Source organism: Mauremys mutica, chromosome 16 (assembly GCF_020497125.1).
Source record: "Mauremys mutica isolate MM-2020 ecotype Southern chromosome 16, ASM2049712v1, whole genome shotgun sequence".
In the NCBI taxonomy this organism is placed as follows: domain Eukaryota; kingdom Metazoa; phylum Chordata; order Testudines; family Geoemydidae; genus Mauremys; species Mauremys mutica.
In genome coordinates, this window is record NC_059087.1 from 32,423,463 (window position 1) to 32,495,002 (window position 71,540).

At 49.8% G+C, this 71,540-nt stretch overlaps 1 protein-coding gene across 1 annotated transcript; it reads right to left on the reverse strand.

Moving 5' to 3' along the window:
- Window positions 1–8,260: 8,260 nt before the first annotated feature.
- CASTOR1 (cytosolic arginine sensor for mTORC1 subunit 1) lies at window positions 8,261–49,245 on the reverse strand. The gene is made up of 9 exons (XM_044990311.1): window positions 49,116–49,245; window positions 47,147–47,217; window positions 16,970–17,163; window positions 16,380–16,512; window positions 14,904–15,027; window positions 13,968–14,081; window positions 13,340–13,422; window positions 11,568–11,662; window positions 8,261–10,689 (listed from the first exon to the last, which is right to left on the reverse strand). The coding sequence occupies exons 1-9, from the start codon at window positions 49,226–49,228 to the stop codon at window positions 10,624–10,626; spliced, it is 993 nt and encodes a 330-aa protein (XP_044846246.1). The 5' UTR covers window positions 49,229–49,245; the 3' UTR covers window positions 8,261–10,623.
- Window positions 49,246–71,540: the final 22,295 nt, after the last annotated feature.

Sequence of the window (71,540 nt, forward strand, 5' to 3'; positions counted from 1 at the left end):
CGTCCTAGCTCAGCCATAGCCTGCCTGCACAAGTCAAGTCACTAGCCTGTACCTCAGTTTCCCCATCTGCAAAATGAGAATAGCGCTTCCCTACCTAACGGGGTAGCGAGGCTAAAATCCAGGAGCGATTGTAAGGCACTCACATACCACAGTGAGCAGGGCCCTATAAAGTAAGTGTCTAGAGCGATAAACACAGCAATTCCTCTGCTCTCCTAACCTGACCAAGGGGAAATTCTCTCCCCTGTTGTGCACAGTGCAGGTCCCAAGGACTAACAGGAGCCTGGCATGGCCCCGAAAGGGCCAGCTGCCTATGAAGCATGACAGGAGATGCCGAGCTGGAACGCCATGTTCTCCCAGGAGCTGGGAGGCTGCAGTGGTGCAGGGAGCCTGCTGTTAATGTGCTGGGAGGGTGGCTCCTGGTAGAGCAATTGCAGAGCAGGGGAATGAAAACTGAGGCACATCCTCGATTTCAGGGCCCTTGGCAGCAGCAGCCCAGCTAGCTCCTCGCAGGCCCCTCCCTCCTGTGATGCGCGGGGATACCGTATTCCCCCTTCAGTCATTTCCAAATCACACTTCAGCATCCACGGTCATTCCCTCCCTCTGCCCTCCAACGGGTTCTCTGGCTCAGCGCCTGTGTGGGCAGTTTCCCATGTCACTCAGCTCAGCCTGGGCTGGGCTGCCGAGATCTCCAGGCATTTCCCTGCAAAGCAGAGCATGAGCACGCACAATGAGACCAGGAGCAGGAGCAGAGCAGGGGGCAGCCGGAAGAACGCAGTGCAGAGTGCTCGCTCTAGGCCCAGGAGATTCTTCCCCAGTGCTGTCACATCCTGGCCCTTTTTCATCCTCCGACTGCAATGACACGTTCAGATCGTCCTGGGCAGGGAGTGGAGCAGCGCAAGCCAGGAGAGGATGTCACAGCTGCAGATAACAGCGAGCTATGCGAGGGCACGGCCTGATGAGATACAGCCGTGTGGGTGTTATTAATGAGCCCAGCAGACTCTCCGGGGGCCTTGGGAATGAACCCTCTCCCCTCTGTTCACAGCCCCCCTGAGGTAATGCCTCTGGCTTGCTTGGGGGCTCACTCACTGCCCTGGAATGAGGAAGAGGGAGAGGTGGAGAACACACAGCCCATGGTGCTCAGCAGGCCTGCCCTCAGACCATGCCTCTCACTGCTACAGGCCAGCTTCCTCATGGCGCAGGCTGCTGCTGACTCAGGGAGACGCTGCTGCAGCGCAAAGGAGAGCCTGCTGATGTAGCAGCAAGGGCAGATGCGCAGGACTGAGATTGCGCCGCAGGTTTTGACTAAGAGGAAGAACGTTCTTAGCGAGAGACAGAGATGTTATGGCCCAGTGAGACAGGAACACCCAGTCTCATCCCAGCTTTGCCCCAGTCTCATTGGGCAACCTTGGGCCACTCACTTCCCCCTTCTGTGCCTCAGTTTCCCTACTTAACAGCCTTCACTGCCCTTTAATAGTGGCACAAAGGGTGCAGCAGGGATAACAGGGCCAAGCCCAGTTCTTGTCCTTCAAGTTCTCATTCTTTTCCAAGCTGGCTCCACCGTGAAAGCTGCTCATCCAAGGAGGGTTTTAGAACATTCTGCCTAAGAGAAGGATGGGACAGCACCAGCGGTAATGCTGGGCTTTGCAAGAACCTGCGACAGGACAAGGCAGAGGCACAGTGAGGGTTTCAGATGGGGGAGGCTGGGGTTGCTCAGTTGGTTCTGGCAGATGCCAATACTGACACTGCCCGAGTGTCGGGCAAAGGGGTGAATGGTGCAGGTGCAGGGGCTAGCTAAGGCCAATTTTTTTCTTTCACTCAAACAAAATGTTTCCTTGGAGCTGCGACTGAAATTTGAATTTGTTTGAGGGGCTTTTGGGGTGGTTGTTTTTTTTTAAATGAAAAGTGACATAAAATTTTAAACAAAGTCTGACTGGTGGGTCTGGAAAATGTTAACACAAACATTGTGCTTGGGGTGGGGGGTTCACCAAAGCAACTGGGCACATTTGACATCTGCACAGTTCAGTAGCTCCACATCTGCATTTGCTGGCCAAAAAACTGAACATTTTTTTCCATTTTTGCTCTAGTCAACAACTTCAGTTCATTAACCTAGTGAGGCAATGGGGTATTATGGCCAGGAAAGCGGGGGAGGGGCTAGAAAGGGATTCAGATCCACATAGACGTGTTTTATTTTCCAAATTATTTTGCAAAATTCCACCTCACTGAGCCCTCTCCCCTTGGATGGGAAGGACAGCTGAGTGGTTTGGGCAGTAGCCTAGGCCCTGGAAGGCCTGGGTTCAAGCTCCTGCTCTGTCGTAGACTTTCTACATGACTTTGACCCAACTGCTCAGAGGTATTTAGACTCCCAACGTCCATTGAAATCAGTACCTGTTTCCCATCTCTAACATCATAACGACACATCTCTACCTCACAGGGCTGTAAATAAAAGGCATTGAAGATTATGAGGTGCTCAGACACTCTAGGAATGGGAGCCAGAGAAGGACCTTAGATAGATTTGTAATGAGCAAAAGTTTCACTTTCATGCTGCTTTAATAGGAACATTGTGCAAAAAAGGGGAGCAGCCTGAAAACCTGCACCACAGCAAGAGTTCCTGCCTTTGGGATTTCCTCAAAACTATGTCACTCACCTCTCCCAGCCCCACCTGGGCCTCTTGGTGCAGGGTCCCTCCACCCTTAGGGCCAGCTCCATTAAAGGGAACCTCATGTCATTTTGAGCCCAGCACCTTTAAGATCTAGGTAACTCTAAACCTCACTTGCTTTTATACCCTCGGCTGGCATCACCTCATCGGCCTCCATGGGTTATTGCTTGGGGGCTAAAAAGGAGGGGAAGCCAGAGCCACAGCTCTGTGGATGAGGAATTTGGGCTTACACAAGCACAAACGGTCTCCACAATAAATAGGTGTGAATGGGGAAAGCATTCTGGGTAGTATGTAAATTAGCATATCATCTACAGCATTCCAGAGTCAGCAAAATTCTGCTCCAGGTGCAAAAGCCACAGGGCTCATGGAAGGCCGGGGCAGCAGAGCTGCTAGGGTACAAGCCGTAGGGAAGTGATTATTCCCCTCTATTAGGCACTGGTGAGGCCACACCTGGAGTATTACATCCACTTTTGGTCTCCCTCCTACAGAAGGGATGTGGACAAATGGGAGAGAGTCCAGCAGAGGACAACAAAACTGATTAGGGGGCTGGGGCACATGACTTATGAGGCAAGGCTGAGGGAACTGGGGTTATTTAGTCTGCAGAAGAGAAGAGTGAGGTGGGATTTGATAACAGCCTTCAAGGGATGGTACTTGGTCCTACTGTGAAGGCAGGGGACTGGACTCAATGACCTTTCAAGGTCCCTTCCAGTCCTATGCTTCTATGATTCTAACTAACTGAAGAGGGGTTCCAAAGAGGCTGGAGCTTGGCTGTTGTCAGCGGTGGCAGATGACAGAACAAGGGGCAATGGTCTCAAGTTGCAGTAGGGGAGGTCCAGGTGGGATATTAGGAATCACTATTTCACTAGGACAGTGGTGAAGCACTGGAATGGGTTCCCTAGGGAGGTGGTGGAATCTCCTTCCTTAGAAGTTTTTAAGGTCAGGCTTGACAAAGCCCCGGCTGGGATGATTTAGTTGGGGCTGGTCCTGCTTTGAGCAGGGGGTTGGACTAGATACCTCCTGAGGTCCCTTCCAACCCTGAGATTCTATGAATGGAAGCTGAAGAGATTGTCATGGCAAGGCCCAAGGGGACAGAGCCTCCTTGCAGATGAAATACCCTGTACTCCTCCCAGCTCTGTGTACAGGTGGGAAGGGTCCCCATCTTACAGAGGGGAGCTGACACACCCCACAGACAGGAATGGCCACCACAGTTTCTGGCTGCCAGCTCTCCTCCCCATCCCACACTCTCACCCTGCAGCTAGTTTGTTCCTTTTCAACTCATCGCTGCATTATGGTGACTGCAGCAGCACCTAGAGAACCCAGCTGAGAGCAGGCATCCTTGTACTGGGCACGATACAGAGTAAGAGAATCTTTGACCTGAGAGTTTAGTGTCTAACCTCAAGTCCCAATGAATTTCATGCACTTTCAAACTGGATTATAGAACACGTGTTACCTGGCCAGTTAGGCCCCCTGGAAGGATCGCATCATGTGTACACAGGTATTTGAATTAGTGCAATTTAAAGCCCTGAAGTAGGCAAGCCCAAAATATAGAAGACAAAGGGGAACTGAAGCAGGGGTCAAGTATCAGAGAGGTAGCTGGGTTTGGCTGGCTCTGTAGAAGCAGCAAAGAATCCTGTGGCACCTTATAGACTAACAGACGTTTTGCAGCATGAGCTTTCGTGGGTGAATACCCACTTCTTCGGATGCAAGTGGTGGAAATTTCCAGGGGCAGGTAAGTATAAGCAAGCAAGAAGCAAGCTAGAGATAACGAGGTTAGATCAACCCTGTAGGGCCTCATCCTCCCTGATTGATCTAACCTCGTTATCTCTAGCTTGCTTCTTGCTTGCATTTACCTGCCCCTGGAAATTTCCACTCTTGCATCCTACGAAGTGGGTATTCACCCACGAAAGCTCATGCTGCAAAACGTCTGTTAGTCTATAAGGTGCCACAGGATTCTTTGCTGCTGAAGCAGGGGTGAGACTAGAACCCCTTGGCTATCCATCCACAGGCTCAACCCAGCCCTTGGCTCAACCCTCTCCTGGCCAGATTTGCTAGCATGGCACTGCTGTGAAGACAGCTGCAGCTGTTTAATGCTGCCTAGGCAGCCTGGCATGCTAGAGTTCACCGTGCCCTGGGAAATGGCCCTGCCCCTCCAGGGAAGCTGGCTAACACAGAGCATACTTTCCATCACCCACACGAGTGAAAATCCCTTGTGGCTGGGGAAATGGCTTCAGGGCTCCCCACACCTTCCCTGAAGCAGGCTGCCAAGTCTGTGGTTAACACGTCTTCCCTCCGGCGCCGAGTGTCAGCACTCGCTGCTGAGGGGGAAGCAGCAGGTTGTAACCTAGGTGAGAGACGCCTGACCGCAGGGATAGACAGGCCTCATGGTAAAGCATAGGGTGCCTCCTATCACCACCCCTTCCCTGATCTCACTCAACTCAGTGTGGGGGACCCATCAGATCACAGGGTGTGCTTCATTAGTACACAGGGGCCCGAGCCCTTCAGCTGTTTAGGCAAGAGGATTTTGCCTCCTTGCTCCCATTCTGCAAGCTGGCTACATTCTCCAGAACCAGCAGTAGTTGGCTTTGACCTGCTCCCAGCCCAGGTGACATGGGTGTGAAACATGCTTGCCCCTACCTGCCAGGACCCAAGAGCTCCGCTTGGCAGAGTCCAACATTTCCTTTGGGCAAAGAACAAGCTGTTCCTCAGAACAAGAGGATGGGGGGGATTTCAGTTTCAAAAACCACAAGGGATTTCCCCTAAAGATCACAGGTTATTCATATGTGCCAGCTCCCCCAATCCCCCAACATCCTCAGTCCCCAACCTCAAGGGGAAGCCAGCCATTAAGTCCATCCCCATAGATCCCTGCTCTGAAACCAGCAGCTGCCCCCTTCCCTGAACTACTGATGCTGCCCATCAACCCAGCCAGCAAAGGGGGAGGGGGTGAGGGGCTGGGGAAACATGGCCAAGACAGAGCCCCTCAGAGAGGCGCAGTAACATGGGATGGAGTGGGGAGAAAAGCTTCCAAGTTGGCACTGGACAGAAGGCTGCGGTGAGGTAGCACATCTAGCCCCTGCTCTGTAGAACAAGTATCTACCTTCCATCACCCTCAGCTCAACAGGGCCCACAGGGGGGCAGCTGCTTCTCCTCCCCCCAGGAGCTGGGCAGGGGTAGCAGGACACAAGGCTAGCACTCCAGGCAGAGTCCCACAGCACCCAGGCATCTCTGTCATGCAGGCTGACCCGCCCTTGTGCTGCGGATGGCTCCAGAGGGGACGCTACAGCCAAGAGGGTTGAAGCCAGGAAAGGTGGCAGCAGTCCTGGCCCTCTCGGCTTAGGGCATAGGGCTGGGAGTCTGGATGCCAAGTACTCCTACACACTCTTCCATGTGACCTTTCCTTGTCGCGATCACCTCGGCCAGGTGACATCCGAGCCCCCATACACTGTCTTCTATAAGGACAAGGTCCAACTTAGGCCTCGCCCGGCTTTCCTCCCCAAGGTCGTCTCCCAGTTCCACATAGGGCAGGATATCTTCCTCCCCCTGTTCTATCCAAAACCACACTTCAGGCACGGAGTGTAGACTGCCTTCCCTGGATGTCCGCAGAGCTCTAGCCTTTTATATTGAACAGACCAAACCGTTTAGAAAATCAGCCCACCTCTTCATTGCAGTGGTGGATAGGATGAAAGAGCTGCCGGTTTCATCTCAGCGGATCTCTTCGTGATCACAGCCTGCATCTGGGAATGTTATCGTCAAGCTACGGTCCCTACTCCTCCGATCATGGCCCACTCCACAAGGGCGCAGGCCTCTTCCACGGCGTTCCTGGCCCAGCTTCCCCACTCAGGAGATTTGTAGAGCGGCCATGTGGTCCTCCATCCACACGTTCACGTCGCACTACGCCATCACGCACCAGGCTAGAGATGACGCAGCCTTCGCTCATGCAGTGCTTCAGTCAGCAGTGAACTCCGACCCCACCGCCTAGGTTAGGCTTGTGAGGCACCTGCTTGGAATGGACATGAACAACCACTCGAAGAATTAAAAACGGTTATCCACCTTTCAGTAACTGTTGTTCTTTGAGATGTGTTGTTCGTGTCCATTCCAATACCCACCCTCCTGCCCCTCTGTCGGAGTGCCGGCAAGAAGGAACTGAGGGAGTGGAGGGCCAGCAGGCCCCTACATAGGGCGCCGCAGCGGCGCCACTCCAGGGGGCACCAAGGCCGACCCTACGGACGCTGCTAGGGGAAAATCTTCCGGCTGGCGTGCATGCGGCGCGCACACACCTGCTTGGAATGGACATGAACAACCACTCGAAGAAGAATTAAGATTTTCAGGTTTGCTCCAATTTAGACACCAAGTTCCAAAATCCTTTGCAGAATAGAACTAGTGTTCTCTGCTTAGAGACTGTTCAAAAATAATTGTCCAATTTCTTCATCCACAGCCTGATCCTTGCATTGCATCCCACCCTATAGCTTGAATGCTCACCCACGTCAAGGCACCTCCTACTTGGATTGTTGCGACTTCCTCCTCCCCATGCCCCATCCACCTCGGCAGAAACCCCCCCCTCCCCCCAATACTGCCCCTCTCAAAGCCCCCAACAAGCTGCCCCTTCAGACTGCTGCGGCAAAATCAAGCTTAGTATTCCACACTTCAGGCTGCTAGGCCCTGTGCTTGTCACACTCACTACAGGAACACACCTCCATTCCAGGGACCCACTACCGTCAGCCAACATGTTCCACTGGGGAAGCAGTTGGCTCTGCTCCACTATGAATTCCTGGCAGGACCCAGCAGCTATTTTTGAATTAAAAGGAAAAGTGACTTCCCCTCTTGGTAAGGACACCAGAACCAGTATGTTCTGGTTCTGTTTTGACATCCTACTGCTTATTCTGTATCATGTGCACCATGAGCTGCTCGGGCTTTTCCAATTTCCCAAGTGGCTGTGCTACCATAACACAAGGGCTTTTGAATTAGCCTGGCCCTAGACTGCAGCACCCAGTAGCACTTTAGGAGCGCGGGCAGTTGCAGTAGAAGTGAAACCTACTAACAAGGGAATTGGGTAATACGATCTTCTTAAGAACTACAGGCCTGTAGTTTACTTCTTGCTGTAGCAGATTTGCTGAGAGAGAGAGAGAGATTACCAGTTAGACAGCTGCCCTCCTCCATTCCTAGGAAAAGAAGAGCTGGCTTATCGGTATTTGGCTCCCACCCCCAGCTGCTTGTCTAATTCCTGAGCAACCTTTGCTGCAGCGTGCCTCTCCCCCGAGGCCAGCTTGCCTCCTTGATGTGTTGAGAATCCATAATAGTGCTGGCCCAAAGACCATTTCCCTAAACTCCTGCTACCCACCTTCCCCACTCTGGTACAGCTGGAAACACAGGCAGGTCCCCATTCCCTTTGGCAATGAAGTGGAGGGGTTACAACGTGCCTAGAGATGGATTTTTGGTCTGTGTAGTAGATACCAGTGAAGTGCCCTTCCATCCTTGTTCAGGGCCTCACTCCTCAGGGAAGCCCATGGCCCCTTAAGTTTATGTTCTGACACTGCAAAGCTGGACACTTGGTGCATGAGAGGGGCTATTCCCCTCCAACACTTGGCAGATACACAGTAGCAGCCATCAAACGTTCAAAATGGGAGATTTATTGACATTAAAAAATTATGCAAAAAACTAGAAGATTAAGGAAATCTGGTTTTGCTGCACAAACTGGTGGGCACCTTGCTGCATCGGCAAGAAACTCAACAGGGATAAAGTCACTTGAGGATGAACCAGTCAGCCACTGGGCTAGCAGCCACAGGCCTTTCCTATGCACACTAGCCAGATGAACAAGAGTCGCTAGCGGAGGACAGCTGCCCTTTCCCAGAAGGTGACCCTACATCACATCACATCACCCTGCTGTTCTGAGAACCTGCTCGTGGCCTCCCTGAACATGCCTAGTCCACCCCTAAACTCTTCATTGTGGCACACAGGATGCCCCATCTAGAGAGTATTTCCAGCAGCCCAGGTCTGGCTTGGACGCTGGGCAGTGGACCATGGCAGTTTCTCAGGGGTTTTCCTACGCTAAGGCATGGTGGGAGTGTTCATCCTGGCTGATAAGTGCTACTGCTGCCAACCCAGCTTGCTCTGTCTTGAAGGCTCACAGAAAAGGGAGTTGAGCGGTAGGTTGAAATCCAAGACCAGGCTCTGGGAGAATCTCTTCCAGTCACTGCTGACAGCTGTTCCCTCATGTAAGAGGCACAGCTGTGCTTCAAAGGGGAATGAGTTTTGAGAGGAAGAGTGCCCTTGCGATGAACTGGAGATTGAGAGCCACTCCCTTGCAGAAACAAGGAAAATCTTTATATGGTAACAAGCTACTCATTCACCTAGAGGCAGCTTTCGTGGCCGCCCAGGAGGGACAGCCTCACCACTTTTGGGAGAGGTTGAGGGGGGTGGGGGGTGGGGTTCCTTGAAAACCACTGCCATGACAATGCCCCAGAAAACAGGGGTGCAGGAGACACAGAGGGAATGCCACCTCCGTGCATTCCTCTTGTAACCATAGGTTATGTTGTGACTCCAGTCTGAGGGGAACGTGAAAGGGAAATGGGGGGGGGGAGAAGATGACACAGGGGGGGACCACCACACCCCCCCCCACCTCCTGGATCTCTCAGCATCCATCACAAGGGTAGCTCCAGCTATCCCCATGCACACTCCAGCGGCAATACAGGCACTTCCACCACACAACTCAGACATGCTTTTCTTCCACAACTGTCTTGTGCCAATCTGGGGAAATTCTCAGCTTCACAACCAGGAGATTTGTATATTTCCTACCCTCCTCCCTTCCCCACATGGAGTTGCATGTACCCTGGAAATCCTAAAAATAACTCAGCTGTCTAGCACACTCCATTCTGGCACAGATGCCATCTCGCCCATCAGATAGGAGTCTGGGTCAATCAATCCCTGCTCCCCTGCCCTAAGGAGAGGGGGCTTATAAAAGCATCGTATCTGAGTGCAGCTAGGCAGCCACAGAGGGGTTTGGGTCACACGACATTTCCCAGCATTATAGAAAGGAGAGTCTACCCTAGCAAGCTCTCTGCTCCTCCTTCCTTGGGAGGACCATGCTACAAATAGGGGCCATTCTTACATACTTTAGGTTACCTGCAATTCTTCATACTGTACTAAGCCAGAACTGTCCAAGAGGCCGAGCGCCTGTCTTGAGCACCTGGCAGGGCTGTTAACACTGCTACAAGACCACACAATCCCAAACAAGTCATTTCTCACACCCTTGACCATGTGTCAGGAACGATTGTACCATAGCAACCTCTTCCTTGGCACTCAGCCGCTAGACAACCCAGTGCCCAGCACCTCTTCTCATGCAGCCAGCCACTGCCCCCGACACGTGAAGAGAAGAAACTCCCTATCCCCTACCACATACACAGATGCCCACCAGCCAGCCTTTAGGGAGAGCGCCCCGCTGCTGCCTAAGCCTGGCATCGCAAATGAAATACTAAATACTGGAGGCTCTATGCAACTAGGCAGTTGGCTACAAAAACAGTCAAAGGAAAAAAAAATGTGACAGGCTTGACTCCAAGCTGAGAGTTACAATCCACGGATAGGCAACGTCTGCCCAACGCCAGTTCATGGTGGACTCTGCTCCCTGAGGGGTGGGTCTGGGGAATACAAGGGGCCCTGGGAGAGGCAACACTGAAACTGCTGCAGGAAACTCAGTTCCCCAGTGGGACACTCGGGAGCCTGTCAGAGCCAGCACTCCCGCGGAGAATGCAAGGACTCTCCTGCTGAAGCCCAGGGCTCGCTCCACAGCTGGAGCTGTGCCCCGCACCGCAGGGCAAGCCACACCCCGGAAACTTGAAGACAAAGAAGAGGCCTCTGCTGATGTGGAGCCGCCATCAGAAACAGGAGACCGGAGTGTTCTCTGCCCCGCTCTCAGTGTTGAGCTCCCCCTCGCCTTTCCAGACAGGCGTCAGAGCGCACGGGAGCTGCCATGCCAGTTATCTACTGCTCTCCTGGCGCTTCTGGAGCAGCTCGATGATGCTGTCAATGCCTTCCTCTGGGACCTAGCAGCAGAGAGAGGAAGCCAGAGCTATGTTACCAGAGACAGAGCTGCATGGCCTGTCACTCCCTTGCCAACTGTACTTGGAAGGGGGGTGCTGGAGGGAGGACTGGGTGAACCCCAGAAGTCTGTTCCCATGCAGCTCCACAGGGATCGCCAACTCCCACTGCAAGGTGGGATCAGATCTGACTCCCCAGCTCTATTTATCCTCCCCTTGGCAAGGAAAGCAAGATCAGGACGAAGCTAGTTATCCCCCTGCCTTCTCCACACAACTTGGAGATAGTGGCAAGGTGGAAGCTAGGCAGGGCTCCCACAATCCTCACGGCACCCCTCTTCCCCCAGCCTTTGTGGAGCAAGCACCGACAGCCAACAGTTCAGCAACAGACGTCCTCCTGGACCCACCTGGGGTCCCTCCTGCTGCCCCACACATTCCTGGTACCAGCATTTCTCACGCTGCAGCCCTGGCTTGGCACTAATGCCAGGGAGCCAGAGCCAGGGAGGTTCATTCTTCGGATGAGATGCATTCCTGTGCCTCCCACCCCGAGCAGGCCCCCCACAATGGGCACTGACCCCTGCACTGGTGTCAGAGCAGCCAGGATGAAATGCCACCATCCAGGGAGCCATGCAGGGCTAGGAGACTGATGAGTAAGACTAGCACTGAGCCGCAGGCCAATGGCGAGAGGCCCATTCAGACAGTGAGGCAGTCAGGTGGCCTCATCCCCTTGGAATGTCTGTTCCCAGCAGGGGGCTCTGCCCCCCTCCCCCCCAGGGGCTAGGCGAGAACGCTTCAGTTAAAGGGGCTGAGAAGCTGGTCAATTAGCAGCATCTGTTTGCCTGGTTCATTTCTAGCATGCTGGGATCCAGGCAGGGGAGTCGACTTACCAGGGCATGGTCGAAGTTAAAGGTGCTGATGTAATATGCTGATATGTCTGCATCGGCCAGAGGCTCGGCGATCTGAGCCACTATCCCACACTCATCTGAGGAAGGGGAACAGAGGGGCCAGCGTGGGTACCAGCCCAGTGCCTGGGGACAACCTCCTCCTATCACCCATGTGCCCCTGCCCCCTAGGCAAAGGGCTCTCTAGCCCTGGGCTATCCAAGACTGAGCTGGCAGACCCATGCCTAAAATGAGGTTTGAGCAGGGGGCTGGACTAGAGGACCTCTTGAGGTCTCTTCCAACCCTAATCCTCTCTGAGCTCTAATACGATGACACCATGAAATGAGTGCCTCTTGGCTCCTGGCCAGGCAGCCCACAGCCATTGCACTCCCCACCACTGAGCAGCCACAGGGGCTGGGGCTTCACGGCCAGGCACCAGTGTTCAGTACCAGCATGCTTTGTTGCGCTCTGGGGCCCCCAATAGTGATGGGAGGAATGATCCCCTAGTTACAGCGCTGAGCTGAAAGAGGTGAGCCCAGGCTTCATAGACTCAGACTTTAAGGTCAGAAGGGACCGTTATGATCATCTAGTCTGACCTCCTGCACAACGCAGGCCACAGAATCTCACCCATCCACTTCTATAACAAACCCCTAACCTATGTCTGAGTTATTGAAGTCCTCAAATTGTGGTTTGAAGACCTCAATGTGTAGAGACTCCTCCAGCAAGTGACCCGTGCCCCATGCTGCAGAGGAAGGCGAAAAACCCGCAGGGCCTCTGCCAATCTGCCCTGGAGGAAAATTCCTTCTCGACCCCAAATATGGCGATCAGTTAAACCCTGAGCATGTGGGCAAGACTCACCAGCCAGCACCCAGGAAAGAATTCTCTGTAGTAACTCAGATCCCAACCCATCTAACATCCCATCACAGGCCAGTGGGCATATTTACCTGGTAATAATCAAAGATCAAATTAATTGCCAAAATTGGGCTATCCCATCATACCATCCCCTCCATAAACTTATCAAGCTTAGTCTTGAAGCCAGATATGTCTTTTGCTCCCACTGCTCCCCTTGGAAGGCTGTTCCAGAACTTCACTCCTCTAATGGTTAGAAACCTTTGTCTAATTTCAAGTCTAAACTTCCTAGTGTCCAGTTTATATCCATTTGTTCTTGGGTCCACACTGGTACTGAGCTTAAATAATTCCTCTCTCCCCCCCTGATATTTATCCCTCTGATATATTTATAGAGAGCCATCATATCTCCCCTCAGCCCAGGGCCGCCCTGCGGGGGGGGGGGGGGAGAAATGGGGCAATTTGCCCCCCCACAAGAATATAATATTCTATAGTTTTACAACTTTTTTTTAAATGGAAGGGGCCCCCAAAATTGCTTTGCCCCAGGCCCCCTGAATCCTCTGGGCGGCCCCCCCTCAGCCTTCTCTTGGTCAGGCTGAACAAGCCCAGCTCTTTGCGTCTCCTTTCATAAGCCAGGTTTTCCATTCCTCGGCTCATCCTAGTAGCCCTTCTCTGAACCTGTTCCAGTTTGAATTCATCCTTCTTAAAGAAGAGAGACCAGAACTGCACACAGTATTCCAGATGAGGTGCTGGCTGCTCAGCCACTGGCTTCTGTGACTCTGGGCGGGTCACTCTGGGCACACCTATCCCCGGGGATAACAGCCTGCCCTGCCCCCCGGAGTGCACTGAACATCTCAGCCTGGGAGGGCTCAATGCTGCGCTGAAGGCAGCTGATCCTCTGGGCAGGAGAGCTTACACCCCGTTCCACTTACCGAAGCCCAGTGGCTGCCCGCCAATTCTCACCATCCGCCAGAGCTCCCCAGAGGAGCTGGTCAGCAGCAGGTCACTGGGGAACCTAGAAGCATTTAATGGAGTACGTCACTCCTGCCCTAGGACCGTTCCTCATTCCCCCACTAGCTGGCATGAGCCAGGGCACAGACTCCCATGAAGCTGCTCCTAGAACCCTGGGCCCACCCTAATTCCAGCAGTGGTTCCCCAGTCCGTAATGCTCTAACCCTCTGCACAGCCCACCTGCTGACTTGGGACTGGGGCCACACCACTCCCAAAAACATCACAGCGGGGGGAGAATGGGAGCAGGCAGGGGCCAAAGGGAATGTGACACCTCCAGAACACCAACCTCCCAATCCCAAGACCAAATCTTCAGCGCATGTGGGCCAGGGCTGCCCAGAAGGGGGGGCAAGTGGGGCAATTTGCCCCAGGCCCCGCAGGGACCCCCCGAGAATATAGTTCTCTATAATATTGCAACTTTTTTTTATGGAAGGGGCCCCCGAAATTGCTTTGCCCCAGGCCCCCTGAATCCTCTGGGCGGCCCTGATGTGGGCAGCTTTAGATGGGGTGAAGGACACTGGGTCCATCTTCTGGTGGATAAATGGTACCTACTTCTTCTGGGTCTCTGCATCCATGACGATGGAGATATAGCCCTCGATCAACGAGAAAGCAAAAAACCTGATGAAGTCGAGATCCTGACTGCCTGGAGCAGCTTCCTTTAGAGGACTGCAAACACACAGGGGACAGAGGGGTTAGCCCCAGAAGCACACAGCAGAACATAGCAGCCATTTCATGGCTGGCTCCTGGAGAGTTACAGAGGTGCACCCCCCCCAAGAGGTGCCTTCACTGGGAGTCAGTGAAGTGCCTTGTTGGCATCTCTAATACCAGCTGGCTGGTGATGCCATGTCTAGCCCAGTGCTGTGAGTAACAGATCTTCTGGGCCAGCCCCTGAAACAAGCCAGGTCAGACCCAGCTGCTCTATCTACAAAGCCATCTCCCCTCACCTTGAGCACTTGTTGTCTGATCCACCTCCTGCTGGTCAGGAAGGTCCCCCCTTTCCCTTCCCCGCTGAGCTAAGGCTGAACTCCAGCCCACCCTCTGCTGGGGGATGCTGTCCTGTGGGAAGACCCTTTCTCCAGCTCTGCCTTTGACAAAGTTCTTTCAACCCCAGTGCTGCACACAATGTCCCAAGTGCCATCCAAGCCAGGTGCTGGCAGGCTTGACATCACCACTGTAGCCCCATATGCCCCCATAGGGCATTGTGGGCACCCCTAGGTGCACTGCAAAGGCCTTGGTCCCCCGCCCATCAAAGCCCTTGGGTGCCTGAAGGTTCTTTAGTAGTTCATAAATTCTTCAGAGATCTGGAGGTTTTTGGCCACACTCCAGCCCTCCACCCTTCTCTTCAGGGTCTGTGTTGAGGTGAGAGGCTGCCCCCACACTTCTAGCTGCACTCACACCTACACTGCAGTGCACTTTAGTACTGAGAATGCCTATGCTAAGGAGTGGGGCTAACACAGTCTCCTCCCACTGCCCCACGCAGCTGCCTACCTGTGTGAATAGAACAGGACATCTATGAGCATGGTCGCAATGGCCGGCAGGGTGTCAGGAGCCACGGTCAGGATGCAGAACCTGTTCTGGGGACTCTGCACAGGGTGCACGGTAGGGCTCGCAGCTGGGAGGAAACAATCACTCATACAGCCCAGACTGCCAGAGCACGAAGCACCCTTCTCATGCATGGCGATGAATGTAATCTCATGGAGCTGATGGTGCACAGCAGGGCAGGAGTCTGAGCTGGCAGCACTAAGCAGCTCTCATGAACTCAAACCACTTGTGGGACTAGCACGTCAGCCTCCAGCCGGGTGCTCAGTACCTGGCCCGACAGATCAGCTTACCCTGGAGACTAGACACTACAGATGGAGCAATGATAGCACAACAGCGCCACCTTGAGGAGGTGCTGCACAGAGACTGACATTTGGATGTGGAAGAGGAAAAATCAACAGGGCTCAATTCCTACAGCTACATTGATATGGAGCAAATAGAAACAAATCAGCCGAGCAGCATATGCTGTAGGCAGAGCAAGGGGCTGGGCCGGGACAAACCAGGCACGCTCAAGCCGCCTGCACAGACAGCTGCTTCTGTCCGCATAGACGGTGCTCAATGGAGGAACTCAAACTTGAGGTACTAGTGCCCTCCAGTGGCAGAACTATGCTACTGCTACTCTGGGCCATCAGTAAAAATGTACCTTTGGTCACACGGTCTATTAATGCTCCATTTATAGGTGGATTAGAATGGGTTAATAAATCAGATGTTACAGATAGTAGTATTATGTGCTATACATTGTTACAGGCAAACCAGCAGAAGGCGTGACAGATTGGACTAATCACCATTTATTAAAAAACACGTATTCTCTCTATAAACCATTTATAAATGGAACCTTAATACATGTGAGAGCACATTTCTGATTGTCCCCTAGCTGGACTCCAGTCTCTCCCTGGATCCCCAAGCATTTCTGGTGTCTACCAGACTGGCCCCCGCAGCCATATGCCTGTAATGCCTGGTGCATACCACTGGCAGAAGCAGGGCTGCCTAAGGAGGTTGGGGGGCAGGGGGAGGAAAGCAGTTTGCGCTAGGCACTCTGTTTGAGAGAGCCCCAAGCTAAGTGGCATGGTGACCTGGCACACTGGGTCACAATGCCACTCAGAGTTTTGGACTGTCCATCACAACAGAGGGGCTAGGCCACTAGGCCAAAGCGGAGTGGTGCCAGTTAAGTTAATGTATGAATGGTTCATACGCTGCACGGCATGTCTGGGGCCCCCCACTGGTTTACCACAGTCTGACCCGTTCAGTAACTGATCTGCGCTGGAGTGGCCGGAGCCAGAGAACAGAACTGTTCATGCTGGCAGGGTGAGCACACAATAGGCAGTTTTCTGTTGCAGGGGACAGCGGAGTTGCTCATTCAAACCTCTCCTCCATTCTGCAGAGGGCAGACAGAGTGAGAGCCCGGGGGGGCAGTGCTGGACTCACCAGGCTTGGGTTTCAGGAAGCCGTTGCTCACGTCATCACAGTTAACAGGGATGGACTCTCCCTTCACCTCCTTGTAGATATCAAACTCGCCGGTCAGCGTGTGGATCACCACAGGCAGGTCCTTCTCCCGCACCTGGGGAGGGCAACAGACCTCAAACCTCACCCTTCAGCTTAACCTCTCCCTGTAAGCCTGCTGTCTCCTTGCCATTCTTCTCTACCCCCACAAGGAAGGAAGAAGTGAGCTTCTAAACCCACATCTCACCTAGCCCACCGTCCCTTCAACTGAACAGCATGCAGGGAAAAATCTCACGCACAAACCTTCTAGGGTGTCATATTGCTATGGCGAAGGTAGCCTGACCCCTACTGTTCTCAGAATGGCACCCAGTACCCTCTGAATCACATTCAGAATTGAAGAGGTGGATATGTTCATCAGACTGTTGCCATAGGAGAGCCTGCACCATTCACCTAATGAGGGTTTCTCTGTCACACTCCTTGTGTAGTTACTTGGGGCCAATTAGAGTCCTTCACCCACACCCCGCTCGAAGGAGCCTGCTACAGGGGATGGCCATGGGGAAAGGTGGGGGGCTCACCAGGATGAAGTCTGTTTGGTAGGTAGACAGCATCAGCACTGAGACGTTGTGCTCGGCCAGTGGTGCGATGACGGACTTGGCAATCTTCGTCACTCCTATGGCTTGGGAGCTGGTGGAAGACCTGCCGTTGGACAAGACGTTGAGCACCAGCCAGGTGGAATCCACCACCTGCATGAACTCTGATGGGGGCAACTCTGAAATGCCAAGAGGCTGAGGTGAGACTCCAAGCAGAGATTCAGACTACAGTATTAGAAACGGACATATCAGGCTACCTAATGACTAGGTCACCTAGCACCTATCCCTTCCCAGCCACAGCTCAGAGTGCTTTACCAAGCAGTTAGAGGTTATCAGCCAGTATACAAATTGGGAAACTGAGGCACAAGCTCTCACTGAGCTGCTCAACATCATGCAGACAGAGGGAAATAAGCCAGTTGCACAGAACTGTTTCAGTACATTCAATGCATTCCCATTAGCTACGCTGACTATTTAAGAAACTTTATTACATTATTTGTATTGCAGTAGCACACAGGAGCCCAGTCACGGACCAGGACATCATTGTGCGAGGTGATGTACAGACAGGACAGAAAGAGCTTGCACTTTGACTTCATAACCACTAAGTCAGTGGCTCTCAACCTTCCCAAACCACTAACTTTTAGGAGTCTGATTCGTCTTGCCTACCCCCAAGTTTCACCTCACTTGAAAACTTGCTTACAAAATCAGATCTAAAAATATAAAAGTGACACGGCACACTACTATTGAAAATTTGCTTCCTTTCTCATTTTTACCATATAACTATATGGTAAATCAAACAGAATATAAATATTGTACTTGCATTTCAGTGTCTATTATATAGAGCAGTATAAACAAGTCTTGTATTAAATTTAATTTGTACTGACTTTGCTGGTGCTTTTTACATAGCTTGTTGAGTTGATGTACCCCCTGGAGGACCTCTGTGTACCCCCAGGGGTATGTGCATCCCTGGTGGAGAACCATTGGACTAGCTGTCCTACACCATTCCAGTTACAGTGCTCTCTGGCTAGCCATCCCACAGCTCCTGGCAGCGCTCCCAGAAATAAATGGTGGTTCTGAAAGGCCACTTGGGATGCAGTGAACTCCTAGACCACAGGGCCGGAAGGGAGCATTGTGATCCAGTCTGACTGCCTGCCTAACACTGGCCAGAGACCTTTCCCTGAACTAGTTTGTTTGAACTACAGCATCTCTCAAACATCCAACTGAAAGAACTGCCAGCACTGAGAATCCACCGCAACCTTTGGGAAGTTGTGCCACTGGTTAATTGCCCTCAAAAATTTGTACCTTATGTCTAGCCAACATGCCCAGCTTCAGTCTCCGGCCAGTGGCTCATTATACCTTTGTTAGGCTGACAAGCCCTCGGTTGTCAAGTGTGTTCCCCATATAGGTACTTAGACTGATCAAGTTACCCCTTCATTGTAACAGATCGAGCTCCTTGAGTCTTTCACTATAAGGCATGTTTTCCAACCCTTCAATCAATCATTCTCTTGGCTTGGCTCTTAACCCCCTGCAATTTATCACTGTCTGTCTTGAACTGTGGACACTGGAAGAAGATTCCGGCAGCAACTGCATCAGTGTCAAATGGAGAAGTAAAATAACCCCCCTGCTCCTACTTTGTGTTCCCCTGTTTATGCATCCAAGGATTGTATTAGCCCTTTTTGTCACAGCATGACAGAGGGAGCGCATGTTCAGCTGACTGGCCCCCATGACTCCCAAGTCTTTCAGAGTCATTGCTTCTCAGGATCAGGTCCCCACATCCTGCAAGTACGGCCTGCATTCTTTGTTCCTAGGCGTATGACTTTACATTTGGTTGTATTAAAACACTGCTTGTGCCCAGCTTCCTGAGTGATCCAGACCTCTCTGTATCAGTGACCAGTCTTCATGATTTACCACTCCCCAATCTTTGGGTCAGCAGCACTTTCAGCAGTGATTGTTTTCTACCAGGCCACTGATAAAAAGTGTTAAGTAGCCTAGGGCCAAGAACTGATTCCTGTGGCCCCCCACTGGAAACACACCCACTTGAAGAAAAGGTCTCAGTGTAAATGTGGACTATCAGCTAGTTTTTAATCCATTCAATGTGGGCCATGTTAAATGCTGTACTGTTCTAATTTCATAAATCAAAAAACTTGTCTGCATCCACACTGGCACCAGAGGGATGCAGGCTGAACATACCACAGAATGAGCTAGTTCTTAGCATGCATGTCCTCCAGTTGGAGCACACGGTCCCTTACAGGCATGCTATGGAGACCACAGTTCCTACAGCATTAGATTTCTCTAGTAAAGAGAAGGCCAGTGTGTCAGCAGCACAATTGTGAAAAGCTATCTAGTCTTTCAGCTCCAAGTCCTGCACCCTAGGCCAATGGGCCGAGCTGCCCACGCCACCACCTAACCCCAGCCTTTGCAGAACTGCACTGTACAGCCTGGTTTATTCAGCCTAGATCTAAGAGAATCCAAGCCTGGCTCAACATGCAGTCCTGGGGAGGAAGGAGAGCTCTGTTCACAGCCAAGAGGCTCAGAGTCACTGCTTTCATCATCACCACTCCCATAACTGCACTGGTCATTGGGGAAAACCATCAACCAATTGTCTCCACCACTGACGATTGTGCGTCAGTGCTTGAGTCTCTGCGAAGTCCATTTCTGTCCACTCTTATGTTGTCAATCCATCTCTTCTTCGGTCTACCTCTTCTCCTGTACTGTCCCTTGGAGGATGATCTTGGATAGGCCAGATCTTGTTACATAGACGTACCACTTCAGCTTGCACTTCTTCATGGTCAGGAGGTTTTCATATGACTCAGCGCATTGGGTGATGATGTTGTGGACCTCTTCATTAGTGACACGGTCGAAATAGGAGATGCCCAGGATTTTACAGAAGTATCTCATCTCTATCTGTATTTTCTGTTCAAGTGCTGCTATAAGGGTCTATGTCTCGCACACATACAGAAAAATGGAGATAACCAATGTATGCAGCAGTGTCAGTCTGGATTCCAAGGAGATGTTCTTATTCCTCCAAATTGGCTTTAGCTTTGCCACTGCTGCTGTTTACACAGTTCTTGCCTGAATTTCAGCCTTGAATCCTTCATCAATGATGATTGCCCCCAGATACTTGAATTGTTTCACTGTCTCCAGCTCTTGTCCACTGACAGTGATATGGGAGCTCATCCCATCACATCTGTCTGTCAGTTTGGTTCTCTCTGCACTGATTTCCATGCCCTATTATGCGGAGGTTTCATCCAATCGTTTCACAAGGTGGGCAAGTTGATCTTCGCTGCCTACCAGGCTATCAATGTCATCAGTGAACTGAAGATTTGAGATTGTTTGCCCCTCCCATGCTGACTGTGCATGTGAGATCTTCTAGGACATCAGTCATTGTGCGCTTCAAGTAGAGATTGAACAGTGTGGGCGAAAGAAGGCAGCCTTGCTGGACTCAGTGGTGCGAAACCACTCTCCTATTGTGCTGCTGCTGAGAACTGCACTGCTGGCCTTGGCATACAGTTGTTTAATGGTAAGAATAAGCTTATTACCAACACTGTACTTCATGGATGCCCAGAGAGCTTCGTGCCATACTCAAACACCTTCTTGAAGTCATAGAATATCAGGGTTGGAAGGGACCTCAGGAGGTCATCTAGTCCAACCCCCTGCTCAAAGCAGGACCAATCCCCAAATGGCCCCCCCTCAAGGACTGAACTCACAGACCCTGGGTTTAGCAGGCCAATGCTCAAACCACTGGGCTATCCCTCCCCAAAAGGAAGCCAGCATGTTTCTGCCTCTCAAAGACATGGGTGTCCTAGTGGTGTTGCAAGTACTTCTCACGTAAAGCACGAAGGTTGAAAATCTGTTCTGTGGTACTTCTTCCAGCACAAAAGCCAGCCTGTTCTTCAGTGATGATATTCTCTGCTTGCGGATTCAATCTGTTCAATATGACCATCAACATCACTTTGCTGGGATGGCTAATTAAGCTTACGGTCCATTAATTTTGACACAAATGCAGTTTGGTTTTCTTTGGCCGAGTGATGATTAGTGAGTTTGTCCACACGGAGGGCCACTCACCCCATCTACCAAATCTTGTTGCAAATCTTGGTAGGTACATCTACTACTATTTCTCCTCTGAATTTCATCAATTTGGCTAGAATGTTGTCAATACCTGTAGCCTTTCCATTCTTGAGTGATTTCACAGCTGTCTCCACTTCTTCACATAGTATTGGAAAGTCATCCTCCTCTGTTGAATCTGGGCTGGCAGACACTAGGATCTTCATTTGTCTGATGGCTGTATAGATCAGAGCAGTAGTTTGTCCACCTATTGATGATGTCCTGTTCTTCTGTAAGACTGCTCCCTTCTTTGTCTTGAATTGCATTAGCTTTGGTCCATCTTTCCTTTGTCAGATCTTTAACAACCTGGAAGGCTTGTTTGCTATTTTTATTATTGATACACTCTTCAATTTTAGAGCATTGTTTTTCACTCTCTCTCTCCTTGGCCACCTTCATTCCTTTCTTGATCTTTCTGTCAGTCACTCTGTATTTATCTGCTCCCTCGGTGCTGTTCTTGTCTCTCAAGTTCTCTTTTAATGTCACATTTGTAGTATTTCATTTGTGACCCACTGTTTTGTCTTCTTATGTTTCCCAAGGATGTTCATTGCTGCCTCAATCATTACAGCACAGTAATAGTTGGTCAGTGTTTCTACGTCTTCCTCTAGAGCAAGCAGCGGGGCAAATTTTCTGCTGATCATTGCTTGGAATGACACTGCAATGTTTCGGTCTCCGAGTCACTGCTAGTGCAAGGGAAAGTGCCATGAACTGGTTTCCCTTATGACGGGACAGCCAGGCTCTAGGACAGGGGGCAGGAAGACTCATTCACTGGTTTGAAGCCTCAACAAATAAAGGTTTGTCCAAGATGGTTCATGCTGCAAGGAGTGGGGTATCCAATGTGATCATGGATGCTGGGAGGCACAAAACAGCACCTGAATCTCCAGCCTGGTCATCCCAGAAGCTTTGCAGGCCAAATGAAAGGTTAAATACCCTTTCTATGTAGGGGCAGCATAAAGCAAAGAATGATGTTGTGTTGGGTGTGCACTATAGACCACTGTATCAGAAGGATGAGGTAGACGAGGCTTTCTTCAGACAACTAACTGAAGTTTCCAGATCATAGGCCCTGATTTCAATAGTGGACTTTAATCACCCTGACAACTGCTGGGAAAGCAATACAGCAATGCACAGACAATCCAGGAAGTTTGTGAAGAGTGTTGGGGACAACTTCCTGGTACAAGTGCTGGAGGAATTGACTAGGGGCCGTGCTCCTCTTGACATGCTGCTTACAGATAGGAAGAATTGGTAGGGGAGGTAGAAGTGGGTGGCAACCTGGGCAGCAGTGACCATGAGATGGTTGAGATCAGGATCCTGATGAAAGGAGAGTAGCAAAATACAGGCCCTGGACTTCAGAAAAGCAGACAGACTCCCTTAAGGAACCGATGGGCAGGATCCCCTGGGAGGCTAATATGAGGGGTCAAGGAGTCCAGGAGAGCTGGTGTATTTTAAAGAACCCTTATTGAGGGCACAGGAACAAACCATCCTGATGTGCAGAAAGAATAGCAAATATGGCAGGCGACCAGGTTGGCTCAACAGTGAAATCTTCAGTGAGCTTAAACACAAAAAGGAAGCTTACAAGAAGTGGAAATTTGGATAGATAGTATAAAAATATTGCTAGAGCATTCAGGGGTGTAATCAGGAAGACCAAGGCACAATTGGAGTTGCAGCTAGCAAGGGATGTGAAGGGTAACAAGAAGGGTTTCTACAGGTATGTTAGCAACAAGGTGGTGGTCAGGGAAAAAGTGTGGGACCCTTACTGAATGGCGGAGGCAACAGTGAAAGATAACGTGGAAAAAGCTGAAGTACTCAATGCTTTTTTTGCCTCAGTCTTCATAGACAAAGTCAGCTCCCAGACTGCTGCACTGGGCAGCATAGTATGGGGAAGAGGTGAGCAGCCCTCAGCAGTGAAAGAACAGGTTAAGGACTATTTAGAAAAGCTGGACATGCACAAGTCCATGGATGCTGCTCTAATGCATCCAAGGGTGCTGAGGGAGTTGGCCGATGTGATTGCAGACCCATTGGCCTTTATCTTTGAGAATTTGTGGCCATCCACGGAGGTCCTGGATGATTGGAAAAAGGCAAATACAGTGCCCATATTTAAAAAAGAAGAAGAACGAACCCAGGGAACTACAGACTGGTCAGCCCCACTTGAGTCCCCAGCAAAATCATGGAGCAAGTTGTGATGCTGTATCCCATAATGCTTTATGGGAATATGACATAACTGGAATATGTTTTGTGCTGCCTGTGCCATGTAACAGCTCTGTAAAGGTTATGGTCTACTATATCTATTCATCCTATTTGTACACATATCATTTTGTACTTGAGGTTAAGAGTATTGGCTGTATACTTGCTTGATTGCTAAATAAGCTTTGAGAGGCATTTGGTCAGCTTCTTTAGGAAGGAATTCGCAAGGTTAAGTACCCGATCAGGAAGCACTTGGGGAACAATGCATCTTGGAATGCTCCAATCCACTTAAGAAGTCTTCCTGGAGACATACAAGATACCATGTGGACAATGGCTTCTGCCTGCAAAGACTGAGTCATGCATGAACATGTTATTTGCCCAGGTGACTCCAGAACTCCATCTTGGAGCTGGACTTTGCATAGGAGTGAGTCTCCACTCACAAGAGAAAGTCTATTTAAACCCCTGGGAGACCCCTCCATTTGGTCTTCAGTTGGCTAAAGAAAGAGCATCTCAACCCCCCAAGATACTCGGAAGAAACTGGAACCAAGGGCAGTGACTGCAAGGGGTGTGAGTGATTGCTGGACCCAGGCTAAAAAGAGATTAGTCTGTAAAAGGGAGCATTCTGGAACTGGTGAGGATCTTATCTGTATGAGGAGAGGCTGAGGGAACTGGGATTGTTTAGTCTGCAGAAGAGAAGAATGAGGGGGGATTTGATAGCTGCTTTCAACTACCTGAAAGGGGGTTCCAAAGAGGATGGATCTAGACTGTTCTCAGTGGTAGAAGATGACAGAACAAGGAGTAATGGTCTCAAGTTGCAGAGGGGGAGGTTTAGGTTGGATATTAGGAAACACTATTTCACTAGTAGGGTGGTGAAGAACTGGAATGGGTTACCTAGGGAGGTGGTGGAATCTCCTTCCTTAGAGGTTTTTAAGGTCAGGCTTGACAAAGCCCTGGCTGGGATGATTTAGTTGGGTTTGGTCCTGCTTTGAGCAGGGGGTTGGACTAGATACCTCCTGAGGTCCCTTCCAACCCTGAGATTCTATGATTCAGGTTTGATTAGACATAGATTTGCATGTTTTACTTTGTTCTGTCTGTTACTACTTGGAACCACTTAAATCCTACTGTCTGTATTTAATAAAATCATTTTACTTATTAGTTAACTCAGAGTATGTATTAATACCTGGGGGAGCAAACAACTGTGCATCTCTATCAGTGTTATACAGGGTGAACAATGTATGTGTTTACCCTGCATAAGCTCTATACAGGGTAAAACGGATTTATTTGGGTTTAGACCCCATTGGGAGTTGGGCATCTGAGTGTTAAAGACAGGAACACTTCTGTGAGCTGCTTTCAGGTAAACCTGCAGCTTTGGGGTAAGTAATTCAGACCCTGGGTCTGTGTTGGAGCCGACAGGTGTGTCTGGCTCAGCAAGACAGGGTGCTGGAGTCCTGAGCTAGCAGGGAAAGCAGGGGTAGTAGTAGTCTTAGCACATCAGGTGGCAGCTCCCAAGAGGGCTTCTGTGATCCAACCCATCACAGGTCTTCAAGGAATCCATTTTGAAGCACTTGGAGGAGAGGAAGGTGATCAGGAGCAGTCAACATGGATTCACCAAGGGCAAGTCATGCCTGACCAACCTGATTGCTTTCTATGATGAGATAACTGGCTCTGTGGATATTGGGAAAGCAGTAGACGTGATGTATCTTGACTTTAGTAAAGCTTTTGATATGGTCTCCCACAGTATTCTTGCCAGCAAGTTAAAGAAGTACGGATTGGATGAATGGATTACAAGGTGGACAGAAAGCTGGCTAGATTGTCGGCTCAAAGGGTAGCGATCAATGGCTCAATGTCTAGCTGGCAGCCAGTATCAAGTGGAGTGCCCCAGGGGTCAGTCCTGAGGCCAATTTTATTCAACATCTTTATTAATGATCTGGATGACAGGATGAATTGCACCCTCAGCAAGTTTGCAGATGACACAAAGTTGGAGGGAGAGGTCGATACGCTGGAGGGTAGGAATAGGGTCCAGAGTGACCTAAACAAATTGGAGGATTGGGCCAAAAGAAATCTGATGAGGTTCAACAAGGACAAGTGCAGAGTCCTGCACTTAGGACAGAAGAATCCCATGCACTGCTACAGGCTGGGGACCAACTGGCTAAGCAGCAGTTCTGCAGAAAAGGACCTAGGGGTTACAGTGGACGGGAAGCTGGATATGAGTCAGCAGTGAGCCTTTGTTGCCAAGAAGGCCAACGGCATATTGGGCTGTATTGGTAAGAGCATTGCCAGCAGACCGAGGGAAGCAATTATTCCCCTCTATTCGGCACTGGTCAGGCCACACCTGGAGTACTGTGTCCAGTTTTGGTCCCCCTACTACAGAAGGGATGTGGACAAATTGGAGATTGTCCAGCAGAGGGCAACTAAAATTATTAAGGGGCTGGGGCACATGATTTACGAGGAGAAGCAGAGGGAACTGGGGTTATTTAGTCTGCAGAAGAGAAGAGTGGGGGGGGGGGATTTGATAGCAGCCTTCAACTACCTGAAGGAGGGTTCCAAAGAGGATGGAGCTAGGCTATTGTCAGTGGTGGCAGATGACAGAACAAGGAGTAATGGTCTCAAGTTGCAGAGGGGGAGGTTTAGGTTGGATATTAGCAAACACTATTTCACTAGGAGGGTGGTGAAGCACTGGAATGGGTTACCTAGGGAGGTGGTGGAATCTCCTTCCTTAGAGGCTTTTAAGGTCAGGCTTGACAAAGCCCTGGCTGGGATGATTTAGTTGGGGTTGGTCCTGCTTTGAGCAGGGGATTGGACTAGTTGACCTCCTGAGGTCTCTTCCAACCCTAATCTTCTCTGATAGGGCTCATCTCCTAGCAGGGTGTGGCTAGAAAAGAATGGCAGCTGATCAAAGGAGAAGGCTACCAGGATCAGTGGAGGAAAGGTACTAGGAGAAGGGTAACAGCCCCTGCCAGCTAGCACTGCCTCCCAGCCTCAGAGCGCCACTCATGCAGTAGCCTGGCAGCCTGCTTCGTAGGAGACAGCAAGGCCAAGGCAGTGCTTGGTGCAAATGCAGAGTCTCCTCAGCCTGAAAGCCTCACCTATTCACAAACAGATTAGTCCATATCAAGGATCCCTTCGGGTACATCTACACTGTAGTAAGAGATCCGCAGCATGGCTGCAGCTGGCCCAGGCTCGCAGAGCTACGGAACTGCAGTGTAGATGTGTGGACTTGGGCTGGAGCCCAGATTCTGAGACCCTGTGAGGGGGAAGATCACAGAGCCCAGGCTCCAGCATGAACGTGAATGTCTACCCTGCTAGGTTTAGCCCACAGCCCAGCCTGAGCCACCTGACCCGTGCTCCGAGACCCACTGCCAAGGGTTCATTGCCACAGCGACATCCCCTTCATTACTGCGGGTCGGTCTGCACAGCCCTCCGAACCAGGCCAGGGACTGTTACGTATCTACACAGGCTGTTCGACGCTGCCCCACAGCCATGGTACCGTGTGAACAGGCCTGTGCTAAGCAGCCAGTCAAGTGTCCCTTGAGAAGGGCCAGGACAGGAGCCATCAGCACACAGGAGAGAACCAGGCAGCTCAGCACTCTCCCCTCAGAGCAGGCCTGGCTCCCAGGCCCATGAGCCAACAAAAGCAAACCCTGCACAGCACTAGCTACAACAGAGTTAACCCCAGCCAGCTCCATGGCTCTAGGCTCTAGAAACACCTGCCCCTCGGCCCCTCCAGCAGGAGGGACTCTGCCATCCAAGAGCCCGCATTAGCAGGAGGTGCCAAGTCTGCTCCCCACACCCTGCCACCTTTCCTGCCTCAGGATGCTCCCTGGGGCTGGCGTTCCTGCCCGTGCGCTTCCTGCCCGGCTACAGCATTTCCACCAGGAAGCCAGGCCCTGCAGTCCGGCTGTGCAAAGCCTGGGTCCAAGACAGCTGAAGTGGGGGATGTGAAAGCAAGACAGGCTTGGAGCCAGTCAAGAGTAGGGGGCGTGGCAGAAGCCATGAGGCTGATGCAACAAGTACAGAGACCCAACTGCAACTGCTGCCTGGGTAACATATGAACCTTCCTCCCAGCAGCTAGTAACATCCCACTTACGCAGTCGTTCCTTGTGCCAAGCCTCTCCAGCTGCAAGCACTGTGCAAGCAGGCCAGGACCTCTCTCAAGGAACCAATGCAGGCAACAGCTGCCTTGGATAGGGACTTACACTGCAGTGTGGAAACAGTAACACATGCCAACTGGTGACAGAGCTTGCTAGTTCCAGGACAGAGCCCTGTCCCTTTGCTGGTGCATAGCTCTCCCTGCACAAGAGAGCTAACACAGGAACAACCTCCATGGTGCCAAAAGAATGTCCTGCTTAGCTTGTAATCAGTGCTGTACGTTTATGCAGTACCTGAAAGGCAAACGCCATATAGGCAGAGGCAGGCTGGAGAGGTGGGGCTGCAGTCAATATCAAGGGAGAGATGGTTCACTGACTCAGATGGTACTGGGGGACTCAGCTTGAGAGAGGTCAAGGAAGGTGTGCACTGATCCACATTGGGATGGGACCCAGGTCCAGGCCACAGCAGGGATCGGGATTGGGTCGGGTGAAGTTTGCCAGGAGCCAGACGACAAGGTTTTGCTCAGATCTTAGGTTGAAGGAGTGGGTTTGGATATGTCTTTTCAAATCCCGTGTCGCATTTGTTTTATCTCACATCTAGCTTCCATCCAGCCTGCTGCAATCCCCAGCATGCCCAGCTCCGACATCAGAAACCAGAAGAGCTGTTATTTGCATGGCCTTATGCATACTGTGGTTTTTCCACTGGTGTCAATTTTCAAGTCTCTCACCATTACTGCAGCAGAGCCCTATTGTAAAGGCATAAGCTCAGGTTAACACCCACTAGCAGTTCTCATCATGATGCATGATCACTACACAGAAAGCTTCCTGACTTGAACAGGCAAAGCAGAACAGCCAAAGGCAGCCAGCTAGAGTGAGTTCAGACAGGCAGCTTAGTGCGAAGGCAGGACAGGTGGTTGTTAAGGCACTGTCTGTAGCTGGCCCTTCAAGCTGTGCACTCCTCCTGCTCTGCAAAGGGGGAAAAAGCCTCTTTCCCCATGAAAACAAAGGGACTGACAGTATTTCAGGCCAGAATTACAATAGTAACAGCCACGATCCAGCAATTGGTGTTACTACACCATGACTTGCCCTTGCCTGCTTTGCACTGCACCAGGTGCTGGATCAGAGCTATTCCCTAGTGCAGGTAAGGCTTTACTGCTCCAAAAAAAATCAGCATGAGTGGGGCAGGAGCCAAAAACTGAAGGGCCTCTCATGCACCGGTCCCCAGGTACCTCAGGAGCTAATGGACAATTCAGAGCCAGTGGGATGGATAATTCTCAAACCAGGACCAAAGCCAGAGCCCTCTGTATTTACAGGCTATAAACTCCTTGACGAACACTGAAGTGTCAGGTCCTTTCCCAGAATTCAAAGCAATTTAATTTCAACCCTTCTGATTGGAAGGGCAGATGAGGAAAGGAAGAATCATTAAGTGAATTGCTCAAGGCCACAGCAAGTTGCTGGCAGCACTGGGAGTAGAATCTAGCACCCACCCCTCCTAGTCCTGTGCTCTCACCACTAGAGGACACTCCCCCACAGATGAAAAGCTTTCTTAATTCAGCCAAAAGACTTGTCTGCATTAGGATTTTAGCCCTCAGTGTAGCTGTCCCTTAGCACAGACACACAGCATTAGGATAAGCTGCACCAGGTGCAAGTCATGGCTTATACTGGGGCACCGCATTTAGGGCTTGTCTAGACTGAGCGCTGCCACTTTCAGCACTGTATGAAGTGCCAGCGCTGGGAGCTATTCCCCTTGTGGAGGTGGGGTTTTCATAGTGCTCTCCCAGCGCTATGCCATGACTACACAGCCATGTTACAGCGCTGCCGCAGACAGCAATTTAATATTGCTAGTGAAGACCTGCTCTTACACTGGTGCAGCTTCACCAGGTCTGAAAACCCCAGTGTAGAAAAGGCCAGAGTGATAGCTCACATTGGCATTATAATTACAGTCTAAAGCCCCCGTTACATTGAAACAGGATAGATTTCATGTGCTGCTATCTGAATAACCATCACACAAATAAGCCTGAACAGTTGGGGCTCTGGGCGCTTGAGATCCAATTACACATCAAAAGAAGAGGCTAACTCTGTGGAACCCACATCAGGGGGTCTGCTAATAAAATGCATCTCAAAGCAAAGAACAATTGCAAACTCAACCAACTGGAGCTATGCCCCAGGCTGTCACTAACTCCAGCTTGTTTATCCAGGCTCTGGAGAGAGCAGAGCTTTGTTAAAAATCTAGGAGGAATACACAGGAAGATGTGTCACATGGGTACAGTGCCCCATATAGATCATCTTATTCTGGTATCAGAATGGCTTTTGGTTTAGCTTAAGCCTCTTTCCAAGCTAAACCAAAACACATCTCTTATTCCAGAGCAAGAGCATCTACATGGGGGGGAGGGGTTATACAGGTAGAGCTCACTTTAAATGTACATTTTGGCTTATGGTGAAAAAAATCCCCCCTGTAGACAAGGCAGTTCAAACACTGGCTGCAGCATTCCCTTTCACCGCCAACTTGTGTGGAAGTTTGCATCTTTCAAGTTGCATTTAGTACAGTAGAATCTCAGAGTTACAAACCCCTTGGGAATGGAGTTATTCGTAACTCTGAACAAAACGTCATGGTTCTTTCAAAAAAGTTTACAACTGAACATTGACTTAATACAGATTTGAAACTTTACTGGGCAGAAGAAAAATGTTGCTTTTAACCATCTTAATTTAAATGTTTGTACTTGTTTCAGTTTCTTTACCTTGTCAAATCTTTTTAAACTTTCCCTCTTCAGTAGTTTATATGTAACAGTACTGCACTGTATTTGATCTTTGGTCTCTGCTGCTGGATTGTGCACTTCTGGTTCCCAATGAGGAGTGTAGTTGACTGGTTAGTTTGAAACTCTGAGGTGCTACTGTATATGTAATAGCTATTAAGGCACCAAAGCACTAGTTACCACCCCACACTCATCATGTGACATTTAAGGTACTGGACGGGTAGAAGAGGTACAAATTACACCTAAAGCAACTATGGGAAACAAGTGATTTTTAGATGGTTCAACTACCCGAGACAAGACACTCCATGAGCTGATAAAATACTCAAGTTTCCTAGTAGACAAAAGCCCTATTGCCCCAGCTAGCAGGGGTATTGCTTTGTTTGGCACTGAGCCCTTCAGCTCCCTGTATCTAGAACTAACGAACTTTTGCCATGGCTGTGTGTCCACACTAGACTTTATGCCAAAGATTCCCCACCAGTTGAGTCCCAGCAGCAGCAGCGACAGAAGTTGGACCAACATTTGAGCCATCTACATCTGCTCACCACATGAGGTCCTGATGCCACCAATCCACATCAGCGCTCCCACTGGTGAGATCTTCGTGGCACTGGAATGGTGGTAGCAACAGTGGGAATTTCAAGTTAAAGAGACTAGTGCAACAAAGCAAAGGATCTCAAGGGATCTTCAGAGCATCAGGGAGTTTATCACAGGTTTTGTCAACAGTGAAAGCTCTCATTAAGGTTGATCTTAAGCAGCATTCTCAGAAACAACCATGAAAAAGGACACACAGGAGTTAAGATTCCAACAGTAGCGCAAACTCCCCTAGGCTGCACAGAGGGCTTTGCTTCACAGCAATAGAGTTAAGAAAAATAGGAACAGACCAAGAATATGCAGCAGTACCCAATTTTCAGGAGGTGCTAAGCATCCTCTTCTCCCATTGGATGGAATAAGGCAAGTGGCTTCCTCTGTGCTTCAGTCTCTCCTAACAGTAAAATTGGGTCCATAATGGTACTGACCCTGCTTGTAAAAGGCTTTGAAGTCTACAGGTGAAAAGCATCAGGAGAGCTAATGATTAATTATTGTGCACCTCTAAAAACCATCAGGCCATGTATGTGCAACTCAACTGAGATAATGCTGAACAAAGCTTTGCAAGGAATTAGAGAGGAGACGAAACTTGGTTGTGCCTTCAGACTGAGTTACTTCTTGGTTTGCCCTTCCCCTTACTCAGGGACCCACTTCAGAATGGCAGGGCCAGCTCAAGCAAGTGGAAGGCTCTCCACAAAGGCATCTGAATACCTCTCTCATCTTCCCTTCCCCCCCCCCCGCCCACCTGCTTTAAGAACCAAGATTTAAGCTGATCCCTCTCCCCACGCCTGTTCCAAACTGCTCTGCTATGCTCACTGCATCAGTCCCACAGGGATGGAGTTTCAACAAGGACAAATGTGGAGTCCTGCACTTCGGATGGAAGGATCCCATGCACTGCTACAGACTAGGGACTGAATGGCTAGGCAGCAGTTCTGCAGAAAAGGACCTAGGGGTTACAGTGGATGAGAAGCTGGATATGAGTCAACAGTGTGCCCTTGTTGCCAAGAAGGCTAATGGCATTTTGGGGTGTATAAGAAGGGGCATTGCCAGCAGATCAAGGGACGTGATCATTCCCCTCTATTCGACATTGGTGAGGCCTCATCTGGAGTACTGTGTCCAGTTTTGGGCCCCACACTACAAGGATGTGGAAAAATTGGAAAGAGTCCAGCGGAGGGCAACAAAAATGATTAGGGGGCTGGAGCACATGACTTATGAGGAGAGGCTGAGGGAACTGGGATTGTTTAGTCTGCAGAAGAGACGAATGAGGGGGGATTTGATAGCTGCTTTCAACTACCTGAAAGGGGGTTCCAAAGAGGATGGAGCTAGACTGTTCTCAGTGGTAGCAGCTGACAGAACAAGGCATAATGGTCTCAAGTTTCAGTGGGGGAGGTTTAGGTTGGATATTAGGAAACACTATTTCACTAGGAGGGTGGTGAAGCACTGGAATGGGTTACTTAGGGAGGTGGTGGAATCTCCTTCCTTAGGAGTTTTTAAGGCCCGGCTTGACAAAGCCCTGGCTGGGATGATTTAGTTGGGGATTGGTCCTGCTTTGAGTGAGCAGGTTGGACTAGATACCTCCTGAGGTCCCTTCCAACCCTGATTCTGTGATTCAAAACCAGGAGGAGGAGTAACCTGCCAAATACTCCTGAAGTGGGGATGGGGTCAAGTGAGCACCAGAGCTAGTCCCCATGTCACAGCATTCCACACCATGTAGCACAAGTACAAACGACAACAGCAGAGCAGCCTCTGTGGGCTTGTCCCCCTTCCTTCCACTCCCATGACACAGCCCATTAAAACTGCAGCAGAAGCTGCTCTGGGACTTGGATGTTGGGGAGGATGGGCCTAGGGAACATGGAGAGTAGCTCAGCCACCCCAGAGGACTGCAGCTTTGCAGCCTCTTGGAAGGTGCTTATTTGCCTTTGAGCTACAGAGCTAGTGCTGTATAAGGGAACCACCCCAAATCCCAATGGGGTGGAACAGCTGAGCTGAATGAAGAGGTTGATGAGAACCCAGGCCCGTGACCTGCATTTAACACATGTCCTCCAACCCCAAATAGCAGGCTCAATAGATGGGCAACAACCCAGAACTGGCTGACCAGTACTCAACAGTAATGTATCACTCTTTAGATCCTTCTGCATATCCTTTTATCCAGTTGAAAGGCACCATTTTCCCTGAGTGCAGACAAAGGGCCTGTCTCCACTGGAGTCATTAGTATAAGTTAGGGCTAGTCTACACTGGCAACACTAAAGTGCTGCCCCGGCAGAGCTTTAATGTGCCCTGTCTGGTTGCAGCGCCTCCACGAGGGGCGCAGCTCCCAGTGCCGGTGCATTGTCTACCCCGGTGCTTTACAGCGCTGAAACTTGCTGTGCTCAGGGGGGTGTTTTTTCACACCTGAGTGAGAAAGTTGCAGCGCTGTAAATTGCCAGTGTAGACAAGCCCTAGAGCTGCATGCCCTTGCTAGTCAATACCCTCTCCCCTTGCTGTTGCTCTCTCTCCTCTCCACTACAGTTTATTTGCTTCCATCACTTCTCTTTGCCCTTCCTTGTCTTTCTCCACACTCCCTGGCCGGGCTGCTGCAGCTGGAGAAGCTCATTATGCAGACCATCCATAAGATTTCCCATGAGTGCGGAAGTGGCAACAGAACTGGGCTCAGACTTTTGGAGAGGAAAGCAAGAATCTCATCGTAACATTGCAAGCTGGACTGTGTCTAGCCCCATCCCTCTCCCACAAACACCCCCATCAAAGCCTGATCCTAGACGGGTCTTTGTTGCACCAACTCCAGCCACCCTGGTGCACCGTGTCCCACCAATAAAGCTCTTGAAATTGTGCAGTCCCATAGCACAGGCAGAATCTGAAGTGCAGTAATCATGGGCTCGGCTGCCCTGGCTCCACTCTCTCAGGCGTGCATGTCAGACATTCCCCTGGCAGTCACCAGCATGAGACGCTGGCAGGCACAAGAGAGGACTTAGGCAGGCCTGGGTTAGAGCAGTAAGGGTGCAGTCACCCCCATAGTAATCTCAGGCACATCTTGGAGCGAGGGACCGCTCCTGCATTTAGCACCCCCCCCCCTCCTCCTGCTCCCCAGTGATCAGGCACATCATACTCCCACAGTGGTGCAGAGTAAGTAGCCCTCCCCCTCAGGAAGAGGGGGATGTAATGAATGGAGGGTTTCTTCAATCAGCTCTGAGCATTCAGCCAAGCCCACCTGGATGGGATCCAGGAACTACTTACACAAAAGCTGCCTTTGCGGGCATCAGCCAGGCATCCTTGTTGCTTCCTTCCTGCCCCCTCTGCGCTGAACCCCCTGCCCCTTCCCAAGGAGCAAAGAGATCCTGGTTGTGATTCTCTCCCAGCTAGGTTCTGGGAATATCTGTTGTGCATCTAGGGCCCCAGCTTCTTCAATGCATGGGGGCCCCAGCTAACTGGTCTCTGCATCATTTGCCATGAGGAAAAGCCAGCTAATTGCAAAATCTGCTTCTCAAAAGGCTGAGGGCTGCCAAAGCCAAGTAGCTGCAAATTACTTTGGTAGGTACCTGGTGACATTTCCCCTGCTTCCAAAGCAGCATTCCAGATGCAGGCCCCACATTACAAAACTCTCCTCCCTGACACCTGGAGGCTTGAGTGACAGGGAATCCTGTTGTCAAGACTGAAAACGCAGCTCCCACGTAGATGGGAACCTGACCAAGAAATTATTCTGCTACAGCTTGGATCTCACCTGCCCATGGTTAACAGGGCTCCTCCATCAGAGCCAAAGGCCAACTACAAGCCTTCACTAGGGGGAACATAACTGCTGAGCCAGTGGTGAGCTGCAGACGGTTCCTGGTTGCTAAATTTAGAAGCCGGTTTAGAACCGGTTGTTAGGGTTACCATACAGCCAGCAGCTGGACTGCTGCTGGGAGACAAGACACCTCGCTCTGTGCAGCTAGAGCGTCCTTTGCCCCAGCGCTACATTCCCCCGGTTTGCCCCGCAGCCCCCCCCCCGAGCCTCGTCACCCCCGGATTCCTCCCTCCCTTCCCTTCCTCACGACTCGGAGGGGAGCAATCAGGGGAAGGGAGGATCCGGGGGTGACGAGGCTCGGGGGGGCTGCGGGGCAAACGGGGGGAAAGTAGCGCTGGGGCAAAGGATGCTCTAGCTGCGCAGAGCGAGGTGTCTTGTGTCGCTGCTGGGAGGGGAATCAGACTGCAGCTGGCAGCCTGCTGAGCCCAAGGTAAGACGGGGAGGGGAAGAATCAGAGAGCGCCTGGGCTGGGAGTGGGGGGAGGAATCGGGGGATGATGAGGCAGTGAGTTCCCTGTCTGTATGTTCTAAATAATAGCAGCTGTTCCCCTAGCAAAATCCTCTCTACATTTCCTTTCTATTTTTGCCTCATTTTCTCCAGTCTATAGTTCTGTTTTTAAAGCCTATATTATCTATTCATGTTAATCTGTCTCTGTTTCAGACAGGGTTAAATATGTAACTTGTTTTACATAGAAAAATAGCTAGAGAGATAATGGTAAGACTATATCACCCAGCATTCTAAAGAGGCTCTGTCCTTTACACTTTGTGACTAGGAAAAACAAAAGTTGTCTTTGAATTTTATTAAAAAATGTAATTGCTGTTAACACATCAGGAAGAGAGGCAATGACTTTAAGACCTGTTTGTATAATAATGGAAATACTATAGTTTCTCACTGGCTAACTGTTAAAACATCATTTCTTTTGTTTACAGCCACTGGCAGTAGCGATATAATCCCATACCCCACAATGGTGTTCTGTAACATTTGCCATGGCTACTGTCTAAATTCTTGCCAAGCTTTTCATCATATCCACAGAACAGAGATTAAATTAATGTAACTGCTAGCTTCAATTCACACTAGTGCTTGTAAAAACTGCTTCATCAAAGCACTTAGTTCAATTTTGCAATAAATATCAGAATCCAATAGAGACTATTAAATCTGACTTATTGGCTAGATACGTATTATATCTGGAGATGCAGTCAGCTATTATTCAACAGTGAGTTTCGGGGGGCGGTCAGGGGACAGGGAGTGGGGCGAGTTGGGTAGGGGGTGGGGACCTGGGGGGGGGTCTTGGGAGTCAGTGGTCAGGGGACAAGGAGCAGGGGTGGGGTTGATGGATTGCAGGTTCTGAGGGGGGCAGTCGGGGGCAGGACGTGGGGGGGGTGTTGGATGGGGAGGACAGCTGTTTTGGGAGGCACAGCCTTCCGTACCTGGCCCCTGATACAATTTTGCAAACCCGATGTGTGGGGCCAGCTTTAGGAAGTGTGGGGCCCCGATTTGAACAGGTTTTGACAGGGATGACTTAAAAAAAAAAACCATAAGGCTTACTCACCGCTCGGCGCTCCAAGTCTTCGGCGGCACTTTGGCGGCGGGTCCTTCACTCGCTCTGAGTTTTCGGTGGCATTGAAGGACCCGCCACTGAAGTGCTGCTGAAGACGTGGAGCGAATGAAAGACCTGCCGAAGAAGACCCGGTAGGGAACCGGTTGTTAAGATTTTGGCAGCTCATCACTGTGCTGAGCCATGCCATCTGGGAGAGCAGTGACTAGCAGGGTCAGCCAGGGGCTGGGACTGCCAAAGTCAGCAGTGGATGCAGGCTTCGTAAGGATGAGATGTTCTCCTGCATGACCAAGTGAGCTGGTTTGGGCAAACCATGCAGAAGGAGTGTGGGGTAAAGACCTTTAGTGATTGATGGGTCAAGCTGTAACTTTGCATCAAGAGCAGCATCAGGGTTGGCAGTGAAGCTCTAATTGTAACTGAGCTGAGATTAGAAACATCATGTCTAAGAACTCAAGATATTGCATCAGATCAGGGGAAGGGGAGCAGTGTGATGGATCTCAGCAATGCAGCTGGACAGTGAATAGACGTGGCAACTCAAGTGGTGATGGGAAGAGAAAACAATTTAGTTACCTCTTGATGCAGGGCTCCTTAAGCAGCAAAAGAAACATCAAAGCTGAGCAATCCTAACAGATCAGAGATTGCTTGTCTGACTACAGCTAACCTAAAGGAGTACAACATAAAAAGCCTTGGTGGATCAAATTCAGTCCAGACCTTCTTGGGGTTTCTCCAAGCCAACAGCTGTTAGTGATAGACCAGAGATTCTCAAACTGTGGTCCACGGATAGTTCCCTCCAAGGTGCGCATCTGGGAGGCTGCACACAAGAGAATGAAGGGCCACCCACCTAATTAGTGGAGCTGCACAGGCGTGGCTCCACTAATTACATGCCTGGACCCTGGAGAAGACACACATGTAAGGTGAGGTGGTGGCCTTGGGGGGAAATAGCGGGTAGATAGGAGAGGGCAGTGGAGTGAGAAGAGGGGCTGGGGGGAATTTGGGACATGCAGCGCTGCGGCAGCCAGAGAAAGACAACTTTCCCTAGCTCCAGGGCTGTGGCTGCCGAGGAGAGATGGCCCTCCTTCCCAACCCCAGCTAGGGGGTTGCTGCGGCAGGGAGAGAGGGCACATCCATTGCATTAGAAAGGCAAGACTATAGATATTAAAATATGAGTTGTGAACTTTTATTTGTAGAACAAAAAAGATTAAGGTTTTTTTTGGTTTTTTTAATATAGTGCTTTTATCCAAAGTGCTTTACAATAGTTAGCTAACGGTGCAAACAACATTTGGAAAGCAGCAAAGAGTCCTGTGGCACCTTATAGACTAATAGACGTATTGGAGCATGAGCTTTCATGGGTGAGTACCCACTTTGTCGGATGCAAGATGTATTCACCCATGAAAGCTCATGTGCCAATATGTCTGTTAGTCTATAAGGTGCCACAGGACTCAGTCTGGATCTGTAAAGCAGCAAACATGGCTACCCCTCTGATACTTAACATTTGGAAAGATAATTAAGTTGTCCGCCAAGACCCTCTGCAATTTTCAAGTGGTCTGAGAACCACTGTGATAGACCAAACCCAGGCAAGGAAGTGTTTGGGCAAAAGCATCAGGAATTTGCACTGTGATCACTGATCCGGGACCACTCCTTAAAAACACTTACTGGTTTTGAAGACCTTTGTACTGTCCCAGAGCATTGTAGCCATGGCAGGCTGAATACTAGACCCTAAAAGTCACATAATGCCAAACATCATCATGCTCTCCCACCCCCACATCCATTTCTAACATGGCAGTAAGCAGCAGATCTGATGTGAATTTTCTGCCACTGGAAACCTGATTCTTAAATGGGACAGCTATCCCACAGAGATTTCTAGCTCCAGCAAAGACAGAGGCTGCTAAAATCATGTCAAAGCTTAAGTGATGGAGGAAAACAAGCTATTAAAGAGACAGACTCAATCATCTGATTCAAGTTTAGAAAAAACATTGCACAGCATTCAACCCTAATCCTGAGGGGTTGTGAGACTGTCAGAACTGTCATAGGTCTTTACTCAACACTGGTACAGGATGCACTCTAGCAAATCCCAGACTGATGTTCAACATCCTCCTCAATCACTCATGTACAGGGAACCCTTGAGGGAGATAGTCACCCAACTTCAAAGGAGGCTTAACAGACACTTCAAACCCTGGTAGTCCCTTGTTTAAAGAGCTCTTGCAGAAAAGGAGCTGTTTGGCTTGACATCCCAATGGAGAGGGCTGGTATCCATGGTACAGGGCAAGGTGAGAGTGTAACACAGACATGCCCAGGCACACCCAGATCTGTTGCCCTGTGTGTGACTACCTCAGTATTTCACTGAAGGGTGAGGGGGGGTTTCTGCTGAAAGCCAACAGCTAGCTGATTGCCTTGGTTATTATGATGCATGCATGGGAAATAACTGAAATTCTATAACACACAGGAGATTTGGTTTAACAAAATGAAACTTAGCACTGAGACCTGCCCTGCCTCAGGTGAGCAGACACCTCCATTAAGCCAGCCCTACATTTATCATTCGGACCAGTGCAGGCTTAGGGTGGCCACTCTCACCTTTCTGGAACACCAGACATTCCAGTACTTCTGGGCATAGCATGACCCCATGCTCCTTGGCGTGATGCCACACACACACACACACTGCATGTGAGATCACAGCACCCAGGGGTGCCACTTGGAGGAGCACACCACTTCGCTCCCACCAGCATGGCCTTGTACGCATGGTATATTCAAAGTCACACTGGTCAGGGCAGAGTACACATTCACTCGGGTGTTCCCGGTTCAATTTGGTCTCAGTATCAAATTGGGGACAAACCCCCCCAAGAAGAGCACTGTTCAGTTGATAACCAGATGAATGGCCTCTCCACGCAGGCATGAGGATTTACAAAGACAAAAGAACCCAAAGAAACATTTCTGACTAGGGATCCCCTGGGGAAAGAGATAAGTGTGTAACTGTGCAGGAGAAGAGAGCACAAGATTTTATCCATTACGAAGGAGAGTCTGCCAGCAGGGGTGTCTCATGAAATGCAGATCCCAGCTTTCTGGACTGGGCAAGAACGGCCAGAACCAAGCCTTGGGTGAGAAATACCTTAAGCAGGAAAGTAACTTGTTACTAAGTAAAGATGCTTTATGGTTTTCTTCTACCTGTAACCTTGTTTCCAAACCCTTATATTTGAATCTGTTAAATAAACTTCACTTTGGTTTTACTATAGACCTGTATAAGTGCCTTATGCTAAGGAAAGTGTGGAATGAGGTGAAATCAGTGCACTGGGATGCATTGCCTCCACAAAGGCAGCAGATCAGTGTACATTGCAGGCATCCAGAAAGGACTAGGCACTCGAGTAACAAGGTACAGTGTGCTAATTGAGAGCCCGCAGAGGGAAAGGGCGGGGCTAAAAGAGCCCAGAGCAGAGAGCCCTGTGTGGCTGGGGAGAGTTCCTCTCATGGGCACAGACAGGGCTCCCTCTCACTGTAGTAGGGATTCACCCCAGACACCCTGGGTAATCCTGAAAGCTGCCAGAGAGAAGGAAAGCAGGTGAATGCATGGTGATACATGGCATGAGACAAGCTAAAAGCCAGCTGGTTCCCAGGCAAAGCAGACAGTCAGTTCTTCAGTTATGATTTCCTAGTTAGCCTCTTTCATTACATACAGGAATTACTGGCATTTGTTTTGTAACAACATCTGGCATTTAAAAGCTCACCACAGTTTCTCTCCAATATTACCACCTTGTATTTAATGCTAGCTGTGTGGGAGGTGTGATTGCAGAGTGATCTTTGATGCAATCTTTCCTGAGCCAGGTAACAAGCAAGGTAATTGACATCTTGGTTACTGATCCTGGATAAGGAGTGGGGCTGTGGGTGCTCATTAACTCTTTGGACATGTCTTCATGTACAGTGCTACAGCAGCAGTTTCAGCAGTGCAGCTGCACTGCTGTAGCACTGTACGTGATGACGCTACTATGCCAACGGGAGAGCTTCTCTTGTCAGCATAGCTCAGTGGTCAGCAACCTTTCAGAAGTGGTGTGTCAAGTCTTCATTTATTCACTCTAATTTAAGGTTTCGCGTGCCGGTAATACATTTTAATGTTTTTTAGAAGGTCTCTCTCTACAAGTCTATATATTATAGAACTAAACTAGTGTTGTATTGTAAAATAAACAAGGTTTTCAAAATGTTTAAGAAGCGTCATTTAAAATTAAATTAAAATGTTGATCTTACGCCGCCAGCCCGCTCAGCCCGCTGCTGGTCTGGGGTTCTGTTCACCTAGGGCGGCAGTGGGCTGAGTGGGGCCTGTGGCCAAGACCCCAGCTGGGAAGGGTCTGGCAGCCAGAACCCCAGACCAGCAGCAGGCTGTGTGGGGCCAGCAGCCGGGACCCCAGACCGGCAGTGGGCTGAGCAGCTCAGCCCACTGCCGCTCAGGGATTCCATCCCCTGGCTCCTGCCAGCCGGGATCCCGGCTGCCGGACCCGCTCAGCCCGCTGCCGGTCTGGGGTCTCGGCCCTGCCCACATACAGTGGGTACCTACCTTATCCTTGGTTCTGGCCCATTCTCTTCCCCTCTCTGCACTGAGCTGAGGGTGGGAGTGGACCGAGCACAGGGCTGGGGGTGAAGGGTCTGGCCAGGAGCTAGAATGAGGGAGAGGGCTCAGGGTTGGGGCAGGAGGTTTGGGTGTGGGGGCACTTACCTGGGCAGCTTCCATTTGGTATGAGGGGTGCAGGTGGGAATGTGAGTAGGGGTGCAGGAGCTCCTGTTTGGTGCTCAGGTGGGGGTGGGGATGTGCAGAGTGCATAGGATGTGGGGGGCTGGGGATGTGGGGGGTGCAAGAGTCAGGGCAGAAGGCTGGGGGCATGTGAGGGGGTGCAGGTGTCAGGGTAGGGGGGCTGGGTATGTGTGGGGGTGCCAGAGTCAGGGCTGGGGTCATGGGGGGGGTGGAGTCAGAGGGCTGGGTGGTACAGGGCTCAGGGCAGGGGCCTGGGGGGTGTGTGGGGGTGCAGGGCTCAGGGCAGAGGGCTGGGTGTGGGGGGGGTCAGGGCTGGATGACTGCCATCCCCAGAACCCCCAACACCACCACCACCCCCCGCTCCTTGTCCCGACTATCCCCTCCTGGGACCCCACCCCCTATCTAAGCCTCCTGCTCCTTGTCCCCTGACTGCCCCCCTAGGACCCTGCCCCCTACCTGTCCCCTGACTGCCCCAACCCTTATCCACACCCCCGCACCCAGACAGACCCCCCTGGGCTCTCATGCCTATCTAACCGCTCCCCGACCCCTGACAGGACCCCCAGAACTCTGGACCCACACAACCACCACCCCCCGCCTGCCCTCTCCACACCCCTGCCTCCTGACAGCCCCCCCAGAACTCCAGACTCATCCAACCCCCCAGCTCCTTGTCCCCTGACCACCCCCTCCAGAGACCCCCCACCCTAACTGCCCCCCCCAGAACCCTCCATGCTCCCTGTCCCTTGACTGCCCCCACCCCTTATCCAACCCCCCCCACCCGCCCCAGCCCCCTTACCATGAGGCTCCCTGCCGCCGTGCATGCAGCCCCGCCCCTCAGAGCGCTGCACACGTGGCAGCAGGGCTCCAGATGAGTGGGGAGCGTTTTTCCCTCCCCACGGAGGGAAACGCTGCCCCGCGGGAGCACGCAGCCCCAGCCCCCAGAGCGCTGCGCGCACAGTGGCAGGGCTCCAGGGGAAAGGGGGGGAGGGGCCAGCAGCTTGCTGCGCTCGGCTGGACACTCTGGCCTGGGAGCGCGGACCCCGTGGCTTGCCGCGTCGGCAGGATTTTTAATGGCACACGGAGTCCCAGCAGGCAGTCGCGTGCCATTAAAAATCAGCTCACGTGCCATCTTTGGTGCCTACCTCCTGACAACCCCCTCCAGAACTCCCGACTCATCCAACCCCCCCAGCTCGTGCCATAGCTAATACATCTCCCCAAGAGGTGGTAGCTATGTCAACAGGAGAACTCTGTCAACACAGCACTGTCTACACGGGGGTGGGGTTATGCCTTCACTATAACTATGTGGCTCATGGTGTGGATTTTTCACACCCTGAGTAATGTAGTTATACTGATATAGGTCTGTACTGTTACTAGCTAAGGCCAGGTCTACAACACTGGGCTCTAGTGACACTTCCCTGCTCTGGGTTACATAACCCACCCCAGCAGAGTGTGGATATCCAATTCTAGTAGCTTGTCCAGCAAGACTACAGCCTACTACTGCTACTCTTTAAGGGAATTACTCCTTTATCTCAAGTGCCAGAGGTGTGTGCTTTGGTACCGAAGGTCCCAGGTTCAAACCCTGACAACCTAAACAAAAGGGTTGTTACAGCAACTTGGCCACACTGCACCTATGTAGCATTTGCTATTCCAGCTCCTTTTAAAGATGTAGCTTAGTGATACTGGGCAGGCATTATCTACACTACACTAAGCCAACCCCCATTAGTAGAATTACAGCGATGTAGTCATGCCAGTCACACAATCACTTCAGAGCGTCACACCAGCACATCACCCATGTAAACTGCACCACATGAGCTCCACTGAGTGTTGCCACTGCTGTGATGACATCAGCATAGTTCTCCAATGGTGTGAATTTCTTTGATGAAGACAGGGCCTAGGTTAAATACATCACAAAATTCACAGAATCGTCAACAGGGCCAAGTGCAGTAGGAACTTTAACTGTACATTTCTCGGTTGATTTTAAGCTGCGCAGCCTTCACACTACTAGCACAGCATTTGACCTTTAATAGGCATTCTGCTTCTTGCCAACACTCTTCACTGTGTCAGCATGTGCTAGCTTTACATCACCCCACCAAGGCGCTTTTGCTCTGTTGAAGTTACAGCTCAGGATGAAGAGGGAGCATTTCAGCAGGGTCCCGAATGCTGCTCCCAGATCTATTGTTCTACATTTCCTGCCCTTCCCAGGGTTAGCATGTCCTATGTATAAATAGGTATCAGTGAACATTAAAAGCATTAAAACCAGCATTTTAAGTGACTGGTTGTTACAGTACAACTCACAATAGGAACCTGGCTGTGAAGCTCTGTGTTCACAGCCCAAAGCCATTTCACTAATTACTTCCCACCCGCTGCCCTGAAGTGAGATATTCCAAATTGGCCTGAGCAAGGCAGGGCAGCTTGTAATGGACTAGAAGCTAAGTGAGCACCAGATCCTCAACTACAACAGAAGGACCAGTGCCCACTGATAGATCCACCAGACCCAATCTAGTGCCATGCTGCAGCTGGGGGAAGCAGGGAACTTGAGTTCAGCTTCCAGGTCAGTGACAACTCCTAGGCCAGATCCAACAAGATAAGACATACATTTTATTCTCTGCCAGCCTGTACTGTCCTGCAACAGGAAGACACCAGGAGTGGAAAGTCAGAAACACCCAGATTGGGAAGCACAAATCAGAGGCCTCATTCTTCAAGCATACTGCACACGGTGTGCAAGAGAGGGCTATGTTGGCCTGGGTTAGCTTTAGGCTGCATCATGCCTATAGCTGGCATGAGTCATGAAGATATACAGCACACATAGTTCCAGTGATAAGCTCCATTCCCAACTCCTCTGACAAGCACGGAGTGAGAGGCAGAAATCTATATATAGGAATGAACGCCCTACCGCCTCCACCATTTTTTGGTGTGGGAGACAAGGGAACCCTACAAAAATACACTAAAGGGACTTGGATTTGTGCTTGCCAGTATAATATGTTAACTGAAAAGGAATGGAAGCATCTCTTTCTGGTCCTAGTTTCACCAGCACAGAACCAGTATGTCACAGACAGAGTGCCAGTGAAATGCTCAGTGCTGCAGAGTAGCCTCATCAGGTTAGAGCAGCAGTTTTCAAACTTTTTTCTGGCAACTGAGAAGAACGGACATACTGGGTCAGACCAAAAGGTCCATCTAGCCCAGTATCCTGTCTACTGATGGTGGCCAATGCCAGGTGCCCCAGAGGGAGTGAACCTAACAGGTAATGATCAAGTGATCTCTCTGCTGCCATCCATCTCCATCCTCTGACAAACAGAGGCTACGGGCACTATTCCTACCCATCCTGGCTAATAGCCATTAATGGACTTAACTAGATACATTCATGGAGGTTCTCTTTTAAACGCTGTTACAGTCCTTAGCCTCCACAACCTGCTCAGGCAAGGAGTTCTACAAGTTGACTGTGCGCTGTGTGAAGAACTTCCTTTTATTTGTTTTAAACCTGCTGATTTTATTTAGACCCGGTTGAAGAAAACGGTTGATGCCCGTGACCCAATGAAGCTGGGAATGAGGGGTGTGGGAGGGGCTCAGGGCTAGGGCAGAGGGTTGGGATGTAGGGGTGGGGCCAGGGATGAGGGGTTTGGCCTGCAGGAGGGGGCTCCAGGTTTGAGGGGCTCAGGGCTGGGGATAGTGGGTTCGGGTGCAGGAGGGGGTCAGGGCCCTGGGTGCAGGCTCTGGAGTGGGGCCAGGGATGAGCTCAGGTGCTGCTGCAGGGGGAGAGAGGTGGGGGGTCCTCTCTCCCCATCATAGCCCCTAGGGCAGCTTGCACCCCAAACCACTTATCCCCAGCCCCACCTCAGAGCCCACACTCCCAACTGGAGCCCTCACGCCAATCCTCTGCCCCAGCCAAGCCCCACTCCCACACTCTGAACCCCTCGGCCCCACCCCCACCACATGAAATTTTGTTATGTGCAGCAATATAGAGGTGATGTGTCACACAACACCTCCATATTGGTGCACATCTAATTTTTTCTGCCCATGGGCAGAAAAAATTAGATGGAACACTGCCTGCCTGGCTTACTGCTACAGTTTTAAAGAAACAATACATGTATCCTCTTCCAGCCTTAGTTTATCTGTATTACTGATATTGCTTCATTATGTTGTGGTGATTTGGAATAGTAAGTCTTAGCAAAGGTCTACAAGCAGCTGTTGTAGCAGAAACAACTCAAGCAACCAGAGTTTATTGTCAATTGAGTTCTACTGTATGCCAAGGCGATGGATTCTTCCTAAAAGTGGAGGAGCAATGAAGCTCTGTTCCCACCATGGCCATGCTCTACCCCCACCCCCAGGCCCTGCCCCCCCAGCAAGCCGGAAGCTCTGGCCCTTCCACCTACCTGGAGTGGGAAGGCCTGGGAGCAGACCCTGGCCATGTCCCCATTCCCAGGGGTCCCCCACCATGAATCATAGAATCATAGAATCTCAGGGTTGGAAGGGACCTCAGGAGGTCATCTAGTCCAACCCCCTGCTCAAAGCAGGACCAAACCCAACTAAATCATCCCAGCCAGGGCTTTGTCAAGCCTGACCTTAAAAACCTCTAAGGAAGGAGATTCCACTACCTCCCTAGGTAACCCATTCCAGTTCTTCACCACCCTACTAGTGAAAAAGTTTTTCCTAATGTCCAACCTAAACCTCCCCCTCTGCAACTTGAGACCATTACTCCTTGTTCTGTCATCTTCTACCACTGAGAACAGTCTAGATCCATCCTCTTTGGAACCCCCTTTCAGGTAGTTGAAAGCAGCTATCAAATCCCCCCTCATTCTTCTCTTCTGCAGGCTAAACAATCTCAATTCCCTCAGCCTCTCCTCGTAAGTCATGTGCTCCAGCCCCCTAATCATTTTTGTTGCCCTCCGCTGGACTCTCTCCAATTTATCCACATCCTTCTTGTACTGTGGGGCCCAAAACTGGACACAGTACTCCAAATGAGGCCTCACCAGTGCTGAATAGAGGGGAATGATCACGTCCCTCGATCTGCTGGAAATGCCCCTACTTATACAACCCCAAATGCCATTAGCCTTCTTGGCAACAAGGGCACACTGTTGACTCATATTCAGCTTTTCATCCACTGTAACCCCCAGGTCTTTTTCTGCAGAACTGCTGCCCAGCCATTCGGTCCCTAGTCTGTAACAGTGAATGGGATTCTTCCGTCCTAACTGCAGGACTCTGCACTTGTCCTTGTTGAACCTCATCAGATTTCTTTTGGCCCAATCCTCTAATTTGTCTAGGTCCCTCTGTATCCTATCCCTACCCTCCAGCGTATCTACCACTCCTCCCAGTTTAGTGTCATTTGCAAACTTGCTGAGGGTGCAGTCCACACCATCCTCCAGATCGTTAATGAAGATATTGAACAAAACCGGCCCCAGGACTGACCCTTGGGTCACCCTGCTTGAAACCGGCTGCCAACTAGACATGGAGCCGTTGATCACTCCCTCCACCTGGGAGCCATGGACCCTCCACCTGCCCTGGGGAGTGGGGACACAGGCCATGGGCTACTCTCATGACCCCCACCGCAGACAAGTGGAGAGTCCATGGCTCCCTATAGCTGCCAGGGCTGCTCTTATGCAGGCCAGGCTCCAGCTTCGAGCCTGACTGTGGGGCGGGGCCTCAGGGGGAAAAGTTGGGCAGGAGGCTGGGCCTGTGGCAAAAAGGGGAAAGGGCAGGCCCATGGTCCCTTGGCCCCCCCGTTCTGGCACCCCTGCTGTATACTGCACCATCTATAAGGCATTAAGTTGTCACATCATCTTGTCTCTAGAAGTACACTTGGCAAGACCACATCACCAGCACTTCCCTGGCCTCTACAGGCCATCTGGCAAGGTTCCATGGTGAATGTGACATAGCAGCACATCACAGGCTGGGAAGGCATTGAGCAGGAGCCACAACTCCAGAAGTAGAAGTATGGCTGGTTTTGAGAACCCCACCAGATGTGGAAAAGCCTCACCCTCACATATCCAGGTTAGGAGGGGCATTCAAGCTCATTACACTGAAGCTGGTTGATATTTGCATTTCCTCTTTAAATACCAACATGATAACAAGTACTCATCTAGTATCAACATGTACAAACAGCTACAGGGCACCCAATGCACATCTACATGATCATCCACAGCATGGATCGAGGCACACGTTATACTGATAGACCTGTATTAAGCCTAAAGCCAGTAACAGCAACGGGGCTCTACAGAAAAATCTACCCTATGTCCTGCAGTTGCCCTCTGATGTAGGGGGTTTTCAAAGCAGCAAAGAGAAACAATGGGCCTGAACAGCATTTGAATGGCAATGAAACAGGAAGCATGCTAATGCCACAACTGGGAAAAGCATTGTGTCTCCATGAATTGCAGCCTCAGCATGAGAGATTTGTCACACCGTACCTTTAAAGCCTTCTTCATCCAGCATAATGGTGTAGTCCTCAGGAGTCTCCGTCAAGCTGAAGAACTTGCACCTACCAACACATAATTGAATGTAATGTGCACACTGAAAGATTCTCCAGTACTGGTTCACTTGCCACAGGCAGAGCAATTCCTCTCAGGTAAGGATAGTTAAGATACTTTTCCATGGACCTGTATGCTTGCCTCACCCACCATTCCCCTCTGCAAACTGGAAGGAACCATCTACACTACACAGCCACATTTAAGCACTGTTGTGAAACACAGCAGTGGCCCAACAGGATTAGAAACACTCATGTTTCACAACAGTGCTTAGACAGGACCTGTTTCCTTCCATCCAATCATGTTTAAAAATCAAAGCCAGAAATCTTGCAGTAGTAAAGATGAATCCAGTCTTTGAGGAGGGAGACCCAGGCTATAGCATGTTTTTATAAACCACTCCTCATTATTATCTACAATAGGATTTGAAAGCATTAGCACTGTTCTAGCAAGAATCAACAACAAACATGACTCTAGCTAACATGACTGCTCTCTGGCATAGAGGGATGCCCACAGACAGCACCACATCCAATGGCAGCTGGGATGATTCAGTAGATTCAAGTTGAGAGGGAGTGGTTTTAAAGAGCACACCTGAATTCAGAAGCACACTTCTCAGTGAAGAGAAGACAAGCAGCGGCAGAGTGAAGTGTCCTCATGAAGGGAGCTAGGGCTCTCTGAGCCTGGGGCAATTTCATTCACAGACACCCAACAGATGGACCTGGGTTTTGTAGGCATATCAGGACAGGGAAAATCCCCCAGCTGCTGAATCACAAGGAAGTCTGATGCAAGCCAGAGAAGCAACAAGCATGGCAACAAACAGCTGCCCAGTGCCAACATTCACTTGTGTTAAGAGTGTGCAAGACCCAACTTGGAGTGAGCACAAAGCGGACTTATCTATGATTGTGTGTGAAAGTCTCAGGTGTCTGGCGCACACAGCCTATCAGCTTCCAAATATACAATGCATTTTTGCAGAGGTTAAAGTTCTATTTTACATCAATACTCATTATGCTAAAGTTCCAGAGCACCAGCCTGTGAATAAGAATGTGCAAGAACAATCTAGCACAGAAGCGTGCATAGTTGTGAAAGCATTATGTGACCCCAAAAAGCTTTTCATACTCACACTTCTAACATGTGTGCCTACCCTGGGAATGCGGGAGAAAGAAAATATCTGAATGTCATGGTCTCCATATTAAAGGAAGACAGGACTCCCTTCACCCTGGCCCAGTTTCATCTTATCATAGAAGCTGCCTACCAAAGCAACATGTACTCCAGCAAGCCATCTCCACACATACAACCTGCTATGCATGCATCCCACCTCACCCTGCAAGCAAAGCAACCATTCTCCCATAATTTGCTCCAATCCAACCCATTATCCATGCCCGCCCACCCCAATCCTGGCCCCAACATCTAGCTAAAGCTCATCCACCTGGGATCCTTCAATTACAGCTCATGCCCATTAGCTCCTACCACAATCAGGATACTCAGAGGGAGGATTGAGGGTCTCCATCTCCCCCCATATCCATTATCTACTACCCTGACTCACTGGGGGCACACAGCTTCCCACCCCACATTAACCAGGCCTCCTGACCCCCCTCACTCTCATCCCCTCCCCCGACACCAGTATCGCCTTCTCTCCCTGACCTCACCGCATGTTTCACAGCCCAGGGGCTTTCACAGCCCCCGCCTCCCCTACAAAGGGCAGCCCGAGGCCTCTCCACATCCCCAGGGACTCTGCAGCTTGGCAAGGAAGTGAGAGACTGAGCGCGGGGCACTAGCTCTTCCACCAGCTGCCCCAGCCATACTCGCCGGATCTGCTCCCGGCCGGCCCCCAGGTCCCCCTCCCGCGCCAAGCCGGGGCCCTCTGACCCCCCAGCCCCCACACGCCCGTGCAAGGCAGGCTCCCTCCGCCCGGTACCTGCTGCGCCGGGGCAGGAGCAGCAGCTTGAGGAGCGGGTGCGTGTAGAGCCAGAGGCCGCGGCGGGCGAGGCTCAGCACCCGCACGCGGTGCTCCAGGATCTGCAGATCCATGGCGGAGCCGCTCCGGAGGAGGCAGGGCCTGATCTCCGTCCGGCCGGGCCGGGACACGGCTATAAACGGGCCGCGGCCCCGCCCCGCCGGGAGGAGCCCGCGACGCGGATCCTCCCCCGCCCCGGCCTGGAGACGGCGAGCGGGCGGCGGGGGCACCAGCTGTAAGCAGCGCCTCTCCCAGGCGCGGACTCTCTGGGCTGGCGCGGCTCCGGCGGATCTGTGGGTGAGCCCAGGAATTGGGAAATGGCTCCAACCCATTAGCTTCAACCAAGAACCGGGCCCACAGCCACAGGGACCAGCTCCTGAGCCAGAGCCAGAGCCGAGCCCTCACCTGATTCCAGCCCAGAACTGAGCCTACAGGGACCCCAGAACATATCCCCCAGCTGCTCCCAAACTAGAGCCAACACCTGTTCCCAGCCGAGCACTGAACTCACAAGGCCCACCAAACCAGGCCACTTCCTAACTCCAGCCCAGAACCAGACCCAAACCAACAGGATCCGAGAACCACCTTCACCTGACTCCCCCGTCCTGGTTCCTCTCCTTTACAACAGTACACTACAGGGGTGGTAGTGCACCCCAGGCTGTCTCTGATCTGGGGAGATATAAATAACAAGCAGACTGTACTTGTAGGGTGACCAGACAGCAAGTGTGAAAAATCGGGACGGGGGTGGTGGGTAATAGGAGCCTATATAAGAAAAAGACCCCAAAACGGGACTGTCCCTATAAAATTGGGACATCTGGTCACTCTGTGTACTTGTAGGTTGCAGTTTAAAAATGCCTGCTACTGCAGTGACTTTAACTCAGCCACGTGACTCTTAGGAACTGGAGACCAGTCTTGTTTTCCTGTTTAAATGTGCAGTGCACTCTATTATGCCTGCACCATGGGTAGACTCCTGCTCCAATGGTCTCCACACAGATGCCCAGTGATTCTCAACCTTTCCAGACTACTGAACCCCTTTCAGAAGTCTGATCAGGCATAAAATACAGAAGTGTCCCAGCCACTATTCCTGAAAAACTGTTACTTTCTCATTTAACCATATAATTATAAAATAAATCAATTGAACATAAATCCTGCGCTTACATTCCAGTGTATAGTCTAGAGAGCAGGATAAACAAGTCATTGTCTGTAGGACATTTTAGTTTGTACTGACTTCACTGGTGCTTTTTATGTAGCCTGTTGTAAAATTAGGCAAATATTTAGATGAGTTGATGTACCCTCTGGAAGACCCCTGTGCACCCCCAGGGAATCATATACCCCTGGTTGAGAACCACTGTAAGTGTAGCACACCCGCACAGTGCTCATTGTAGGACTGGGGCTTTGTCCTATATTGTGGCCTTCAGTGTATCTCATTTGCAGGACATGCAACACAACTAACAGGTTTCCCAAGCTGTCAACTGTCCTGGGAAATTGGCCAGGACACCAAGGCACTGAGATTGGCTCAGTCAAACTAGTACTGTTGGCAGGTACATGGAGCCCAGGCCTGCTTCTGAATTGTGCAGGGATCCTATCGTTAGTTGACCTTGTTGCAGGAATCTGATCTCTTTAGATTTCAGCTGAACACTGAACGAATGAAGGTTTTATTTGTATTTAATTTCTTAGGTATTTTTGGGAGGAGGCGGCAATGGGGTTTGAAGGAAAATCAAGAAAAAAAAATCTCTGTATCTATTCCAACAGGCCTCAACTGGGCTTACTGCTGAGTGACAGTTTGTCTTCCTCAGAAACCACTCAATGCAACTGGGTTAAAATTATATATTAAAAAAAAACCTAATAAAACCCCACCCAATCATCACATTAGCGTGGAGCCCAAACATGGAAAATTTCAACCCAAAAGACAATTGCGTGGAAAGCTACAAGCAGCTATTGGCAGAAGGTCATAGCAAAAACCATTGTGCAATTTATCTTAGATGACTGCTACCCACCAAAGTTATAATTCCAGTTAATCCAGGTTTTAGTTCATCATTGACAGAAATACAAGTTAATTAACAAATGATAAACAGAAGCAGCTGGGCGATAATGGGACAGATGCCATGGAGCTAATTACAGGATAGAACTGATGGGAAATTTTTCAATCAGACTTTGCTGGAAAATACAATTTTGTCAAAAATGCTTTATGTGTGTGGAAATGTATCAGGGTAGAGAGCTTCCCTGTGTTATAATAGTCAATAGCCCAGTGGTTAGGCCACTTACCCACAATGTGGGAAAAACCAAGTTCCAGTACTTGCGCCTGCTCAGGCAGAATAGGCACTAGAATCTGGGTGTCCTACATTCCATGTGAGTGTCCTAACCACTATGGGTAGAGTCAAACTCTCCTGTTGGAATAAATACGGGAGAGTATAAATAATTGAAGTCACTCATGGGGTTGGTTGGTTGTTTTGTTTTTACAAAAAATGTGTCGGCATGTTGTGAAGGACAAAAGTATAACTGGGTTCAAAAAAGAATTTGATGCATTCATGGAGGCTTCGCCCATCAATGGCTATTATCCAAGATGGTCAGGGACACCAACCTATGCTCTAGGTGTCCCTAAATCTCTGACTACCAGAAGCTAGGATTGGATGATGGGATGGATCACTCGCTAACTGCCTTTTTCTGTTCATTCCTTCTGAAGCAGCTGGCCATTCTCTGAATACAGACTACTGGGCTAGATGGACCATTGGTCTGACTCATAGGCTGTTCCTATATTGAAAGGTCTCCATTTCATTCTGATGGGGTATTAAAACAAATTCCAAAACCTCAGTTTTTTTCATAAAGCCAATGGGTTTGCCCTTGCTTTCAAAGAGAGCAGTTCAAGGCCTTCTTTTACAGCTAACAAACCATGTATCATTTTAAGCTCCCTCATGGGCATGTGTCCTTTCTCTTGTGAGGTGGCCTGGAGGTTAAGGCACTGGCCAGTGCTGTTCTTGCTGCTGCCCTAGAATTCCTTTGTGATCCTAGGAAGACTCTGTGTACTCCATCTGTAAAATGGGGAGCATCACACTCCCTTCTCCCATTTTTTATCCATCTTATCTAGTTAGAGTATAAGCTTTTCAGGGCAGAGACTGCCTCTCCCTGTATTTATGCAAAAGGCCTAGCATAACTGATCTCAGCTGGAATTTCTGGCTGTTTCTGGCATACACATACACCATAAGAAATGAGTCTCTGTTCTTGTGACTTGGGCACTTGGCAGTCTTCTCCACCCTTTGGACCACCTCAAACACCCTGGACATCCACATATTTGCAAGTAGCACCATGGTATTTATTGAGTCCCTTCCACCAGTTCAGCCTTGTGCAGCAACATACAATTGGAAGTAAACTTTCCCTGCCTTAGGCCACTCGCCAGGGAGGGGGAGGAAAAGATCTCCCCATCCTGAGATCCTGTTTCCTTTACCAGCTTTTCCTTTGCACTTCCTTTCTGTCCTTTAACTGTTCCCAGCTGATGAGTTGATTGCTCTGATTAGCTCATCAACCCCATGCCTAATGGGCCACTGAGAACCCATCTGCCAGTTAAGTCCATTCCAGGGCAGGGGATAGCTGGGTCAGCACTAAGCTCCTAGTACTCAGTCATGTTCCAGTTTTAAAACCCCCAAATCTCTAAAAGAATGCCCATACTGTTGCCAATGAAATAAATGGAGCTTGAGATGACAACAGATATATCATATTACTATGATATGTCATAGTGATATGATATATCTGTCTAACAACAGATATATCATATTACAGCAGCCCTGACATAAAACTGTTGCTTAACACTAAAAAAAAATCAAATATTTCACAAACTGTTGAAAGCAATGGAGAAAAAATGCAAACATTCACAACACTGAGTTGAAGAATTTTCAAACTTCTACAGTAAACCACTCTTCGGCTACCAGGGACCAAAAAAATCATGAGGATCTGTTTTTTTCCACTGTGAAATTAATAGATTGTTTGAGTCCTTGCCATATAAACCCTTATGATCCTACTGTGATGTTGCACTCTATATGATTTTATGAATATATGCTAATAAGCGTTGTTGCTAGCTAGTGGCTGTTGCAGAGAGGGCCAAGTGGCTGAGCTGTCCTTTAACTCAAGTGATAGAGGCCTACATTTTTGCAGCTGTGCACTGTAATTCTGTTCCCAGCTCCCTTTGTATGTGTGATTTATTACCCAGTAAATGTGCGCTTGGTCTGCAGTATGTGAGTTCAGAGATATGCTGGGCTTTAATAAGCATTGCTTCCATGCCGGTTGTGCAACATCCTTGCAGAACCTCGCTCGCTATTCATGATTTTATCTTCCTACTTGATATGCCTGCTAAATGCCTTGAAGGTTGCTATTGATGGAATGCTTCCAGCTCAGTGACAGGCCAGTGAAAACTTCCCTGTGTTTCATAGCTCGAGTTCACTGGAAATCACAGGACAGTGACAATGGAGTTTGGCCTTTTTGGTGAGTCTGTGCTGATCTCCGAACCAATATTATAAGTTGTTGTATGTAGAACATGCCTGACAAGCCAGCTGGAAATTAGACTCAATTCACTGCCTGGCCTAGAGAAAGGTGAAGCCCCTCACCAGTCACATTTGAATTTGGGGATCTGTAAGTAATCAGAGCCTCAGAATATGTGGATTGAGATCTGGAAAATGTATCATGGAAATAATAGGGATTAATATTATTTTATACCATCCACACATGTACTAGGGCTCTGATCCAGCAAAGCACATAGGCATCTGCTTCAACTTTAGTCTCAGGCCTTGGCTACACTTGAGAGTTACAGCGCTGGTGGTGGCTTTACAGCCCTGTAACTCACTCCCTGTCCACACTGGCAAGGCACATACAGTGCTGTATCTCCCTGGCTACAGCGCTGGTTGTACTCCACCTCCACGAGAGGAATAAAGAGAATAGCGCTGCTGCTGCAGCGCTGGGGTGCCAGTGTAAACAGGGAATAATCTTACTATGCTGTAACTGACCTCCGGAACCTTCCCATAATGCTTTTAAGTAAAGATTACTCTCTTTGTTTTGTTGTGATGCCTCTGTTTGTTTTGTTGTGAACTCTGGGCTCCGGGACTTGCTTATCAAAAAAACAAACACAGCTACTGTTCGCTGTGAATGAGCTCCCTTTGGAACGCCCACAGCTAGTGTTTGCTTGAAGAGAGGGGCAGGAAGGGGCTTGAGGCGGTGCGGGGGGGGGGGTCTGTTTCGGGGAGGCTGCTTATCTGGTCTGTGAGGAAAAAAACAAAGAGGGCTATTTGCTTTCAGTGAACGGGTTGGAACTTGTAAGGCAGCTGCTGACAGAGTGTCGGCTCCAAAAATCCACTCTCTCTCTCCCCCACGCTCCCTGTCACGCTCCACCCCACCCCCCTCTTTTGAAAAGCACGTTGTAGCCACTTGAACGCTGGGATAGCTGCCCATAATGCACCGCTCCCAATGCCGCTGCAAATGTGGCCACGACAGTGCACTGGCAGCTGTCAGTGTGGCCAGACTGCAGAGCTTTCCCTACTCATCTGTATGAAGACAGGTTTAACTCCCAGTGCTGTACAGCTGCAAGTGTAGCCATACCCTCAGTGAATTTCAATGGGACTATTTACATACTTCAGGTGTTTAATTTCCTTGCTGAATTGGGCCTTAGGTGCTTTATAGACTCCACAGAGGAGGTAGGTTCTGGCTTCAAAGATTTTACAATCCAAATAATAGAGAGACAAGGTGGGGGAGGTCATATCTTTTATTGAACCAACTTCTGTTGGTGAAAGAGACAAGCTTTCCACCTTCCACACAGCTCTTCTTCAGGGCCAGGCCTAGGAAAGGTACTCAGGAAACCTACACAGCTAAATACAAGGTGGAACCAATTGTTTAGCATAAGTAGTTAAGGTGTATTTCAAGGGACCATTCAAGTGAAGTGGCCTGTTAACATCCTCCCATCATAGAAGGGGGAAGAGGAGGGGGATAAGCCATAAATCCAGTGTGTCTATTTAGTCCCTGATTTTTAGTGTCTAGCAAAGTTGTGAATTTTAAGTGCCCACAGCTTTTGAAAGTACTGTGCAGCTTTTCTTTGAGGATGAGGACTGATAGGTCAGCTATAGAGTGATCGCTTTGTGAAAAGTCTTCACCCATAGGTGATACAGTGGTTTTGTCTTTCATCATTTTTCTGCATGAGTGCATTTGAGAGTTTTCAGAGTAGCAGCCGTGTTAGTCTGTATCCGCAAAAAAAAAACAGGAGTACTTGTGGCACCTTAAAGACTAACAAATTTATTTTAGCATGAGCTTTCGTGAGCTAAAGCTCACTTCTTCGGATGCATAGAATGGAACACACAGACAGGAGATATTTATACATACAGAGAACATGAAAAGGTGGAAGTATGCATACCAACAGGCAGAGTCTAATCAATTGAGATGAGCTATCGTTAGCAGGAGGAAAAAAAACTTTTTGAAGTGATAATTAAGATGGCCCATAGAAGGTGTGAGGAGAACTTAACATAGGGAAATAGATTCAATTGGTGTAATGACCCAACCATTCCCAGTCTTTGTTTAAACCACAGTTAATTGTATCTAGTTTGCATATTAATTCAAGTTCAGCAGTCTCTCTTTGGAGTCTGTTTTTGAAGTTTTTTTGTTGCAAAATTGCCACCTTCAAGTCTGTCACTGAGTGGTTAGAAAGGTTGAAGTGTTCTCCCACTGGTTTTTGAATGTTATGATTCCTGATGTCAGATTTGTGTCCATTTATTCTTTTGCGTAGAGACTGTCCGGTTTGGCCAATGTACATGGCAGAGGGGCATTGCTGGCACATGATGGCATATATCACGTTGGTAGATGTGCAGGTGTACGAGCCCCTGATGGTGTGTCTGATGTGATTAGGTCCTGTGATGGTGTCACTTGAATGGATATGTGGACAGAGCTGGCATCGGGCTTTATTGCAAGGATAGGTTCCTGGGTTAGTGTTTATGTTGTATGGTGTGCGGTTGCTGGTGAGTATTTGCTTCAGGTTGGGAGGCTGTCTATAAGCGAGGACTGGCCTGTCTCCCAAGATCTGTGAGAGTGAGGGATCATCTTTAAGGATAGGTTGTAAATCTTTGATGATGCGCTGGAGAGGTTTTAGTTGGGGGCTGTAGGTGATGGCTAGTGGTGTTCTGTTATTTTCTTTTTTAGGCCTGTCCTGTAGTAGGTGGCTTCTGGGTACTCTTCTGGCTCTGTCAATCTGTTTTTTCACTTCAGCAGGTGGGTATTGTAGGTTTAAGAATGCTTGATAGAGATCTTGTAGGTGTTTATCTCTGTCCGAGGGATTGGAGCAAATACGGTTGTATCTTAGAGCTTGGCTGTAGACAATGGATCGTGTGGTGTGTCCGGGATGGAAGCTGGAGGCATGTAAGTAAGTATAGCGGTCAGTGGGTTTCCGGTATAGGGTGGTATTTATGTGACCATCGTTTATTAGCACAGTAGTGACTTGGGAGACAGGCCAGTCCTCGCTTATAGACAGCCTCCCAACCTGAAGCAAATACTCACCAGCAACCGCACACCATACAACATAAACACTAACCCAGGAACCTATCCTTGCAATAAAGCCCGATGCCAGCTCTGTCCACATATCCATTCAAGTGACACCATCACAGGACCTAATCACATCAGACACACCATCAGGGGCTCGTACACCTGCACATCTACCAACGTGATATATGCCATCATGTGCCAGCAATGCCCCTCTGCCATGTACATTGGCCAAACCGGACAGTCTCTACGCAAAAGAATAAATGGACACAAATCTGACATCAGGAATCATAACATTCAAAAACCAGTGGGAGAACACTTCAACCTTTCTAACCACTCAGTGACAGACTTGAAGGTGGCAATTTTGCAACAAAAAAACTTCAAAAACAGACTCCAAAGAGAGACTGCTGAACTTGAATTAATATGCAAACTAGATACAATTAACTGTGGTTTAAACAAAGACTGGGAATGGTTGGGTCATTACACCAATTGAATCTATTTCCCTATGTTAAGTTCTCCTCACACCTTCTATGGGCCATCTTAATTATCACTTCAAAAAGTTTTTTTTCCCCCTGCTAACGATAGCTCATCTCAATTGATTAGACTCTGCCTGTTGGTATGCATACTTCCACCTTTTCATGTTCTCTGTATGTATAAATATCTCCTGTCTGTGTGTTCCATTCTATGCATCCGAAGAAGTGAGCTTTAGCTCACGAAAGCTCATGCTAAAATAAATTTGTTAGTCTTTAAGGTGCCACAAGTACTCCTGTTTTTTTTTGAGAGTTTAGTGATTGTTTGGTTCAGTGCACTGGATGAGGTGCACCACACTGGATTTATGGTTTATTAATCTATAATCCCCCAGCAAGCACCCCCAAGCAGCTTTTCCCTCTTATGATTGGAGAGGTGTTAACTTTGAATGGTCCCATGAAATATATATTAACTATTTATGCTAATCAATCTGTTCCACCAGCTGTGACACTCCCCTTTCCCAGACCTGACCCTGAAGAAGAGCTCTGTGGAGCTCAAAAGCTTGTCTCTCACCAACAGAAGTTGGTCCAATAAAAGATATTACCCCGCTCCCCCCTTGTCTCTCTAATATCCTAGGACCAACATGGCTACCACAAAATTGAATCCCAATAATAGAGATCCGGGGATATAAACTCCCCTAGAGAGGGAAAGGGCAAGGGAGGGCACATGTTACAGGAAGGAGACAGTGAGCTCATACAGTTTAGGCCACACATTTTAAATCTGTCTCGCTGGTTCAAGTTGTGGGGACTGGCTTACTAAAAGTGCAGACACACTCATTTTTTGTAAAAGCAGCAAAGAATCCTGTGGCACCTTATAGACTAACAGACGTTTTGCAGCATGAGCTTTCGTGGGTGAATACCCACTTCTTTGGATGCATTTTTTGTAGGCACTTCTGCACCCGGGACCAAATATAAACAGTATCCAAAGAACAGGCAGAGAAGAGTGGAGATCTGCTGGGACTTGTTCATTCAGAGATGGGTCCAAAGCGAAACCATGCCTGGTTCCCCCCAGATTTTATTAATGTGGGTGCACCTGTCTCCTACCTACATCCACAGACCAGGCACAGAAGCTTCACTGACCACCAGCCAACTCACTGAGGGCTGTGCTCAGAGGCCACCTTCTGCACTGGGTCCCATTCAAAACCCAGCTAGAGGAAGAGGTGCTCACTCACCTTCTAGCTGAGTGGTTAGCCCACTCACCTGGGATCGGGGAGGGCCAGGTCCAATTAACCACTCTGATAAGGGAGCCCTGTAGCAGAATATCCCTCAGTAGTGGTTAGCCCACTCTCTGGAGAGATTGGAGACCCCTGTTCAAATCCTTTCTCCCCCTGTGGCAGAGCGGGGGGAATTGAACCCGGCTCTCCCACATCCCAGGCAAGTGCTAAATACCAGGCTCAAAGTTAGAAGGTCACAGCCAGCTTGTTGCTCCAATGACATAAAGTGCCTAACCCTAAAGAGGGTTCCCCGCTTCAGAATCACAAGCTGCCCATCTCCATGTGAGAGGTGGGGCTTCTCACACACCTCGCTGACTGGCATCTCCTATTGACTAGCTTAGGCAGCTCCCCGCCTAGGGTGCAGGGGTTTGTGAATTGCAGTCCCAGGTGCCTTGCTCACCCCATTCATTATATAGGCTCAGGCACCTGACTCAGACTTTGAGAATTGCAGTGAGTTTTCCAGGTGCCTAACCCCTTTTGGGCATTCAACCCTAAATCCCCCCAGGCTTTGCCTTATGGCTCATTCCCAGGCAATCATTAACTACCCAATTCAGGATCACACCAAGGTAGATTACTAGTGGGTTGCTCATGTTCCTAGTGGTTCAGTCTCACAGCCAGGGGCGGCTCCAGGCCCCAGCACACCAAGCGCATGCTTAGGGCGGCAAGCCGCGAGGGGCGCTCTGCCAGCACCGCAAGGGCAGCAGGCAGTCTGCCTTCCATGGCTTGCCTGCGGAGGGTCCGCTGGTCCCGCGGCTTCGGCAGACCTCCCGCAGGTATGCCTGCGGAGGGTCCGCTGGTCCCGCGGCTTCGGCGGCGTGCCTGCGGGAGGTCCGCCGAAGCTGCGGGACCAGCAGACCCTCCGCAGGCACGCCGCCGGAGGCAGCCTGCCTGCCGTGCTTGGGGTGGCAAAATCCCTAGAGCCGCCCCTGCTCACAGCAGGCCACAAACCTGGATCCAGTCCCCAACCAGAGCCCTCCCATTCCCCAACAAATCAGAGCAATGGGTATGTCACATTTTCCAGTGCATGTCTGGGCAGTGTTCAGAATCAGGTGCCTCTTGATTCCCAATAATAATGACCCATGGCCTGGGACACAGACTCTTGTCAACTCACTAATTCCCTTCAGGCTTTGCCTCATGCTCTTTTCCTAGCTAATCATTAACTACCCAGTAAAGGATCACACCAGGGTACATTACTAGTGGGTTACTCATTGGGTCTACAGTATTTATCTGGGTGGACTTATGCCTTCTTATTAACGTCTCGCTTTCTGGCTACTGCCAGGATAGCACATTCCTTCAGCATGGAAGTCCAGTCAGGAAGGAGGGGTTACTGAGTTAGGAGTCTTGTGGAATAAAAAGGGGAACCAGGGCTTGGGGTCTGGGAGTAGAGAGGCTGCTGGATAATTGGGACTGTGGGTGGGGGCCTGTTCAGAGTGAGCCTGCAAGTAGTATAAGTATCAATCAAACGTAGGCCCCACCGAACTGTCACCCTAAAGACCCCTGGGTGTATTACTTCTGGGGTCAAGGTGGACACATGACTGGAAGCAAAGGGTGTCATGTGACCTCTCTAAGAACTCCTTCCACCGCCCTCTATCAGTCAGGATGGGTTTCAGCCGCAGAGGACCTCCCTCAGAGCAGATTTGACCAATTGGGGTGTTCTGGTGACCTGCCCAGAAGAGGGTTGTGTGACCCCTCTAAGAGCTCTCCCTACTGTCCTCTACCAATCAGAGCACAGCACCACCCCAAAAGTCCAGCGCCATGCAGAAGAGGCCATTTTGTTACAAGAACACATGTTTAAGAAATCGTGGAAACACTGAGAGGAAACATGGACTCCTTCACCACCCCCATGAGAACTTCAGACTTTGTTTTAGCTCTGAGGGCCTTCGACCACATGTGGAGATAGTGCTACATCACCGACAGTTCCCAGGAGGAGGAGGGAGCAGCTGAGGGCAGCCATTTGGCCCAGCTGTTGATGGATACGCCGGAACCCGATCCCAAAACCCAACCGCTTGTGAGGAAGACCGACGAGCATGACAGCCTCTCGTTTTCCACCCCTATGGAGGAAGGCGACCATGGCTCCTGGGAGTCACCAGTTGACAAGGTGAACAGAAAAGACATCACTCAGGTAAATGAATGATTAAGACGTGACGGTCAAGGATGGGGTGTAATGGGGTTAGGAATCAACACAGGGTTGTGTAAATCTAAAAAGAAGCAGTGGGGGCTTACAGTTGTTTCTTTCCTGGAAATCTCTCAACAGCTTAACGATGCCTTTGTAGAGGCCCTGGAGGCTCTGGAAAGTGTTGCATCAGACAACAAGACAAATTGGGCCCGCCTTGTTTTTGCTCAGCGCCGATACAAATCATCGATGAGGATGATGAGGATGAATGCTATGTGGATTTAAGGAGAAGGCTTGGCATGGAACTAACTGAGCCAGTGCCAAGTCATGAGCTTAAAAAAGTCATGTGTTCTATTGTACATGTTGCTGTTTATGCTGTCCTTAATCACTGCCTTAGGGAAAAGCTTTTTGAAGATTGTGAGAGCTGTGTCATAGATGCGCTAGCCCAACCACTGTGTGAGCTGGACTGTGAAGGATCTAAACTGCAAGCTCTGGGACCTGTGCGCTGAGCTGTGTTTGGAAAGCTTATTAAACACTGTTATTGCCATAGGTTCTGATTTGCAATGTCTGTGGCTAACCCAAGAAAATTTAGCACCTTGGCAAATGCTGTACAATTCAGTTGAGACCCTGACAGTGTTTAAAGAAAATGACCAAAGATGACCAGAAGATGCCTGCTTACAGCAGTATATTGACCATCTGGACCGCACAAAAAGTTACAGAACCCTGCTAAGAAAAAGACTATTTGTAAGAAATCTAAAAGGATTAAGAGAATGGTGAGGGGACAAACATTTCATAGAATCATAGAATCTCAGGGTTGGAAGGGACCTCAGGAGGTCATCTAGTCCAAACCCCTGCTCAAAGCAGGACCAAACCCAACTAAATCATCCCAGCCAGGGATTTGTCAAGCCTGACCTTAAAAACCTCTAAGGAAGGAGATTCCACTACCTCCCTAGGGTAACCCATTCCAGTTCTTCACCACCCTACTAGTGAAAAAGTTTTTCCTAATATCCAACCTAAACCTCCCCCTCTGCAACTTGAGACCATTACTCCTTGTTCTGTCATCTTCTACCACTGAGAACAGTCTAGATCCATCCTCTTTGGAACCCCCTTTCAGGTAGTTGAAAGCAGCTATCAAATCCCCCCTCATTCTTCTCTTCTGCAGACTAGAGGGCAGAAGAGCTATAAAGCTTGGTAGCTTGGTAGCTGTAAATAAAAATATCTATTGAAAAGGGCTTTGTGACTATCTGTGTTTCTGTTAGAAGGTCTGTGTGGCCATTAAGTAAGATAAAAGTTTTGATGGAGCATCTTGGTTTGTTTTCAAGGGGCATATGTCTTTTAAATAAAAAAATAGTTTGTGAGAAACTAGCTCTTGTGTCTTTGTGTAAAAGAGACCCATTTACAGCAAAAAGCTGAATTGTGTGTAGTAGAATATTGTGGGGAACCCCCCCCCCATCACCACCACAAAAAAAATGTGTTTAAAATAAAAGTCAAAAAAAGAGGTTTCTGTATAAAACAGGGATGTTTGAGACATGATTGAATAGAATAGAGCTGACTCACGCTGTTGAGCTGATGGTGTAACCCGGGGTAGGCAACCTATGGCACGTGTGCCGAAGGCAGCATGCGAGCTGATTTTCAGTGGCACTCACACTGCCCGGGTCCTGGCCACCAGTCTGGTGGGCTCTGCATTTGAATTTAATTTTAAATTAAGCTGCTTAAACATTTTAAAAACCTTATTTACTTTATATACAACAATAGTTTAGTTATATATGTAACCCTTCTGCCCCTCTGAGTTGGCAGCAACAAGGGCCGGGTTCAGTATCCAGGGGTTCCGTTTCAATAACGCAATGCAAAACCGGCTTGATCCCCCACCCAGTGACCTGGGACAACTACGTACCACCCCCCTGGGTGCCTCTAGGAGGCAATACTTCCCCTCTAGCAAGCACGGAGTCTGAGGCCTGGTCTACACTAAGGGGGGGGTCGAACTAGGGTACGCAAGTTCAGCTATGCGAATAGCGTAACTGAACTCCAAGTACCCTAGTTCGACTGACTTACCCGTCCAGACACGGCGGGGTCGAACTCCGCGGCTCCAAGGTCGACTCCGCCACCGCCGTTTGCAGTGGTGGAGTTCCGGAGTCGACTGGAGCGCGCGGGGAGTTCGAACTATCGCGTCTTGATTAGACGCGATACTTCGAACTCCGAGAAGTCGAACTCACCGCGTTGACCCGGATGGTGAGTATAGACCTACCCTAAGTGTAGCAAAATCCTTTTAATAAAGGAGGGAAACAATGTGGCATTATATTGGGGAAACACCACAAACAGGATTCATAACGTAAACCATGAGCAAAAGACCCACCAAATAAGTTTTGGCAATGTCATTTTCCCCTTAGGATCTTAAGTCCAATCACCCCAAAGTCCAACAACCCAAAATTCTCTGTCCCTGATCAGTTCCGCCCCAGAGTTCAAAAGTTTATCTGCAGAGTTTCACCCCCCAGCCTGGGTGGAAATGGGGGGCGGGGGCACACAGGGTGTTAAGGGGCACCTTACGTGGGCCAGGGCCGACTGCTCCGCCTCTCCGTGGTGTTCTGCTGCAGCCTTCACCACAACCAGCTCCACTCCACCAGCTGTGCCGCTCCTCCAGCCGACCCGTGAGCTGCTCCAACCGTCCCACAAACCTCTCCGCTCTGCTCACTGTTCCATGGGCCACTCCAACCATGCTGCAAACTGCTCCGCTCTGCCAGCCGCTTAGCGATAGATCTTCAGGCTCCCCCACTACTTAACACAGCACTCGGTGATCTCAGCTCAGTAAGTTTAGCTCTTTTAGTGATTTCAGTTTGTAGTAGGGGAGCCCCAGTGCTGGTGCACCATTGGCCCAACGTGAATTCAGCTCAGCAGCCTCTAGATGAACTCCTAATGGAATCAAAATTAGCTCTGCTCTTCAACAGTGGAGAGAGGAGTAGGAGGTGCAATTGGTGTTCCAGGCCCTCAAAAGGGGCCCATCCCATCAGGTACACACACCAATCCCCAACCTCTCTCAATTCACTGGATTTTGGCACCCTTGTCTAGTGAGTGCTACTTAACTGATGGTGAGACTCTCTGTCATAAAGCAGTCTCATAGTTCCTCATTCACGTAATCAGGGTGACAACACTTTATTCCTCTTGCCCCAATAACAAAGAAATTGGGGATCCCAGAGCTGTCAAAATAACCATCCCAGGCTGCCGTGGACTATGCTAGGCGGGGTGGGTGTGCAAATGCAAACACCTGAAATTCCTTTCCACACTCCCCATAATTCACCACCAGATGTCAGAGTAGAGCTCATCCTGACTCTGCTTACATATATTATAGACTTATAGAAAGAGCCCTTCTAAAAATGTTAAAATGTATCACCGGCACGCGAAACCTTAACTTAGAGTTGCCGACCCCTGGTTTAACCACACCCCCATCAATTAGCCAGAGTGACTCTACTGAGTCTGTAGGTCTAGATGTGATACCCACCCAAGGGTTAATTGTATTAGTGATCAGTAATTAAGTTTGATGGGTGTACACCCACAGTAAGGGAGGTGGGTGGGGATCATAGAATCATAGGGTTGGAAGGGACCTCCCACCATATTGTTAAATCCTCAGTTTAGCAGTGTTTGGGCCAAATCCCGCTCTGAGTTACACCAGTATCAACCTGAAGAAACTTCACTGAATCAACCAAGTTACTCCAGATTTCACTGGTGTAACCAAGAGCAGGAAGCAGTCCCCACTGCTTACCATGACCCTGCGCATGACAGTAATAATTCCTCAGTTGCCTCAGGCACTATATGCAATGGTTTGATTTGTCGTGTGTGAATGAGGGCCCCAAACTGAGCATTTATCTGGAGCTCCTAGAAATCTTAAACACCCCACCTGCCCCCAGCAGGACACTGGAACTGAGTTCCCTAGGATTTATGCAGCTAATGTGTCTTCTCCTTTGTCTCCGGACTCAGACGACAATGCAGGCGTCTATCAGGCTCAGCATGTGAAACATGAGCGATCCTGGACGACGTGTTCAACTAGAGAGGCTTCTACATAGCAAATCAATAAATATTCACAGGCCATTAACCCCAAAGTCCAAGGTGTTGGGTTCCAAGGGACATTTGCTGAGATTAGTGGCATTTATCCCCATTCCCCAACATACTGATCTTTCTCTTTCTCCCCCAATCCTCTTGATAGGCAAATCAGACATGTTGTTCACGAGGCACAGGCCCTGGGAGATGGGAAAGTTCAAAAGGAGACTGAACAGGATCCCGGGCGACGTTAAATATCTCACTGAAACACACACACAGAGAGCTCCTCCAACAGGAGTGGGGAGACTAATGATGAATCTGAAAGGAGGTAGGCCTCCCTCGCCAGCCAAGGCTTGGCAGCTATTCTGGAGGCCTTAGCTTGGCCTGGTTTCAAAGGTCGGATTCCAAGCGAGTAAATATTTCATTAAATCCATGAGCACAGGACCTGGGGAACACCTTCAGATTTCATCCTGAGCCTCGCACAGGGAAGGGCTATGGTGCAGTTGTGAGGGGCAGAGGTACAGTCTGATACTCTGGACCTCCAGCCCCCTAAATCACTACACAAACCAGGCCCTTACACCTTTCTGCTTTACATGAAGCCTGGCCAAACAAGAGTGCGGTCGCATTTTCCAGTCAAGCAGGCAGCATCACTCACTCAGACCTGGCCTCTGCCCAGGTCTGGCCTGTGAGTGTCACTTGCTCATTTCAAATTAATTCACACAGCACAGCATGCTGCTGGAGTTTCCTTTCCCATCCTCTATGGGGAGATTTCTCTTTTTTTCTCACAGCTTTCTTGTGCTTCAAATTTTAAAGAGAAAGTGACCCTGATCAGAGGCACATCCCAGCCCAACTGAATCTTTCGCTTGAACGCAATGGCCTGTTGGTATAATTATATCTCTCAACACTGAGGCACAGAAGTTACTCCAAATGCTCACTCCCTACTAAAATGCTCTGCCCTACTGCCCTCTGGGGCGGCAGGTGGCAGCTATTTAGCAGTGTAAACCCACACTCAGGGCCGGCTCCAGGGTTTTTGCTGCCCCAAGCAGTGAAAAAAATAAAAAAATAAAATTAAATAAAAATTTAAAAAAAGCTGCACCGTGCCACTTTCTTCTTCAGTGGCAGGTCCTTCCCTCCAAGAGGGACCGAGGGACCCACCACCGAATTCCTGCCAACGAGCCCAATGTGCCGCCCCTTCCCCTTGGCCGCCCCAAGCACCTGCTTGCTGAGCTGGTGCCTGGAGCCGGCCCTGCCCACACTACATCACAGTTACAGACAAGAAGCACAGAAATAGCCAACTGATATTGGAGGGGGAATGTAGGGAAGCAGAATGTAATTACATAAACTGGAATTTTGCTAGGACACTAGCACAGTGGTTTTCAATCTTTTTTTTCATTTGCGAACCCCTAAAAATTTTCAAATGGAGGTGAGGACCCCTTTGGACATCTTAGGCCTGTGACCCGCAATGAAAGAGCTCATCTGAATGAGTGGAAGGACGTGGTATCAAAGTACAGGAAAGATGCCAGTGACCGTGAGGACAGGAGGGACCAACGTGAGGAGAGGAGAGATGCTCGAGATGAGAGGTGGCGGCAGGAAGATCTGAGGTGTCGGGATGCAACTCTGGGGCTGCTGCGTGATCAAACGGACATGCTCCAGCATCTGGTGGAGCTTCAGGAACGGCAGCAGGATCACAGAGTGCCGCTGCAGCCCCTGTATAACCGCCCTCCCCCCTCACCATGTTCCTTAGCCTCCTCACCCACCAGACGACTAAGAACGTGTTGGGGGAGGCTCCGTGCACCCGCCCACTCCACCCCAGTGGACAGCCCAACCAAAAGGCTGTCGTTATTTTGAAATTTTGTTAGTGGCCTTTTCCTTCCCTCCTATCCTCCTCCCAAACCCCACCCAGGCTACCTTGTCAGTTCTCTCCCTCTTTTTATAATTAATTAATAAAGAATACATGATTTTTAAACGAGAGTGATTTTATTTCCTTAGGAAGCAAGCGGTAATCGAAGGTGGAGGGTGGGTGGCTTACAAGGAATGAGTCAATCAAGGGGGAGGGGGGTTTCATCAAGGAGAAACAAACACACCAGTCACACCGTACCCTGGCCCGTGATGAAACTGGTTTTCAAAGCTTCTCTGATGCACACCGCTTCCTGGTGTGCTCTTCTAATCGCCCTGGTGTCTGGCTGCGCGTAATCAGTGGCCAGGTGATTTGCCTCAGCCTCTCACCCCACCATAAAGGTCTCCCCCTTACTCTCACAGAGATTGTGGAGCACACAGCAAGCAGCAATAACAATGGGGACATTGGTTTGGCTGAGGTCTGAGCGAGTCAGTAATGTACGCCAGCGCGCCTTTAAACGGCCAAATGCACATTCTACCACCATTCTGCACTTGCTCAGCCTGTAGTTGAACAGCTCCTGAGTACTGTCCAGGCTGCCTGTGTATGGCTTCATGAGCCATGGCATCAAGGGGTAGGCTGGGTCCCCCAGGATAACTGCAGGCGTTTCAACATCATTTCTGGTCTGGGAAGTAAATCCCTTGCTGCAGCCATTTAAACAGAGTAATGTTCCTGAAGACGCGAGCGTCATGAACTCTTCCCAGACATCCCACGTGGATGTTGGTGAAACGTCCCTTGTGATCCACCAGTGCTTGCAGCACCATTGAAAAGTACCCCTTGCGGTTTATGTACTGGGTGCCCTGGTGCTCCAGTGCCAAGATAGGGATATGGGTTCCATCTATCGCCCCACCACAGTTAGGGAATCCCATTGCAGCAAAGCCATCCACTATGACCTGCACATTTCACAGAGTCACAACCTTTCGTAGCAGCAGCTTAATGATTGCTTTGGCTACTTGCATCACAGCAGCCCCCACAGTGGATTTGCCCACTCCAAATTGATTCCCGACTGACCGGTAGCTGTCTGGCGTTGCAAGCTTCCAGAGGGCTATTGCCACTCGCTTCTCCACTGTGAGGGCTGCTCTCATCTTGGTATTCTGGCGCTTCAGGGCAGGGGAAAGCAAGTCACAAAGTTCCATGAAAGTGCCCTTACACATTTGAAAGTTTCGCAGGCACTGGGTATCGTCCCACACCTGCAACACTATGCGGTCCCACCAGTCTGTGCTTGTTTCCCGGGCCCAAAATCGGCGTTCAATGGCTAGAACCTGCCCCATTACCAGCATGATCTCCAAAGCACAGGGGCCCGTGGTTTGAGAGAATTCAGTGTCCATGTCCTCATCACTCTCATCGCCGCGCTGCCGTAGCCGCCTCCTCCTCGACTGGTTTTGCAGGTCCTGGTTCAGCATTGACTGCACGAGAATGCGCGAGGTGTTTACAACGTCCATGATTGCTGTATTGAGCTCAGCAGGGTCCATGCTCACCGTGCTATGGCGTCTGCACAGTTCACCCAGGGAAAAAGGCGCGAAATGGTTGTCTGCTACTTGCACGGAGGGAGGGGTGAGGCTGTACCCAGAACCACCTGTGACAATGTTTTTTGCCCCATCAGGCACTGGGATCTCAACCCAGAATTCCAATGGGCGGGGGAGACTGCAGGAACTATGGGATAGCTACCCACAGTGCAACGCTCCGGAAATCGACACTAGCCTCGGTACATGGACGCACACCGCCGAATTAATGGGCTTAGTGTGGCCGCGTGCACTCGCCTTTATACAATCTGTTTTTAAAAAACGGTTTCTGTAAAATTGGAATAATCCCGTAGTGTAGACATACCCTGTGGCATAGTCTGCGGACCCCCAGAGGTCCATGGCCCACAGGGTGAAAACCACTGCTCTAGGGTTCAAGTATCAGGGGGTAGCCATGTTAGTCTGTATCCACAAAAACAATGAGGAGTCCAGTGGCACTTTAAAGACTAACAGATTTATTTGGGCATAAACTTTCATGGGTAAAAAACCAACTTCTTCAGCTGCGTGGAAGAAGTAGATTTTTACCCACAAAAGCTTATGCCCAAATAAATCTGTTAGCCTTTACGGTGTGTGGCAAATTGCCGGCACTATTATGATGGGTCTCGCACTTTCTCTTCTTTGGGGGGGGTTCAGGGCGCCATTTCTGGCCCCTAAATTGGAATATTAATTGCCCCACTAGTGTCCTAGAGGAGGGGAGTGGAGAGTGAGGGACCTGGGCCCGCCCTCTACTCCAGGTCCCAGCCCAGGGGCCCTGAGGATAGTGGTGAACCACTTGAACTGACAGTTCCTTCCCCTGGGCTACTTCCCTCTCCTGCCCTTCAGCTTGTGGGGGGGCTTCCTGCCCTCCCTCTGCACAAGCCAGGTGCCCCTTACCTAGGGTCTTGGATTTCTTAGCCCACCACAGCACTTCTCCAAACTGTCTTCTGCTTCCCTTCAAACTGTTCTCTGCTCCAGCACCAATCCTTTCTGCTCCAACTCCTCCAAACTGTTCTCTGCTCCAGCACCAATCCTTTCTGCTCCAACTCCCACACTGTCTGATTGAAGCAGGGGTTTTTATCATGTGACTGACTGCAGGTGTTCTAATTGGCGTCAGGTGCTCTAGTTAATCTATAGCAAACTTTCTTCCCCTTACAGGGAATAAGGCTCCCTTCTAACCCTCTCCTGCTGCCCTCTGGCCATGCTGTATCACATATTCCCCCCCTCCCCCTGCTCAACACCATGGGGTTTGGCTACTTGGGACAAGAGGCAGTGTTGTCGCGATAGGCCATCAGCGTTGCCATGTTGGCTTCCAGCCCTATGCTGTACCCGGAAATGGAAGGGCTGCAGGGATAGGAACCACCTAGTCACTCTTGCATTCTTCTCCTTGTATTTGCTCTATCCTGTACAAGAGATCGTGTTTGAGCACATAATATGGCCTTGGGCCTTTGATCTTTCCTTCCACAGGTACGCCATTTACTTCCACTATCTCCTCCCTCACATTCGCATAAAGCGGATCATTGGCCTGGTCCTGCCCGAAATTCTCACGTGTGGTACCGATCTGACCTAATTCTAGGGGGCCTATTTCTACTCTTCCCCCTGGGTTGCTCCTACTTGGGCTAGGAACCGCCTCTGAGTCCTCTCTGGCCTGAATTATCTCCTGGCCTCCTGAACGAGTTTGCCTACCCACAAGGGAAATTTTTTGATTCTCTGCTAATCTTTTATCTGCCCTCCTTTCCCACCTAGACTTTCGGGGTTTCCCAGGGGATGAGAATAACTCTGGAGCAAATTCGGCAAACATTGGGGTGAGGCTAGCTGTAGGTGCCTCTGTCTCAGCCTGGAGGTTGCTACCCTCCCCTGGCTCTATTGGGGTAAGTAAGCTCTCAAACCCAGGGAAGTCCCTACCAATTAAGACAGGGTAGGGGAGCTTGGGGACCACCCCTGCAGTAACCCTGGTAGTAACCCTGGCTGTTCTTATATTCTAACCTAAATGAACCCAAAGTTATGGAGACAGATATGAGTCAAGGAGCCAGCAGAGTATCAGAAACCTGGAAAAATCTCTGCCTGGATGGGCTCAGGTGTTTGGTCACAAGCTGAGGTGGTTCAAAAGTTTTGGATTTTTTTTTAAGCAGAATTTTTTTATTGTTTCTTTAAACAATCAAACACAGCAAGCAGCAAATATTTGGCCACACACTTCTGAAACCTCAAATCACGTTCAGGTTTTGGCAGACTAATTTCAGCTTTTCAATTAAAAAAACAACACATTTTGAAGGAAAGCAGACATTGTCCGTGATTTTTTTCTGCTTTTTAAAAACCCCTAGTTTTCGATCCAGAAAAAATTTTGATGGAAAATATTTGTCCAACCCTTTTAATGAGCTTTAGTGCCTTTTAGCACTAGCTGATGCTGAGAACCAGTGATACCTTGTAAAGATGTTTTCTCAAAACTGGGTTTGTGCCGAAATGCGGAAGGTTTATTTTTCCCAGGGGCACCCGTGGGGGGGAGCAAGTGGGGCAATTTGCCGTGGACCCCGCAAGGGCCCTCAGGAGAATATAGTATTGCAATTTTTTTTAATCGAAGGGGCCCCCAAAATTTCTTTGCCCCAGGCCCTCTGAATTCTCTGGGTGGCCCTGCCTAATCCTGGCAGATATTGATTAAAATCTTGCCATGCTCCTCTAAGTGTATTTGTAATTGGACGTGCTTCTTGCTAGGGGGGATTTTCAGACAGATGAACTGCATAAAACAGAGGGAAAGACAGAGAGAAGCATCAACATGTCTAAGAACTTGAACAATATTTGAAGACCATATATTGGTGTCTGTCTACCTCCTGCTGCCGGCAGACGCAGCTGGTATTTTAACGACACACTCACTCCGCTTGTGCCTGACCTGAGATTCAAGAGGGATAGCTCAGTGGTTTGAGCATTGGCCTGCTAAACCTAGTATTGTGAGTTCAATCTTTGAGGAGGCTATCTAGGGAATGGAGGTAAAATTCTGTCTCAGGTTGGGTCCTGCTTTGAGCAGGGGGTTGGACTAGATACCTCCTGAGTTCCCTTCCAAACTTGCTATTCTATGAATTCTGTCCTCTTGTGTTGGCAGAACAAATAAACCCCACCTCCAATTACCCCTTACACAATCCATTTGAGTTCAAGAAAGAGAAATCTGTCTTGCAACAAGTTTTAACATTACGGTGCAAAGACTAAGGTGAGTGGTCTATTTTTCTTTCAGTTCTAATACCTGAGGAAAGCTTCAAAATCCATTCTGTCGAGAAAAGATTGCTTTTCTGTTCTCAAAGTGCTGATGCATTTGACCCCAAAATGTTGTCTTCATTTTCTCTCACAAAATAACTTGCAGTGAAATGGGACCAACTGCCTAAACTATCCTGAACGCTGCATGTCAGAGTTTGGGAATATCAGGATAGATCATCACCTGGCGTCAGTTGTCACAGATCCATCAGCATCAGCAGAGCTACGGTGATTTATACTAATCGAGTGTCTGTTCCATTCTGCTGTACTGAGTTAAAAGGTGTCATACACTGTGCAAATCAAGATGAAAATAGTCTGTTTAAAATTACCTCTTGGTTTCACAGAATCTTGTTTAATGGAGGGGTTTTTTTCTAAA

Excerpts from the sequence above, each read along its gene's own strand:
- CASTOR1 (XM_044990311.1), bottom strand. The coding sequence starts at position 49,228 with ATGGATCTGCAGATCCTGGAGCACCGCGTGCGGGTGCTGAGCCTCGCC. Across the intron at positions 14,082-14,903 it reads GTCCTGTTCTATTCACACAG|TCCTCTAAAGGAAGCTGCTC; the intron begins GTAGGCAGCTGC and ends GTGTGTTTGCAG. Across the intron at positions 13,423-13,967 it reads GATGCAGAGACCCAGAAGAA|GTTCCCCAGTGACCTGCTGC; the intron begins GTAGGTACCATT and ends AAATGCTTCTAG.